The sequence below is a fragment of the Equus caballus genome, chromosome X (assembly GCF_041296265.1).
Source record: "Equus caballus isolate H_3958 breed thoroughbred chromosome X, TB-T2T, whole genome shotgun sequence".
In the NCBI taxonomy this organism is placed as follows: Eukaryota; Metazoa; Chordata; class Mammalia; order Perissodactyla; family Equidae; genus Equus; species Equus caballus.
Window position 1 is genome coordinate 42,959,144 of NC_091715.1, and position 72,089 is coordinate 43,031,232.

General features: G+C 42.6%; 1 protein-coding gene and 1 non-coding gene across 6 annotated transcripts; both read left to right on the top strand.

The window, feature by feature from the left end:
• The first annotated feature begins 24,044 nt into the window (after positions 1-24,044).
• LOC111771541 (melanoma-associated antigen D4) lies at positions 24,045-31,870 on the top strand. Of its 5 annotated transcripts, none has more exons than XM_023633721.2 (14): positions 24,380-24,565; positions 25,325-25,383; positions 25,514-25,724; positions 26,031-26,861; positions 27,208-27,411; positions 27,512-27,575; positions 27,801-27,880; positions 28,258-28,349; positions 28,964-29,043; positions 29,128-29,170; positions 29,591-29,653; positions 30,602-30,716; positions 31,052-31,482; positions 31,664-31,870. In XM_023633721.2, the coding sequence occupies exons 1-14, from the start codon at positions 24,425-24,427 to the stop codon at positions 31,671-31,673; spliced, it is 2,424 nt and encodes an 807-aa protein (XP_023489489.1). In that variant the 5' UTR covers positions 24,380-24,424; the 3' UTR covers positions 31,674-31,870. The 5 variants fall into 5 exon arrangements, with proteins under 5 accessions (XP_023489492.1, XP_023489491.1, XP_023489489.1 ...); XM_070257310.1 differs by having other exon boundaries at positions 24,423-24,565; positions 25,204-25,383; XM_023633724.2 differs by lacking the exon at positions 25,325-25,383 and having other exon boundaries at positions 24,045-24,565.
• LOC111771705 (small nucleolar RNA SNORA11) lies at positions 30,219-30,348 on the top strand. The gene has a single exon (XR_002805631.1). It is a non-coding gene; the product is annotated as a small nucleolar RNA SNORA11 (small nucleolar RNA).
• Positions 31,871-72,089: the final 40,219 nt, after the last annotated feature.

Consider the following 72,089-nt stretch of genomic DNA (forward strand, 5'->3'; position numbering starts at 1 on the left):
TGACAAGACAGGCAGGGATTGTAGTGATGCAGATCAAGCCAAGGAACACCAAAGATCGCTGGCCACCACCAGGGGCGAGGAAGAAGCATGGAAGGATTCCATCTAGAGTCTCAGAGTAAGTACGGCAGTGCTGACACCTTGATTTTGAATTTCTAGCTTCTGGAACTCTGAGAGAACAAATTTCTGTTGTTTAAAGCCACCTAGTTTGTGATATTTTGTTGCAGCAGCCTGAGGAAACGAATATACCATGCAGGTGAGGAGACTGGAGTTAATGATATCTACAAGTACTAAAAGAAAAAAATTACAACCAAGAATTCTATATCTCACAAAAATATCTTTCAAAATTGAAAAGGAAATAACATTCTCAGGCAAACAAAAATTGGTGAAATCCATTGCCCTCAGATTTAGCCTATAAGAAATGTTAAGGAAGTTCTTCGTGCAGAAGGAATGTAATGCAGATCCATAAATTGGATCTACACTGAGAAATGAAGAGCATCAGAAATGGAATAAATGAATGTATAATATTTTATTTGTTTAAGCTGCTGTATAATATAATTATCTGTATAAAGCAAAACTTGGGTGTTTATAGCATGTGTAAAAATGAAATGTATGACAGCAATGTTATGAGGGAAGAGAAGGAGGAACTTTTACAAGATCCTTTCACTATTTGCAAAGTGGTATGTTATTTAAGCACGGGTTCAGGTTACTTAACAATGTATATCATAAACACTAGAGTAACCACTAAAGCTGCTTTTAAAACAGGGATAAATAATAACTGAATTTAATACATAAAATGGAATAGTACAAAAGGCATGATTAAAACCAAAGAAGGCAGAATAAAAAGGGGGAAAAAACAAAGAACAAATATAATGAATAGGAAAAAGCTAGAAAGGTGGTTTATTTAAATCGAACTGTATTAATAATCACATTAATGTGAATGGACTAAACACACAGGAGTTTAAGATAAAAAAACAAGACCCAACACTCTATGTAAAAGAATTAGAATTTTATGCTAAAAGAAACACACATTAAATGTAAAAATGTGGATTGACTAATTGTTGATATAGCAGGTATAATTTACCATGTAAACACTAACCAAAAGAAATCTGGAGTAGCCATATTAAATTTGGATGAACTACACTTCAGAACATGGAAGACTACCAAGGATAAAGAGGAACATTACGTAATGAAAAAGGAGCCCATTCCTCAAGAAGACATAACAATCCTAAACATGTATGCGCCTAATCACAGGCTTTCAAAATACATGAGATAAAAACTGATAGGTCTTAGAGAAATGGACAAATTCACATTTGTAGTGAAATACTTCACCATGACTCTCTAAATAACTGATAAACAAGTAGACAGAAAATCCATACTGAACAGCACTCTCAACCAACTTGATAATTGACATATATAGAACACTCCATCCAAAAGCAGTTCGGTGCTGAAAGCAACCCCATTGGCCTGTGATTTTTCCCTGGAGTAAGGGAAGAATAGAGCACTCATCCAATGTCCTTGGCCTTTCAGTGCACTGCCCAAAGGGTCAATTACTGTCTCACCTCACAAGTAGCATTGATGGAACCATCATAGTTTGGACTCCTGGGACAGCTAAGAACAAAGGAAAAGAGGTGGGTAGCTTTCTGTGGCCAAGCTTGGACCTGTGATATTCAGAGAAGGCACAGAACCTGAGGCTTCTCCCCAAGGAGGGAGAGAAAGGAATGGAGTATGCGTCTAACATCCCTGCCTTTCAGTGTGCTCCCTAAGAGACTGAATTCTGTCTCACTTCACTCAGAGTACTCACAGAACTGCCACAGTTTGGACACCTGGGCCGGCTAAGAACAAAAGAAAATGGGTGGGTTGGATTATAGCAGCCTCACATAGCTCTGCAAAATTGGGAGAAGTTACAGAACCTAAGTCTCTTCTCCTACGTGGGAAGGAAATGAGTGAAGTATGTCTGCAAAGTCCTGGTCTTTCCGTGGTCTGCCTGAGGGGCCAGTTTCTGACACACCTCACCTGGGATGCTGACAAAATTGGAAGTCCCAGAAAGAGAAGAGAAAGACAAAGGGCAAGAAAGCTTATTTAAAGAAATAATAACAGAAGACATCCAAACGTGGGGAGAGAAATAGATATCCAGATACTCAAAGCTCAAATGATCTCAAATAGGATGAACCAAAAGAAGTCTACATCGAGACACATTATAATCAGACTATCAAAAGTTAAAGACAGAAAGAATTTTGAAAGCAGCAAGATAAAAGCTACTCATCACATAGAAGCAAGCCTCCAGAAAACTATTAGTGGGTTTCTCGGCAGAAACTTTTCAAGCCACAAGGGATCAGGATGCTACTCAAAGTGCTGAAAAAAAAAATGTCAACTAAAAATTATATACTTGGCAAAATTGTCCTTTAAATATGAAGGAGAGATAAAGACTTGCCCAGACAAACAAAATCTGAGGGCGTTCATCACCACTAGACCTGCCTTAGAGGAAATATTAAAGGGAGTTCTTCAGGTTGAAATGAAGGATGGTAAAGAGTGACACAAAAGCATACGTAAGTATAAAACTTAAGGGAAAAAGGTAAAAAATATATATAAATATGCAACTCTATAATACTGTAATGGTGGTGCATAAATCACCTTTAATTCTAGTATAAATGGTAAAAGACAAAAGTGCTAAGAATAACTACAACTAAAAAATGTGTTAATGGATACTCAAGACAAAAATACGCAAATTATGACATGAATAACATAAAGTGTGTGTGAGAACGGAGAAGTAAATGTGTAGAGTTTTTGTATGTAATTGAAGTTGAACTATTATCTTAACAACAAAAGTAGTTCTAAGACAGACGTTTATAACAAATGCCTACATTAAGAAAAAAGAAAGATCTCAAGTAAACAACCTAACTTTAAAGCTCAAGGAATTAGAAGAAAAAGAGAAAACTAAGCACAAAATTAACAGAAAAAAGGAAAAAATAAGGATTAGAATAGAAATAAATGAAACAAACACTAGAAAAAGAAAGATAAATGGAATTACTAGTTGGTTTTCTGAAGAGAAAAACAAAATTGACACTTAGCTAGACAAAGAAACAAAAAAGGGAGAATATTAAGATAAACAAAATTATAAGTAAAAAAGGAACATTGCAACTGATACCACAGAAATACAAGAAATCATAAGGTACTTCTATGAATAATTAAAAGCCAATGAATTGGATAATTTAGTAGAAATGGATAAATTCCTAGAAACATATAACTTACCAAGACTGGATAATGAAGAAATAGAAAATATGAACAGATCAATAACAAGTAAGGAGATTGAATCAGTAATAAAAACCTCCCAACAATGAAAAGTCCAGGACCAGATGGCTTCACTGGTGAATTCTATCAAATATTTAAAGAAGCATTAATCCCAATTCTTCTCAAACTCTTCCAAAAAAATGAAGAGCAGGGAATGTTTTAAACTCATTTTACAAGGCCAGCATTACCCTGATACCAAAACCAGATAAGGACACAGCTAGAAAAGAAAATTACAGGTCACATGCAATAGAATGAAATTGGACCATATTTTACACCATACACAACAATCAACTAATAATGGATAAAAGACTTAAACGTAAGACCTGAAATCACAAAACTTCTAAAAGAAAACATAAGGGAAAAGCTACTTGACGTTCATCTTGGCGTTGATTTCTTGGATATGACACCAAAAGCACAGACAACAAAAGCAAAAATATACAAGTGGGATTACATTATACTAAAAAGCTTCTCCACAGCAAAAGAAATAATCAACAAAATGAAAAGGCAACTTGTGGATTGGGAGAAAATGTTTGCAAATCATATATCTGAGAAGTGGTTAATATCTAAAATATATTAGGAATACCTACAACTGAAGAGCAAAAAACTAAATAACCTGATTAAAAAATGGGCCATGGATCTGAATAGATACTTCTCCAAAGAAGATATACAAATGGACAAAAAGTATATGAAAAGGTGCTCAACATCACTAATCATCAGGAAAATGCAAATCAAAACCACAATGAGATATAACCTCACACCTGTTAAGATGGCTATTATTAAAAAACAAAAGATAACAAATGTTGGCAAGAATGTGGAAAAAAGTGAACCCTTGTGCACTGTTGGTGGGAATGTAAATTGGTACATCCATTATGGAAAACATTATAAAGGTTCCTCAAATAGTTAATAATGGAGCTACTATATGATCCAGCAATCTCACCTCTGGCTATTTATCCAAAGGAATTGAAATCAGGATCTCAAAGAGATACCTACACGCTCATGTTGATTGCAGCATTATTCACAATACCCAAGACATGGAAACAACGTCAATATCCATCAATGGATGAACATCCAAAGAAAATGTGGCATATACGTACAATAGAATAATATTCAGCCTTAAAAAATGAAGGAAATCCTGCCATTTGGGACAGCATGGGTAGACCCGGAGGACATTATGCTAAGTTAAATAAGCCAAACACAGAAAGACAAATAATGTATGATCTCAGTTATATGCGGAAGCTAAGAGAGTCAAACTCATAGAAGCAGAAAGTAGAATGGTAGTGGCCATGGGCAGGAGGAGGGAGAAATAGGGAGGATAAGGTTAAAGTGTACACAACTACAGTAATGCAAGATAAATAATTTCTGGAGATCTATTCAGCATAGTGTCTATAGCTAACAATACTGTATTTTATACTTAAAATTTTCTGAGTGGGTAGATGTTACATTAAGTGTTCTTACTACCAAAGAAAAATAATAAAGGGGGCAGGAGAAAACTTTGGGAAGTTATGGATATATGTATGGCCTTGATGCTGGTGATGGTTTCACGGGTGTATACTTATCCCCAAACTTATCGAGTTGTATATATTAAATATGTACAAATTTTTACATGTTAACCACACCTTAATAAAGTGGTTTTATAGAAAAGAGAGAAAATTTGAAGAAATAATGACGAACAACTTCTCAAATTTCATGAAAAATATTAATTTACATTTCCAAGAAGCTAAATGAACTTTAAGTAATATAAGTCAAGTAGATCCACACTTAAATCTGTGGTAGTGAAATTGTCAAAAGCCAAAGACAGACACAATCATGAAATGAACAAGACAAAAGCCTTTGTGTAGATATCAAAAGCTGATTCTAATTTTTATACTAAAAGCCAAAAAGCCTCTTATAGGGAAGATACCTACAAATAAAACAAAGTTGGAGAGCTCACACTACCCACTAAAGCCACAGTAATTAATCAAGGTGAATGGATACACGCATAGGTTTGTGGAACAGAATAGAGAGCCCCGAAATCGTTCCACACAAATATTGTCAATTGATTTTTGACAACATGCAAAGACCATCAATGGAGAAAAGATAGTCTTTATGACAAGCGGTGCTGAAAAAATTGGACATACATCTGAAGAAAAAAACTTTGATCCATACCTAGCACTATACACAAAAATATGCTGAAAATTAATCACAGGCCAAAATGTATAACATAAAACTATTAACTCCTAGAGTAAATAAAACATAGAAGAAAGTCTTTGTGACCTTGAGTTAGGCAATGACTTCTTAAATACAACACCAACAGCAGAAAAATATTAATAAATTAGACTTCATCAAAATTAAGAACTTTTGCCCTTCTAAAGACACCTTTAAATAAGTGCAAAGACAAGTCACAGATTGGGATAAAATATTTGCAAATCCTATATCCAAAAATGTACTTGTGTTTAGAAAATACAAAGAATATTTAAAACTTACCAAGAAGAAATCAAACAACCCAATTAAAAAATGGGAAAAAGGTTTAAATAGATATCTCACCAAAGAAGATAAATGAATGGCAAATAAGCGTTTGTAAAGATGGTCAACACCATTTTCCATCAGGGAAATGAAAATTAAAAACTAACAGATACCACCACACATGTATTAGAATGGCTAAAACAAAAAAACAAAAGTCTAATGATTGTACATAACACTGTACTCTGTTAATTTATCACAGAGATATAGGTTAGCAATTCTGAAACTGCATTATTTGTACTCAGGTCTCTTAATGGCAGACAAAAAAGTTATAAATAAGCAAGAGTGAAAGGATAGAATAAACCCTTTGGTGTTAGAGTCAGAGACATCAATATGAACTCATGTTTACGTACATATATCTGTATATTTTAATCTATATTTATTTATAGATATTTAGGTATACATGGATTAGTACTCATGTGTGTATTACTTAGCTCTTTCCACTGGGAGATCATAGAAGCAGTGATGTCATAGTAGCAATGTGCACACCCTGTACCCAGATCTTGATTTCTAAATACATGCTCCAATGAAAGGAAGCAGAACTCCTGTTGCAATGGCTGATTCTAGAAAACAAAGAAGATATGACGACTAATTGCAATGTGGTATCTCAGATTGGACACTTGAACAGTAAAAGAATATTGGTAGAAAAAAACTGATGAAATCTGAATAAAGTCTTCATTTAGTTACTAGTAATGTGCCAAAGTAAATTTCTCAGTTTTGACAAATGTGATATAGTTACATAAGATGATGTTAGAGTTAACTGGTTGAAGGGTATGCAATAACTTTGTACTTCCTTTCAACTTTTCTTTAAATCTTTAATCATTGCAAAATGAAATATTCGTATTAAAAACTCACTTATTCAAGATATTAAAAAACATTTTCCCTGTGGTCACAATTATTTCTTAAGATATCACACTCAGATGGCACATGAACTCATTCGCCTTGTCTTTCTTGCTCACAGCTGTACCCCCAGCATTTGTACAATGCTTGACACACAATAGGTATGCAACAAATATTTTGAAAGAATTAAATAAATGTTTTTTACATATTCAGTTGCAACATACATTTCAATGTTGCACCTACTTATTCTTCTGTTATACTCATTTGGAACCTGTTCCCTAATTCAGATATCAAATATACTCAGATATTTTCCACATACTTTTCAGATATGGCACACAATCCTTCATATATCATATATAGTACCTTAGCTATCATAAGTATACACTTGATACTTACATTCTTTTAGGTATTATTCACATATTCAGATGATTCACACCCTAATTTAGATGTTTAAAACTCAAGTTCAGATGATAACCTTCTTACTCAGATGCCATATATATATGCATTCAATATTTATAGACTAACTGAGATATGCAAAAAATATTCATGTTATACACACAGATGTTACTCTCAACTATCATACATTCATTGTGATGTCACATACACTCAACAAAATGCAATACACACTCTCAAATATTCATTGAAAAGTTATAATGCTTTCAGGTATTATGTTCATTCAGTTGCGAACCTCTTATTGAGTAGTCTTATACATTCATTCAGATAACACATTTATTTATTTTTAATCTATACATTCAGATGTCACTCACACATTTAAAAGGTCACATTCAGATGATGCATATGCATACAGCTTGAAGTGTTGCTGATACTCAGTAAAATGGAATATATCTATTTTAAGTTTAAACCCATGATTAGAGGTCACAACCTCTTCTCAGATTAAAATACATTCAATAAGATGCAGCCCACACATTCATATATCCCACACCTTAAGATGTTATACATGCTCACTCTATAATTTACACAAATTTAATTGGATGTAAAATATTCATAATTAGATATTCAAAACACTCCTTTATATATCTCACACTTGTTCATATGATACACATATTAATTCAGACATTACCCTCACACAATCAGGTCAAGTACTTTATTGCGTGCCCTCAAATCGCTGCTGGATTCCCAATAGTCATGATTTTGGACTCTCAAGTTTCTTGTTCATGGACTTCTACATAACAGTAGGTTTTCATCTAGACAGCTAGATAAGGTGGAGAACTTGTGTAACAAAGAGCAAATGGAAGAAAAAGATGGTAGATCTATTACTAATTTCTCTCTCTCTCCTCTCTCTTGAAACTAATCAAATGCCCATAAATGGTGAAATGGATACAGAAAGTATGTTATATTCATATAATATAATACCATATAGCAACGAAATTAATGATCTACAACTACACACATCAATCAAGATGAATCACACAAATACATTATTAAGTGAAAGGAGTTAGACATCAAATACATTCTGTCTGATTCCATTTATATAAATTACTAAAACAGGAAAAACTAATCTATGCTGTTGGAAATCAATGTATTGGCTATCCTTGAAGAAGGAGTATGGACTAGAAGAGCCAAGAAAGAAGCACTACCCAAGAAAAACACAACTACTTTCTGTAAGTACTTCACAATACAGAAGAATTTATCCGAATATGCATTCAATTAAACAGAAGCTCAAAGAGAGTTAGAACAACAGAGCATGAGGAAAGGAGAGATTTCAGAGATTAGGAAATGAACTGGGAACTAAAAGACACCATTTTAGGGCTAACATATACATTAGAAAGAAGAAAAACAACAGACAAAGAAAAAAGCAAGAATATCAGCCACCTCATACCCATATCTTGATTTCTAATATCATTCTCTGATAAAAGGAATCAGGACTCCTTGGAGAAATGAATAATTCTAGGACTGAGGCAGGAAATATACAAGATGAGCGTGCAGCATCTTGTAGTGCCAGAAAGTGAGGAAGCATTACAAAAAAATCAATGGTGGGGGTAAGTCAAACAGACACAGGAGCCAACTAAAAGAGCTCCCAATGGCCAAGGCTGAAACAATTTGAGCAACAAAATAAAGTAGTATTGAGTTGTTATCTAAAATATAAAATATATATCCATGATTCCATACTAACATAAATAAGTGAAGAAAATGTATTGGGGTGAATAGACAAATTTCCCATACAGAAATAATTTATGTAAAAACTCCACAGTCAAGGAGGTAGAACATAGTCTCCACTCCTTAAGTGTGGGTTGCTCATAGTGACTTCATTTCAAAGAGTAAAGTATGGAAAGGTGGAAAAAAGAGTAACTTTATAATGAAGAAACCTGACAAGCACTACTTCAGCCAGGAGATCAAAGTTAACCTTAACAGTGATAAAGCATGTTGATAGTATGTACCCTTAATATGATGTGATGAGAATGACACTTCCTCTGTGGTCTTCCACCCCCCAAACCCGTAACTCCAGGGTAACTATGAGAAAAACATCAGACAAATCCCAAGTTAGGGACATTCTGAAAAACATCTGACCAATACTTCTCAACACTGTTCAAGGTCTTCAAAATCAAGGAAAGTCTAAGAAACTGTCACAGCCAGGGAAGCCTAAGGAGATATGATGACTAAATGTGGATATCCTGGATGGAATTCTATAACAGAGAAGAGAGACTAGGTAAAATCAAGGAAATCTAAATAAGTGTGGGCTCTAGTTAATAAATATTAATATTGGTTCATTAATTGTAACAAATTTACTATACTAATGTAAGATTTTAATAACAAAGGAAACTATCTTGTACTATCTCCACAATTTTTCTGTAAATGTAAAATTATTCTAAAATAAAAATTTATTTAAAAAAGAAAAATTTCAAAGAGATAATGGCTTCTGATTGTTACAATGAGTGCAAAGGAAAAAAATAGGAAAATTGTAGCAATTAGGGTGATCATAAGAATGGAGAACAATGTTAATACAAAATTAATTGGATCCCTAAAAGTTTAATTGGATCCCTAAAAGCACAGAATGCTATAAATGAAATCTGATACAATTTCAACAGTATAATATAGAAAATTTCCCCTGAAAATAAAAGACATGCCGAAGCTGTGGCTCAAAAAAACACACCACATATTGGGAAAATGTGTAGAGAAATAACAACAAAGATGAATCCAGGTTCAGTTATTTAAATGGAAGAATAAAAACATAATCAATCATTCATATATCCAGGCATAGAAAGCAAATCACCTACAAGGAGGAAAAATTAGTTTGAGCTCAGATTTTGCTACACCAGCATTTCATGCCAGAAAGCAATGGAGCAATGTGCCCAAAACTGTGAGCAGAGAAATTATGACTAAAAAGTATCATACACAACCAAGATATCAGTTGACTATAAAGATGATTTGTGTACATCTTCAAACATGAAAGAGTGTATGGAAAGGAACACCAGGCCTTTGATTACAAGAATAATTATAGTGCTTAAAGATGAAGTCTAATTAACTAATAAATGAATAATAAAAAATCAGAAATAGAAAGGTGTTACTATAATGAATGGTGCTGGAAAATGAACCCATTTATAACTGGAATGGAGACTAAACAATTAGGGGTTTATAGGCACAGAACAGAACGTAAAAGTCATGAAAACAGAAAAGGTGAAAAATAATACAATTATCAAAAATAAGAGTTGGGAAAGAGATTAGCTAGTTCAAGCCTAGACAGAAATTAAAATGACTTTCTCATATTCTAATTTCACGTCAGAGAGCAAAAGTAATTCCTCACTGGAGGCCGAAAACTTAAATGATCTCTACATGTTTTATACACAAAATGTAGGTAGACACTTTAAAAAAATAGCAGGCATGAACAAGATAGGAATAAATGCATGGAATTCCAGTTGAAAAAGTAAAGAAAAATAAAGAAAAGGAATAGACCCATAAATGATCCAGATTTTAGAATTCAAGAAAATAGACGACAAAGAGAATTTACCAGATAACAGAAATATATAAAAATAACACAATGGAGGGAGCAACTCAGCAACATGGTGGTGTGAGCTCACCCGGGACTCTCTCCCCTCCAAATTACAACCAAATAGAGCAACTGCTTTCCAACCAAAAAAAAAATCCTAATAACATAAATCATCGGAGACCCACAGCAGCCAAACGACAGAGGGCGGAAAGGCTGGAGCTGCCCTTGGAGGAGCTGGAACAGGGTAGGAGAAAACTTCGCTCCTGCCCCTAGAGATTGGGATCACTGCCAAGGGTGAGGGAAGGAGCAGGGGAGGGGCCATGCATCTGGGGATCCTCCAGGACTCCCACCGCCCTGCAGTGGAAACCCTCTAATGGGGGGGAAAGCTTTGTGTGGGGGAACCCCAGTAGGCCAGGGCCCCAGGAGACCAGAGAGTGAGAGCTGATCTGAATCCAGGTCTGCAGGCGAGAGAAAGTGCCCCTCCTCCCCCAACACGCACTGTGTGCCACCATCGCGGCGGAAGGCAGAGGGCTCAGACTGTGCAGCTCTCAACCCCCATCTAGTGGCGACAGGCTGTAAATGCAAGCGAATAATAGCATCATGTGCAAAAACCACTCCTCTACCATCCAGCAATTTATAAAAGCTCCAGTCCAAAAGGAAAACAATAAAAATACAGAAGTATGTCCTGAGAACTTGGAAATAGGGAAACTAAGTGAAGATCAGTTCAAAATAGCTATTATCAAAATACTCAATGAGGTAAAGGGAAATATGGAGAAATAACTCAATGAGTTCTGGAGTTACTTCACAAAAGAGATTGAAACTATAAAGAATAGACCAGAAATACCAGACATGAAAAATACAATGGATCAGATAAAACAGAATATGGATTCCCTGAATGCCCGTGTAGACAACATAGAGGAGAAAATTAGCATAATCGAAGATAGACAGACTGAAGGGCTCCAGACAGAGGAAGAAAGAGAACTGAGGATTAAGAAAACTGAAGAAAATCTCCAAGAAATAGCTGACTCAATGAGAAAATGCAACTTAAGAATAATCGGAATTCCTGAGGGCGTGGAAAAGGAAATTGGAGCAGAAAGTGTGCTCAATGAAGTAATAGAAGAGAACTTCCCAAATATAGGTATTGAGAGAGAAATGTGTGTGGAGGAAGCTTTCAGATCTCCTAGATTTGTCAATGTAAAAAAACCTACTACAAGGCATATAGTAATAAAAATGGCAAAAATCAATGACAAAGAAAGAATACTCAGGGCAGCAAAGCAGAAGAAAATAACCCACAAAAGAGCCCCTATCAGACTTACAAGCTAATAGCAAACAAAAGAAAGCAGGTGTTGCAATACATATTGGATAAAAATATCAAGAATTAGGAACAGAGAGCAGAAAGGATAGAAGACAAAGAAGTAAATGCAAGATATATGAGAAATGGAGAATAAGATACACCAAATTTGAGTCACAGGGAGGAAAGAGAGAAAGAGAGACAGAGAATGGGGCCAAATGAGCATCCTTCAGGTAGAAAGAAATGATCAGCAATGGAAACAGAGATATAAAAAAGAATAAATGGAAATTGCAGGGGAAAATATGTGGGGTGTTCTAAATAAATATTGGTTATGAAAAATAGTAATAGCATCCTATGGACCTTAACATATAAGTAAAATTAAAATATATGTTTAAAATAACACAAAAGATGAGGAATGTGAGGGGAGTTAACATGTTTTAGTATGCTTGCACTTTTCTGGAAAGTAGTAAAAATATCCATAAAAATGAGACTCTAATAAGCAAAATTTATGATGTAATCTTGAGAATAGTCACTAAAATAAAAAGAATTATACATCTAACAAGCTACTAAAGAGGAAACATAAAATGATGATAAATACTTTGTTGATACAGAAGATGGCAAAAAAAAAAGGGAAAAAATAACACAGAACATATGGGAGACAGAAACAAATAGTATGACGGTTGATTTAAATAAAAATGTATTAGTAACTACATTAAACAGTAATGGACTAAAAAATAATAAATATACAGAAATCAATGAAACAGGAAAACAGACATAGGATAAAGGCAATAAAGCTAAAATTAATTATTTGAAAAATTAATAAAACTGATAAACCAATAGCATGACTCCACAGGCACAGTGTAATAAAAATTTTAAAACACAACAGGCTTTTGGAAATTAAGTTCATTCTACAATGTATATGAAAATGTAAATGGAGAGAGGATCAAGGTAATCTTGAAGAAGAAAAGTATAGCTGAAGGACTCTAAGTATTAGAAGAGATAATAGAAAGTTATAATTAAGGCACTGTGTTACTGGTGCAAGGATAAACAACTGATAGTATAGGCTAAAAAGTCCAGAAACACATGTATACATATATGGTCACCAACGATGTAAATACCACTGCAGTGCGGTGGGGAAAAGATGGTCTTTTCAATAACTTGTAAAGCATCAATTGTATATTTCTATGGGGGAAAAAAGAATATTCCCCCATCCTCACAAAATGCAAGATGATCTACTTGAGATGTATTTTCTATCTAAATAAGAAATGGAAACTAATAAAGCTTTTAGAAGAAAATACAGGCAGGCAGCTGGTGTGGCTTGTTGGAACCAGGATGAGCAATAAGGACCTTGTTCTCTATCAGGCTTCTGTGTTCTGATTGCTCATCGCAGTGTTTCGTGGCTGAGGGACAGGCAGCTCCTCAAAAAGTTAAACATCCAACTACCATAGGATCCAGCAATTTCATTCCTAGGTATATATCCAGAAAAGTTGAAAGCAGGGACTCGAAGAGAAATTTGTACACTCATCTTCATAGGAGCATTACTCACAATAGCCAAAAGGTGTAAACACCATGCGTCCATCAACAAATGAATGGGTAAACAAAACGTGGTAAATACATACAACGGAATGCTATTCAGACACAAAAAGGAATGAAATTTTGATATATTTTACAAGGTGAATGGATCTTGAAAACATTATGCTAACTGAAATAAGCCAGACACAGAAGAACAAATACTGTATTTGTACTGTATAATGTATTCCACTTCTATGTTACCTAGAATAGGCAAATTCATTTAGGTAAAAAAGTAGAATAGAGGCTACTAGGGGCTGGTAGGAGAAGGAAATGGGGAGTTATTTTTTAATAGGTACAGAGTTCATGCTAGGAATGATGACACAGCTTTGGGTATAGTCAGTGGTGATGGCTATGCAACGTTGTGACTGTATTTAATGCCACTGAATTCTACACTTATAAATGGTAAAAATGATTACTATTATGTTGTATACATTTTATCACACTTAAAATATTTTTTTGAATGCTTTGACCATTTTGAAAATTTCTTTGGTTGTATTTAATAAAGATGAAGGTAGGCAATGTCCTATGACCTAGTAGTTCAACTCCTAGGTAAATACTTAAATAAATCCATATATATAAGTACAATTATCACGAAACATGTACAATATTGTTTATACAACAAAATATGTAATATCCCAGATAAAAAGCTACCCAAATATCCATAACAAGTAAAATTAATAAGTAAATTATGCTCTATTCATAAGATAGAATACAATGTAGCAACATTGTATATGACTGAATGACTACCAGACCCAAGAGCATGGATAAAACACAGGAAAATGATGTTGAGCAAAAAAGAAGCTAAACACAAAAGACTCCATCCCATATGATTCCATTTACATAAAGTTAAAATCAGACAAAAGTAGACCATGCTGCTGGAGGTGAGAGTGGCGGTTACTTTGCAGAGGGACGGGGGCAACTGGGAAGGGGCACAAGAGGGCCTTGTTGGGAGCTGTGTGGTAGGTTACCTTTTGATCCGAGTGGGGATTACATAGGTGCGGTGTGTTCATTTTATGAAATTTCATGGAGCGATACAGTTGTGATTTTATACTTTTTTGTGTGTAAATCATACTTTAATAAATAGGTGTATTTGAAAAAAACTTGGGAGATCAAGGGAGATTTTGGCAGGAAGTGTAAGGGAGCTACCCTCCTCATATTTCGTCTTCCAAGCCAGGGACTTTCTTGGGCCCACCAAAATTTAAATGAGCCATGAAAATATTAAAGGTCCCAAATCTATAATTTTACTGAGAATCTATTTTCTTAACTTCGGAGGAATCTTTCACGAACATATATCCAGTCCACTAAGGAAATCTTTAATCAATATTCTTCTCTTTCTTGCTCCTTTTCCTTTTATTTTTGCATACTGATAAAACTAAATCTAATATATTTTTATTTTGAAAAGCATGTATGGTACAAGCCAATTGCTGTGAAATCCATTTCTTTCAAGTTCTCTCTCTTGCTTTTCACCTACTACGCCATTCTTTTATTCTATAGATGAATAATAAGATGTCTGAAGTGATTTTGATCCAGTATTAGAACTAGATAATTCTGCACGTTGAAACTTCATGTAATTTATTGTTTTTCATTATGTTTTCTCATAGTGCTTTATTTTTTAACAATCAGCATATTATGATAAACTTATGAAGTCACACTCCTATAATTTTTAATTTATATATACCTCGCCCTCTTACATTCTGTAAATGTAGCTATATGTTGTCAATCAAACCAGGTGGTCAATTAACACCATAATCAAAAGCTTTAAAATCCTCAGCATTTATATGCTGGACTTTGCTGCTTTTTTATTCTCTAATGATAATTTATTTGGCAGTTTCACATGCATTTTTGTCAAAGGATTCACAGTTCAGCAGTTTTGAGAATTTTTTCTTTTCCTTAGCCTTGGAGGAATCTTGCAGGAACTAATACCTCTTCATTGCAAGAATTCGTTAACCCAAGATTCACCTCTTTCTTGTTTCCTTTCCTTTGTTTTAGCACAGTCTAATAAAATGAAATACAATAATTTTTTATTTGAATAGCATGTATGGTATAAGCTCATCATTGTAAAAAGCATTTATGCAACATTATCTCCCTTTCTTGCTATCCATCTTTTTTTTATTTTATTTTTTCTTTCTCTTGTTTTTATTGCAGTATAATTGACATAAAACATTCCATTTGTTTTGGGTGTACAACATAATGATCCGATATTTGTGTATATTGCGAAATGATCACCACCATAAGTCTAGGTAAAATCCATCACCACTCATAGTTACAATTTTTTTTCTTACAGTTGTGGTGAAAGATGTGTCCTCGGGACCTTTCCAGGGTGGGTGAGCAGGTTTTATATTGTAAATTCACGCTAACACTTCAGTCTCTCTAAGCAGTTGGATACCTTTCTCTACAGTACACCAAGGCAGTTTTGGCATCTCGACTGCATTTAAACTATAGGCTAACTTTTGATCCAGGTTTCAACCAACCAGCTAAACAATCTGTTAGAGTTCTTTCCAGCCCCTTGAGTTAAAACTTTGATCCAGAATCTCTGCTTAGTGGGCCCCGTCAGTAAATTTGCTGCAATCCAACTTTATGTTCCTTCCACTATTATCCCACATCCTTAATATCCATTCCCACACACATTCCCCTGATTTCTGTCTCTATAAATTGTAAAGTTTCATTCATTTCTTCTGGTGTGTAGCATCCTTCCTCACGGGTCATGCTTTGTACCTTACCCTGCGGACCTTCCTGGACTTGAGTCTTGTTAAAGGTCTAGAAGCCAAGAAGGGTGTTGTGGGTAGGCCCTGAAAAGAATCATCCGTGCCTTGCAAGGCAACTGCCTTAGGGGAGGCCATTATAGTATCTTCAGGAAAAGTAGAATAAACCTCTTGAGAGATGGGTGGAGACACTACTTCTACTGGCAAAGAACACTCAGTAGAATTTAGGGGTTTGATATCCTCGTCTTCACTGGAAACTTCCCATATGTCCCCTTTCCAGTTTTCAGGATCCCATTCTTCCCAGTGTCTTCACTTTAACAGAAGACACTCAGGGGGTTGGGAATTTAATCTGCATTGTAATTCAGCCACTGGCTGGATGAGACTCTGGGTTTGGTCTTCAGAAAACTCAGCCCTGCAGGTACAGAAGATAAGGGTTTCTTTCAGGGCAGACAGACACTTTTCGATCATGTATGCAGAACTTGAGCTGGAAATTTGAAGTCCTGAGCTCGTCCTTTACTTTTCTCACCTTCTGCAGCGCAGTTAGGAGCAACCAGCCAATATCATTATACTCCTCAGTTTGACTAAAATGTTCTCAAGTTATCAAATACGTAGTCACCCAGAACCTTGCCTTTCATAATTCTAGCTTTAGGAGTGCATAATGGAGACATGTTGCACACCTCTATTGCCACATAACTCCATAGACCATGGGTGCTCTCTTTACCGCTGAAAACAGAGTCATTAGTGCATTTGTTTTTTTTTAATTTAATTTATTTATTTATTTATCCATTTATTTGCAGTAACATTGGATGATAATATTATATGGCTTTCAGATGCACATCATAATATATTTCGAATTCTGTGGAGATTACATCATGTTCACCACCCAAAAACTAACTATAGTCCAACACCTCACATGTGAGCCTAATCACCCCTTTTGCCTTCCCCGCTTCCCCTATGGTAACCACCAATCCAGTCTCCAATGCTATGTGTTTGTTTGTCATTCTTTTTATCTTCCGCTTATGAGTGAGATCATAACGGTGTTTGATTTTCTCCCTCTGACTTATTTCACTCAGCATAATACCCTCAAGGTCCATCCATGTTGTCACAAATGGCCGCATTTCACCATTTCTCATGGCCGAGTAGTAGTCCATCGTGTATAAATACCACATCTTCTTTATCCCTTCGTCCCTTGATGGGCATCTAGGTTGCTTCCAAGTCTTGGCTGTTGTGTATAACGCTGCAATGAACACAGGGGTGCAGGTATCTTTATGCCTTTGCGTTTTCAAGTTCTTTGGATAAGTACCCAGCAGTGGGATAGCTGGATCATATGGTAGATCCATTCCCAATTTTCTGAGGATACTCCATACTGCTTCCCATAGTGGCTGCACCAGTTTGCACTCCCACCAGCGGTGTACAAGGGTTCCCTTCTCTCCACATCCTCTCCAACACTTGTTTCCTGTCTTGTTAATTATAGCCATTCTGACCAGAGTGAGGTGATCCCTCATTGTAGTTTTGATTTGCATTTCCCTCATAGCTAATGATGTTGAGCACCTTTTCATATGCCTGTTGGCCACCCGATATCTTCTTTGGAGAAATCTCTGTTCAGATCCTTTGCCCATTTTTTAATTGGATTGCTGGCTTTTTGTTGTTGAGCTGTATGAGTTCTTTGTATATTTTGGATATTAACCCCTTATCTGATCTATGGTTTGCAAATATCTCCTCCCAATTGTTAGGTTGTCTTTTCGTTTTGTTGATGGTTTCCTTTGCTGTGCAGAAGCTTTTTAGTTTGATGCAGTCCCATTTGTTCACTTTTTCTTTTGTTTTCCTGGCCCGGTCAGACATGGTACTTGAAAATATGCTGCTAAGACTGATGTCAGAGAGCTTACTGCCTATGTTTTCTTCTAGTGTCTTTAAATATAATCAGACAAAAAGAGGAGGATTGGCAGATGTTAGCTCAGGGCTAATCTTCCTCGGGGGAAAAATATGTGTATAATCAGATAAGAAAAGACATTCTGGGGAAATAACCAATTCAGAAAGCTCATCTTTAAGATTCTTTTCCTCTAGAGCAACTCTGGGTACCACAGAAAGAGAGAAATAGAGAAGAGAGAGAGAGAGAGAGAGAGAGAGAGAGAGATTGCTAGGAATTGGCTTACATGATTGTGGGTACAAGCTAAGCAAGTCCAAACTCCCTAGGACAAGCTGTGTCAGGAAGATATAGCCTCAAACTCTAACGCAGAGACTAATGCTGTAGTCCACAAGTAGAATTTCTTCTTCAGCATGGAAACCTCAATTTTGCACTTAAGTTCCCGCGACTCATTGGATGAAGCCTACTCCAATTATTGAGGATAATCTGCTTTACTTAAAGTCAAGTGACTTTAGGTGTCAAGAACAACTACAACACACCTTCATAGCAAAACATAGAAAGTATTTGACTGAATAACTGGGTACCATAGCCTACCGAAATTGACGTGTAAAACGAACCATCGCATATCACAGATATGTTCATTATCTTGAATGTGCTGATGGCTTCCAAGATGTATTTATATGCCAAAACTCATCAGATTATACACTATAAATATGTGCAGTTTACTGGATGTCAGTTATACCACAATAAAATTGTAAAAAAAGAAACAGGATGGAATTATATCTGTGATATATGATATGTAAAATTACAGAATATAAATATATAACGCTATATCTACTAATAATCTTACATAAACCAAGAACACACATCTCACAATACACGTTTTTCAGTTGCATAAAGAAAATGATACATATTAAACACACAAAAACGACGTTTCTTCATGAGAGGCATAGAGTGGGAGTGGAAAATGCAAACAAAAAGGATTGAATGAATGAATGGCAAGTAACTGGGCCTGGCCTGAAAGAGTGATGAGAACAGTGATGGGAACCGCAAATAAGATTTTCTCAACCCTCTGACCCTGAAGTATCTCCACCTTCTCTGTGCTGGAACTACTCTGCCCTTCCCTTAGGCCCTGGGGGAGCCACACTCGTTGCTGCCTCAGGGGCCTCATGGTGCTGCTCTTGGAAAGCCTGAAGTGGTAAGCCTTTTTCCTCTCCTGCTCCTCTGTGCTTATTTCTGGGGTCTCGGCTTAAGCATCACTTCTTCATGAAGGCCTCTTCTGGCCACAAGCCACTTCACCCCCAATTTCTTTCTTTCTTTCATTTTGTAACTACTATTTTATTGTTCGCCCCCAATTTACATTACTCATCCTCTTTTCCTTTCTCTTAGCACCACGGAAACTTCCTCCATTTCAGCGTTTGTCATAACAGTATATATTCGTTAGAGGGATCCTTTCTGAAACACCTGCCTCCCCACCCCAGCGCGAGCCCCATGGTGAAAGTTACCATCGTCGGCTTTCTTCCCCACGGTACATCCTGAGGGCCTCGTCCCGCACCTGTTACATGATAGACTCTCCAGTCTGTTTGTGACGGGAATAGAGGGACGCATGAATGAATGGATGAATTGAAAACTGAAAGGAAAGCATGGAAGAATCAATAGAGGGATTGGTGCATGAAGGTATATGTTTATGGTCTCCCCACAGATGTGGCTCCACATGGCCTTGGCAGTGGGGAAACAGATAGGGATATGTGAGGGAGAGTAAAGGGATGAAGATACCCCGACGCAGAATACGGGATAAAGGATGGAAGGGGCAAGGAGGGACTGAGTAGAAAAACCAGTGGGAGGCCTACAAAGATGTAGGAAGGAGAGAGAGAGGGGTGTCGGCAAAGAGAGAGGGAGGACGCAGGGCAGATGAGGGAGAGATGGAGAAGAGAGACAGGTGACATGCAGAAAGCCAGGGGCAGGAAGAAAGAAAAGGAGCACCTCTGCCCAGTGACACACTTTACTGGGCGGTGACCGAAATAATGAATTCCAGAGGTTCCCCCTTTTCTTTCTACCACGACCAGTTCTCAACCTTGGCCATGAAAAAATTGGGGCTGTTTGTAAAAATGAAGGCAACAAAAGTCCCACTCCACCCATTGCTTTTGGCAAAAAGCTGGTAGCTGAGATTTCACCAGCGATAAGGCTGCAGGGAAAGGGACAGAGACAAGAACACACTCCATTCTGAAGCAAGCTGCATTCAGGTGGCTTTGTGCCAAGTATATACCGTGAAGGTAACAGACTGACGCACGCACTGTTTTTGTAGACAGACAAAAAGGAAATACCTTATCGAGTCTTTCATATAGTATACCATGGAGAATTCCCCATCGTGGGGCCCTGAAAACAACTGAATCCTCGCAGGGACAAAACAGGGAATTTCCGTGTGGAAGCTGCCCTGCTGCTGGTATTGGGAATTCATTACATCAAACCTCTAAAATGGAGTAGAGAATGTAATGCCACAGGCCATGAAAAGGTTGTAACCATGATCACTTGATCCCAAGGAGGTTTTGGGAGGTGGTGTTAGACTAATGAGACTCAGTGGAAACACACAGCCATATATTGGCGTTTAAATGCTAATATCTCCCAAGCTCTGTGTTCTGTTCTAATTCACCGTGGGCCTGAATTGTTACCTTCAGCTGACAGAGGATTATAGACAACATCTTGAGGACTTGAAGGAACTGAAATGGACAAGCGCTAACCATACTGAAACCACGGCGACTTACTGATCTTAGTTTTGCCGTAAGAGCTTCTTCTCCCTTCTCTTGAGACACGAGGTAGGTAAAAGTTTACAGTGATCCCAGTTTGGGTACCTTTGTGTAAGGGTGTATGCAGCACGGGTGTGGCCTCACAGTGGGATTTATTTGGGAAGGACGGAGGAAAGCAAGCATGATGAGAGTTTGTGAGAGCGCAACACTGGTTTTCCAATGGTCAACAGCAGCCCTAGGACAGTTAACACAGCCTAACCAGAGGCTGATCGACCAGCGTACTCGTGAGGCTTAATTCAGAGAGTGGCGATCAAGGAAAAGGTATTGTCGGACAAATCCTTTTTATCCTCAGTTCCTTCTCTTTTGAGTGGTGGGGGAGTGAGGACAACCTGCTTAATGTCAGACCAGTTTAAGAACCGGAAACTGGCTTCATGGTACCCAAGGTTGGCGCACGAACCCCTGAGGAAACGGCAGGTGTGAGGAGCCACCGGCATTCAGCAGGCCTTAACCAGTCCTCCTATTGACGGTCATTTTGGTGGCGGGTAGAACCGCTTTTGCATCACCGTGGGTCCTAACGATGCAGAAGAGCACTGCCATCCTGATCCACACCCACAGAGGGAGAGCAGACGCTGTAAGACCAAGTTAGACATAGCTCACCAAGGGCCGAATGAGGAAGAAGCGTCTCCATCTCCCTGGGAGCCCTTGGACAAGTCAGCATTATCTCCCGATGGAATGAGGGAAAGAGGCTCCTAACTAATTTCTTGATGTTTCTATTCTTGCTCCTCCACCGTGCTCTCCACGTTTTTCCAGAAAATCCTTTTTAAAAAATGACCATAAAAACCATTAGGACAGACCCTTGCTTGGAAAGCTTGAATGGCTTCTTACTGCCTTAGATGGGACAAACAGTTGTCCCTGGGGAAACACATCGGTAAAACATCGTGAAGGAACGCCATGCATTACCTGTGCATAGTCACGTAGATAGATCTCAGATGCATGGATAGCAAGGTAGATACATTTAAAAGAACAGTTCTCAGTGAAAAAATTTTGAATTTAAGAAAAATTGAAGTGCCATCATGCTTCCAGCCATAGCGGATTAACAGGAACCCGATTTACGCACCCACCTAAACATCTATAAATCAAAACAGTTATAAAGCTTTACGTCATGGCACCACAGGCCACACCGGGACAGCGATCCCCGAGAGAAGGAAAACTAAGAAGATGAGCCCTCTGATTGCCCAATTCCTCCAACTTCTTGCCTGGACAGAGTTTACAGGCTGCAGCACGGGGAGACCGAACGCAAACAGAGCCCAATGGACAACTTGACTGTAGGAGACAGAGTTGAGAATTCCAGAGGCCAACGTGACTAGGATTCGCTGGGCGTAATGGAGGGCGAGAGCTGCACAGCTTTCCCATCTGGGTGCAGTGTCAGAAAGGGAGAGTGGTGGTAGTTGACTCCCATTTTCTAGACTGAGTAGTTGTGTGGGGAATGGTGCCAATTACTAAGATTGGGAAGACGGGGTGTTTTAGAAATGAGAGAGATGGCGGGATGGGGTGTGAGTGTGCGGGAGGGGTGGCTGTACCAAGTGACCGGTCCTAGACAAGCTCACCTTGAGGAGCCCTTGAGACATCCAAGTGGAGAAGTCATGTAGGCGAGTGAATGTATGGGTTTGGACCTCAAAGGTGAAGTTCAAAGTGTAGATTTTGGAGTTCTTAGCATATTAGCACATACAGTTATACAGAATATAGAGAGGCTGATAAAAAACAAAGATGATAAAAGTTCTCACCATAAGAAAAAAAATTGTAATTATGAGCGGTGATGGATGTTAACTAGACTTATGGCGGTGATCATTTCGCAACATATACAGATATTGAATCATTATGTTGTACACCCCCCAGAAAAATACAATGTTTTATGTCAACTAGACCTCAATTAAAAAAAAAAGAAAGAGAAAGAAAAAACAAAATAAAATAAAATAAAAACGAATATCAAAGTCCACTACGGTTTTCGTAAAAAGCACAGGTTCAATTTGAGATGGGACTATAGCATTATCTATGACCCTACAGTGGTTTCTCAAGGCTTTCGTTTCTCGGGTCTGGTCACCTCCCACAGAAACGTGTTATACGGAAAAGGCTGAAGAGACCCAGGCAGCTGACAGGGGAGGTTGCTATGCAACAGCTGAGGAAAGCCATCCAGCCAGGCAGAGTTGATATTGGTCACTGGAGAGTAAAAGCCGTGGTCCTAGCAGGAAGCTTCCATTCATACACAGGAGTCCTGGAGAGGCTGGACATAAAAACGAGTTTAAAAGTCCACAGTGGTTTTTGGACAAAGCACAGGTTTAATTCGAGATGGGGACATAGCATTTTCTGCCTCCAAAGCAGTTTCTCCAGTCATTCTAGAAGCACAGCAGCACGTGTTGGGGAGGACCCCAGTAAGTGTTCCTTGTGCCTCCCATTTTGCATGCTTGAGAAACCAGGCTCAGAGATGGCCGGTGATCTGAGTGGCCTCACAAAGCTAGCGGCAGACTGGCCCAGCACTCCATCCCTGGAATTCTGAAGTCCGGCCCAGCTTCTCTCCGCAAGACGACAGCTGCCCCAGGCCCCAGCCCTGGGAGGAAACCCGGGAAAACATTTACTCTCTGAATCAGGGCTTGCCATGGCTCAGGCACACAAGTGCCTGATTGTCCTGGCTGCTCCAGCGGGCACCAGGAAGGCCCCAGGGGCAGCGTGTTTGTGCCACTCACGGCAAAGAGGCCCGACAGTTGGAGCAGGGGGCGGGCCCCCGAGGAGCGATCCCCACACCTGGATGGACCCAGGGAGGGTAGGCGGGGGGCCGGCGGCCTCCACCTGTGTCCTCCTGGATGCAGAGCATGAGGTTAGGTCTCAGAGAGCGTAAACCTTGCTCCTTTGCGGCAGATGTTGAGGTGGGGGAGGTCTGTCGCTCAAACTGCAGAGGGGAAGGTGCCTCAGTGCCCAGGCCAGCATTAGTGGAACCTGGGTTTTGGAGTCGGGAAGACCCAGGCCCAAATTCTGCATTTTCTGTTTACTGGCTCTGTGGCTCTGTCTAGTTCACGCGGTGTGCCCGTGCCTCAGCCTGCTAATCTGTAAAATGGGGATGCTGACATCCACCTCCCGGGGCTGCTGCGAGAGGAAGATAAGCCCCAGCACAGATCACGCCACGCTGTACAAGCTGCACGAAGAGTACCTGGGGAAGCAGATGTTCCCAGCCTGTCCAGGGGCCATAGAGATGGCTAGTGGAGGGGAACACAAAGGGAACTGGCATCCTCTAACCATTTCCGTTTCCCTTGTTGCAGCTAGAGACCCAGCTAGAAACCACTGTATTTGTGACCTGGGGGTCACGCTGGGGAAGCAGGGCATAGTGGATTCCAGACCACGCTGGAGGAGCTTAGGGGGAAGGGGGAGGCCGGGGCTGAGAAGCATTGTGCAAAAGTGGGGGATCGAGGGTAGATGGCGGGGTGGGTCGAAGTGCACCACAGAGTGTGAGCGCGGGCGCCTGCGGTCAGAGTGCCAGGGGGGCGGGGCGGTGAGGTGAGGGGAATCTGGCGGGAAGAAGAAAACGCCCCCCCACCGCGCCCACCCACTCGCGGAATCGCATGCGCACTGGGGACCTGGTGGAAAGGGCTTTTGTTGGGAAAGCGGGCGGGCTGGAGGGGTCCGCGCATGCGCAGGCTGCCCAGCCGCGGGGGGTGCGCGGAGAGAAGGGGCGGGGTGGTCGGAGCTGCTGTGCTGGCAGCAGTAGGCGAGGGCGAGGCTGCGGGGTTCCTGGTGCTGAGGACGGACGCCATTGGAGCCCCGGGGAAGGTAAGGGTCCAGCCCCAGACCGGACCTGGAGAGGGCGAGTGGAACCCTGCACGCTGTGCCTTCCCCACCCCCCGCCCCCGGAGCTGAACAAAGCCCAAGCGCTCAGAACCTGAACCCCGTTAGACCCACGGGCTAGATAGGAGCCCCCTGGCCCCCGCCACCAGACCCAGGCTCCCCGATCCGAGCCCTGCTTACACCAGGGCCCACGTTCCGAACCCTTAACAGACCCGTGCGCTCCGTGCTGAGCTTCCTTAGAGCGGAGGCCCCACCCCCACCCCAACCACTCCTAGATCACGCCAACCGAGCTGACCACTTTGCCCCCTTCCTGGAGTTGCAATCCTGGGATTTGAGACCTCCAGCGCTCCAACGCAAGCCTCACCTAGTCCGAGGCCCCCACCCCATCCACCCCTGGCGCTCCTGTGTGAGCCCAGCCTGGACCCGAATCCCCCGAATCCCCCGCACCTGGACCTAGCCAGAGGGTCCCTGGGATTCGGCCTCCCACAGCTTCCTGCGGTCCCCTGTTGTCTGAGCCCTCTCATCTCATCTGCTCCCCCTTCATCCTGGCCCCCTGCTCCTGCCTTTAAATTCAGGCCCTTTGTTTCTCTCTCTCTCAATGCATCCCCTTTGGGACTCTTCAGACCCAAGCCCGCCAGTCGACCCCCTTTTCGAATGTAGCCGCTGGGATGGAGAGCCTGCCCATTCTAAACTCCCCTTTCAGTGCGAGGTCTCCGACGACGACCTCCTCTCTCCCTCTCTTAGGGCTCTGTCCCTGACAGAATCTACCCCAACAGACCAGCCTGCCCGCCTTGTACTGCCTGGTAACCTAATGATTGCTGCCCCCCCACCCCCGGGAGATCCCGCCTCCCACTGGATCCCGGCCCCTCCCCCTGAAGAGGCCTCACCGCCCCCCCCCCCCAGGCTGAGCTCTCTTCTCCTTGGGACCCCCAGCATGGCTGAGGGAAGCTACCGCATGGAATCGGAAAGCTACAACGTTGAAGACATGGATGAGGGTAGTGATGAAGTCGGGGAGGAAGAGATGGTTGAAGGCAACGACTATGAAGAATTTGGTGCTTTTGGAGGCTACGGCACCCTCACCAGCTTTGATATCCGAATCCTCAGAGCCTTTGGGAGCTTGGGTCCAGGCCTTCGCATCTTGTCGGTGAGGCCCCTTGTTGGCCACCTGCTGCTGGCCCTGGGCCTTCTCCCCTGGGCAGGGGAACTGGGCGGCGGGGGCGGAGGGGCGCATGCCTCAAGGGAGAGGATGAAAGGGAGGGTTGAGTGGGGAAGAACGGCCCAGCTTCCCCAAACCTTTTCTCTCCTGCTTGGAGAAAGGGGGTTTGGGAGGGTCTGGGGCGTGGTCGGGGCCGGCTGCCCAGAGGAGGAGGCTGGCCGGCAGGCGCAGGGAAGCACGGCGGGAGTGTGTCGAGTTGTCTGCCTTCCCCTCCCCTTTTCTCTGGCCTTGCAGAATGAGCCCTGGGAACTGGAAAACCCTATGCTGGCCCGGACTCTGATAGAGGCATTTCAGCTGGATCCGGAAACACTTGCCAATGAGGCAGCCGCCCGTGCAGCCAACGTAGCCCGCGCCGCCGCCTCCAACCGTGCCGCTCGGGCTGCTGCCGCCGCTGCCCGTGCCACCTACAATCAGGTGGTCGCTAGCCACCTGGTGGCCACAGACCAGGCTTCAGGAGAAGATACCCGGCCCATGACGTGCCCGGCCGAGGCTCAGAGAGCCACCACTGAGACAACCCTTGCTTCTCCGCACAGCTCCCAGATGCTGCTCAACAGTGAGATGGCCGCCCCCAAGGCTCCAGCAACCTCCACACAGCCCCAGACAGCTTCTCAGGCCCAGGAGGCTGCTACCGAGGGCCCTAGTACCGCCTGTGCTTTCTCTCAGGCTCCAGGTGCCAGTGAGATGGAGGCCACCCGGCCCAAGACAGCCTTCCTGGGTCAGAACGATGTCTTTGATTTCACCCAGCCGGCAGGTGTCAGTGGCATGGCCTTCCCACGTCCCAAGAGACCCGCCCCGGCCCAGGAGGCTGCCACAGAGGGCCCCAGTGCTGCCTCCGGGGTGCCCCAGGCTGCATCTGCAAGGGAGGGGGCAGCCACCCGGCCCAAGACGACCAAGTCTGGGAAGGCTCTCGCCAAGACTCGGTGGGTGGAGCCTCAGAATGTTGTGGCAGCACCTGCTGCCAAGGCCAAGATGGCCACGAGCATCCCTGAGCCTGAGGGTGCAGCTGCCCCTGCTCAGCACAGTGCTGAGCCCTGGGCCAGGATGGGAGGCAAGAGGACAAAGAAGGTGAGAACTCCCCGCTGGCTCCGACCCGCCTTGCTCTTCTTTTTCCTCTTCCCTCTCCTCTCCTCTGTCTTTCCTTCCCCTCCCCTCCCCTCCCCTCCCCTCCGCTTGTCCACCTCTCTCTGGCACAAGTGTGCTAGCATGTTTCCACTCCACGTAGTCCCTGCCCTCAGGCCTGGAGGGAGAAGAGGTTGGCTTAGTGCCTGGCATTTAGTAAGCACTCAGCACATGTCATCCGCCGTTCACACTACTCTCACTTGCAAGGCCCTGCTCTAGTTAAGATGTGTGCCGGGTGCTTTTGCACGGTGAGCCTGGTAGCCGTGGGTCTGTCCTCTCTCTAATGCTACAGTCCAAGCACCTGGATGACGAATATGAGAGCAGCGAGGAGGAAAGAGAGCCTCCTGCGGTCCCACCGACCTGGAGAGCATCGCAGCCCCCATTGGCGGTGCGGGCTCAGATGGCCCCTCGGCCCCCGATGGCCCTGAGGTCCCAGGTACCCTCAAGGCACGTACTGTGCCTGCCACCCCGCAACGTGACCCTTCTGCAAGAGAGGGTAAGAAGTCTGCCCTTCCCCCGTCTCCTCCCCTCCCTTGCGGGCCAGTTCTCTGAGGTCACCTATGCCTTGATCTCCCCGTGTGCTGCTCCTTCTTCAGGCAAATAAGTTGGTGAAATATCTGATGATTAAAGACTACAAGAAGATCCCCATCAAGCGCTCAGGTGGGCAACCTGTGCCCCCTCCCTGAGCTCTGCCCTCCCCCGACCCCACCCTCTGGGCCTCCCATCAGGTGCCCCCACCCATCAGACCGTGGCCGATCACTGCCTTTGCACAGTACCACAGTACGGGGTCCTGCCTGTGCTCCCCTCAGCAGGGCTGACCGAGGGGCTGCAGCTCTGTGGCCCCCGCTCAGCCCGGGTGCTTTCCCCACCTCTCCCCTCCTGCAGACATGCTGAAGGACGTCATCCGAGAATACGACGAACATTTCCCTGAGATCATTGAGCGAGCAACATACACCCTGGAAAAGGTGGGCGCAGAGACGGGGGGCGGCTCTGTGGAACACGAGTGGCAGGGAAGCCTTGCACCCTGCAGCCCGTCGAGGCCCGGTTTCAGGACTGCCTGCTCTGGAAGCCTTTCGTAACCTCTCCACCTGGGAGCTTCCACTGTGTACCTCCTTCCCTCGTGCTCTCTCAGTATGTCCGTTGCCTCGTGAAGTGAGTCCTGGCGCCTCGGCCGGTGCCAGAGGTCCCACAGGGCAGTTCCTCTGCGTCCTCTCTTCTTCCACCCTCCCCCACGACTTGGGGTTCCCTGCTGAGGAAAAGTTCTAACGGGGAATTGAGTGACTGCGTGCAGGACACCCAGCGTGGATTTTTCATCTCACGTTCTGTTTTCTCCCCCGTGTAGAAGTTTGGGATCCACCTGAAGGAAATTGACAAGGAGGAACACCTGTACATCCTTGTCTGCACACGGGATTCTTCAGCTCGCCTCCTGGGAAAGTGAGAAAGGGCAGGAGGGCGTGGCCTTCCCCGGTGGTGTCTCGCCCCTCCTCTCTGAGAAACGGGAAAACGGCTTGAGGGCCTAGCACCGACCCCACTCACAGTTAGGGGTGCCGAGCGATTAAGGGACGAAAGGGGTAGAAACGTGGCACGAGGCCTTGCTGCGATCAGGGTTTCACCCCCGTTCTCCCCTCCGCCCCGCAGTCTTCCTAGGAAAGCAGGCTTCTTGTTGCTTGCCTCTTCTTGCTAAGTGCTTGGCCATGGCTTGGCAGAGAGGTCCTGGGGGGAGCTTCCTGTTGAGTTGTGCTCCCGATGCACAAAGGGCAGGGTAGGTCTGGATGTGCCTCTGGACACATGGTTGCCAAGGGTTTGCTCCCTGCCTAGCCCCATCCTTGGCAGAACCCTGGGAGGTGGTGTTAGTATCCACATGAGATGGTTGGAGTGACTCCACCTCCGGCGGAGGGGTGCACTGTCTGGATCAGGTAGCAAACCGTGCACAGAGTGGGAAGAAGTGCCCTGTGGCCGTGCGCTCTGGGAGAGGCTAGTTGGGTGAGCTATCTGTAGTCCCTCGGGTAAACGGCTGCCTGACAGGATCCCTCTTTCTACACCTTTAGGACCAAGGACACTCCCCGCCTGAGTCTCCTCTTGGTGATTCTGGGAGTCATCTTCATGAATGGCAACCGTGCCAGCGAGGGTGAGTGGCTGGCTCTCCAGCTGGGGGCTTGCCCACAGTCTCACCTTTCTGTCCTAAATTCTTGTACCTCATCTCCCCTCACAGCTGTCCTCTGGGAAGCACTACGCAAGATGGGACTGCGCCCTGGGTACGAGTGGGCTCTCTCGGCTCCCACCCCTCAGTATTGTCCTTGGGCACAAGAGGAGGCCCCAGGATTGCAACTGCCTGGTGGTCTGGCGCGGGGCAGCCACGTCCTGGATTTGGTAGAGGGCAAAGGGTCTCACCAGGGTGCTTGTGGAAACGGTCCTGAACTCTCAGCCACCTCTCTGTTCCATGTCCCCTCTCTGTCCCCAGATGAGAGCTAAGAGAAACCATCCGAATTAGGGGCTCCATCAAACCCCTACCTAGGCCATCACTGATGAGCAGGCATCTGGCCCCTGCTGCATGCCCAGGCCTCCATGGGGATGCCCCATAGGCTGTGAAGCTCTCAACCCTGCTAGGGAGTACTCCTGCCCAAATCCGGGCACCGCCACCGTCGCTAGTCATGCATTCTTTTCCTTGCCCTCAGGGTGAGGCACCCATTCCTTGGCGATCTGCGGAAGCTCATCACAGATGACTTCGTGAAGCAGAAGTGAGTATTGACTGAGTGAACTTTCTCTCACACTCGTGCATTGCTCATGTGCTGGGCTGGCTGAGGAAGCCCTTGCCCATCCCATATCTAACACTAGAGGGATGAGGGTCTGTGGTGTGAGTGTGGGTTGGCGGTATTGTGAGTGTTGGGGGGAGTAGAATTTCGGGGAGTCTTGGGGAAAGGGAGCACACGTTGACTGAGCACGCGGTGTGGGCTATGTTGTAGCCACCGTCTCGTCCGGCACCTGCCCTGTAGGCTGTGTGAGAATTTCCCCTGCTTTTTTACATCTCAGGAACCCGGGGCTCAGATAGTGGAAGCCTGAGCATGGCCCTGGCTGGTAAGGGGCCCACTCTCTGGTCCCTGGAGGACGCGTGTGCACTCACACGGGTGCACCAGCGCATGTGTATGCACACATGCACGCGTGCGTGCGCGCGCGCACGCACACACACGGTCGGGAGTAGGCACGGAGAACGCTGCTCTTGGATGACTGTGTCTTCCCTTCACAGTCGTTGTCTATGGTGGACTGTCCCAGGACTCAGCCAGGCCATGGCCAAGACCCTGTGGTGGGGTGTGCTCAGAGCAGGGGACCTGAAGAAACAGCTCCTCTGTTTACAACACACCCAACAGGCATCTGGGTTCATTGTGACAAGGGGCACAAAACTTGTGGCCTTCCTATGAGCAAATACCCTACACGGGGGCCCCCCTGCACCTCCACGTGGCCGCTGGGCAGGACCAATGGCCTAAGGCTGTGAAGGCCTCAATATTGGAGGCAGAAACCCTGAGGGGGGAGGCGAGCATGGGAGTGGGGCATGGGCTGGAGGGCCGGAGCAGTCCCCCTGCAGGAGCTGAGCTGCAGCGCCGGGCTGGGAAGGGGCCACCTGGGAGCCAGTAGTGCAAGAACAGGTCTGCCTGGCCGGAAGCCAAAGTTTATTTTCCTCTTGCACTAAGGTACCTGGAATACAAGAAGATCCCCAATAGCAGCCCACCTGAGTATGAATTCCTGTGGGGCCTGCGAGCCCGGCACGAGACCAGCAAGATGAGGGTGCTGAGATTCATCGCCCAGGTGACGGAGAGGCTCTGTTCAGGGCCGGGCACTGGGGTTGGCACTTCCCAGACCTTGTTTGTTTCTTGGTCACGACCTTCTTAGGCCGTTTGTCCAGTGAGGATACTGAAGCTCAGAAAGGTTGTCTAAGTCACTTACACAAGTTCACAGACGTAGTATGTGTGAGGGATGGGGCGAAATCCCAGGTCTGGCCCAGAATGATAGGAGCCCGATTCCAGGCCTCTTGATTTTTGTCATGATTACGCAAAGCCTTGCACGGGAGGGTCTGTGGCAGGAAGCAGGTGCTCAGTGAACGTAGGGTGGCTGTTAGGATGGTTGCTGTTATTCCATCGCAGAATCAGAACCGAGACCCCCGGGAGTGGAAGGCTCATTTCTTGGAGGCTGTGGATGATGCTTTCAAGACGATGGATGTGGATATGGCCGAGGAGCACGCCAGGGCCCAGATGAGGGCCCAGATGAACATCGGAGATGAAGCTCTGATTGGACGATGGAGCTGGGACGACATACAGGTGGAGCTCCTGACCTGGGATGAGGACGGAGATTTTGGAGACGCCTGGGCCAGGATCCCCTTTGCTTTCTGGGCCAGATACCATCAGTACATTCTGAATAGCAACCGTGCCAACAGGAGAGCCACTTGGAGAGCTGGCGTCAGCAGTGGCACCAACGGTGGGGCCAGCACCAGCATCCTAGATGGCCCTAGCACCAGCTCCACCATCCGGACCAGAAATGCCGCCAGAACGAGTGCCAACTTCTTCTCCTGGATCCAGTAAGCTTGCCGGTCGATACATGAGACTCTGAAGGAGGGGCTGTGAGAAGACAGGGCAAGGCCTGGGGTCGGGTGGCGGAACGAGGAGAGTGTGGAGAGACACTTGTTTTGATCCTTACAGCCCTCTCTGTTTCACGTGTGTGTATATTTCTGTTTTCCCCTCTGTGTCTTCTGTCGACAGGCAACGCTGATGAGCTGCCGCCGTCACTCACCGAGCCAGAGTGCCTCCTCAGATCCCTCCTTAACGTAGCACTCTAGGCGCCTTCTACCTGCCCATCGAAGATGGCATGCCAGATGAAGCTCTCTTTGCCCTTCCCGCCTTCATTGTGTGCTTTTGTCGTGCTTTCATGTTTTTGGTATCAGTGTTACATTAAAGTTGCAAAATGAATTGGGGCGTTTTCTCCTTTACCTGTGCAGGAATTGATCTGAGTGGCACGTGGTCGGGCTCCCAGGATTGGTTTGCCCAGAAGGCAGACAGGTGCGGGCAGGGTGCTGGCAGATGTGGCAGTGCCAGCTGAGTGTGCGGACCATTCCGGTCCACACAGTTCCGTGATTTCCTGTACCGTGCTGCCCCAGTTAGACGCCAACGGGGGCTGCAGGAGAAGGGATGGCATGGAGGACTGTGGGTTGGTGCCGCTGTCCCTCCCACCAAGGGACAGGGTCCACAGACACCCACCAGGGCCCAACTCTTCTGCCTCATCTTTGGAACCGCCACCCCAGAACCCTTCCCTCATCATCAACAATTGCAGGGCCTCATCCCCGAGATGCAGTCTTAAGGACGATGAGGTAGGCCTCACAGTGACATTCTCACCCTTCCAGCGGGTAGAAGGAGGAGCTGTTCCTGCTGCGAGAGTAGATTTTATGAAACCAAAGCTGCGGGCCGACCCCGACAGCCCATTGCCTGTGACTGACCCGAAGCCCGTTGGGACCTCTAGAGCTCTTCTTCATTGGAAGCAGGGCTCCCCAGTGAGGCCGAGGCCAGGCCTTGGTCCTGGGTCTTCAAGGGCTGGGTGATTCCTGTGGCGGGGGGGGGGGGGGGGGGCGGGCGGCGGGGGCTGGGACTGCACTTCCTCCAGTGAGCGACACCGAGGGCAGGGACACTTTGGACCCCTGGGATGGGCTCAGCAGGCAGGGACAGTGTCCAGAGCTTTCTCGGATCCCCTGGTGATGTCCACAGCTTGGGAGGACAAGGCCTCAGGTTCAGATGAGAGAGAGTAGCCGGAGGGCCCCTGTCCGCCCTTGCCTCTTTTGTCCAAGAAGAGGCTCTCCTCCCTCAGTCAGACCTGGATCGCGACCCAGACCCAGCTGTGTAATTTGCCAGCCCCAGTGGAAAATGAAACCACGGGTCCCCTTGCTCCAAAATTACTGAGAATTCCAGAAGAGCAACAGCAGAGCATTGCAGCGTGTGTGCAGTCCTGAGCGGAGTCCTGTGGGACCCTGCATGGGGCGCACCCCCTGGAAGCTGGCTCTGTACGGACGCCTCTCCTACAGATAGGCTTCAGGTGGGTTTCTGCCCTGTTGGCCGGTGCCGTGGTTTCTGCCTCCCTGGCTGCTGGGTCCATGCTTGGCGACATGGACATCCGTGATTCTGACAGAAATTGTGTCTCCTTCCCTGGGATGTGGGAAGAATGAAGCATGCCTGGGTCCCCAGTCCTGGGGTGATGAATGATACGTGCCGTTTCTGGCACCCTCGTCCTGGGAACCTCCCTGGCCCCTGTTGTGCACCCAGTAGGCACATGCCTTTTCATCGATGAAGGTGGCAGCACTCACCATAAGCCACAGGTGTGAGTTTGAGCACTGTGTGCAGAGGGCACTTGAGAGATGGCAGCTCATCTGGAAAGGAGGAGAAAGCAGCCTTGAGAGACAGGGTGCTGGGGAGGGCACCACCTCCCCAGGCCTCCAGGCTTGCAGCACTCTCCCCGCCCATCTCTCCTTCCCCATGGTCTTCCTCACCAGGGGCCCACTCCCCCGCACTCTGCAGTGGGCAGTGCTGAGAGCAAGGTGGGCAGGGAGGAAGAGAGCAGAGGGGCGGCCTTGGGAGCAGGGAGGGAGGAGGGCCCTGGGGAATGCAGGCAGACTGTGGGTGCCCCAGGGGGTTAGTCTGGTCACCTAGGAGGCGGCCTTCCTCCTCACTCACAGGGCAGACGTGACACCGAGGCAGGCCTCCCTCCCGCCCCCAGCCTCGGGCCTTCCACAGGCTCCCCGACCACAAAGGCCCACACTGCGTCTCAGCAAGTGTTTTTCGAGAACCTACTATGCGCCAGGGCCCTTGGATGAGGTGTGCATGCACCTTGCAGCTCCCACAGCTTTCTCCCCAGCCCAGGCCTGCGCTCTCTGACTCCTCTCACGCTTGTTGATGGACAAGCATTCCTCGATTCACTTGTTTCCAGTTATTGACTATTATGCATAAGGTGGTTCTAAATATTCACGTACAATTTCTTGTACCGGCCTAGTTGTTGTTAGCCAGACAGCTCTGGGGTGAGTGGCACCCTCTCAGAGGCCTGTACCATGGGTAAGGACACTGAGGCTCCAAGACCCTTGTTGTAAGCCACACAACCAGAAAGTGGCTGCGCTGGTCCTTGAGCCCAGGACCCTTTGAGGTCAAACGTGTGCTCTGCCCACTGCAGACAGCTGCCACTGCCTTCGAGGGCCTCACGGTGTCGTGGGGGCGACACACCCACCTCTCACCCCTCTCTGCAGAAGCCCACCCTCCTGCCCACGCAGTCTGCCCCTACAGCTCCTCATCTCCCTTCATTGAGCCAGAACCCCACCCCTCACGGCTTCGCTGCCCCTGAGGCTTATCCTAGGCTTTTAGGACCTGCCACCACTCTCCCAGGCTCCTGAGACATCAGGTTTGGCGATATCCTGGGCATCCCTCCTGCTCCTCCTCCTCGTCTTTGTCATCATCGTGGTCAGGTCCTGGGCCTGGCGCTCTTCGTGCACCGTCTCCTTCCGTCCTCACTGATACTCTGCAGGGGTTACTGCTGCTCACTGCACACGTGTTGGAACACTCAGAGAAGGGAAGCGACTCGCCTGAGGTCTCTGGCCCAGCTCTGCCACCACCTGGACAAGTGACCTAGGCCCCGCCTTTTACTCTCTGGCCCTCAGTGCTCCCATCTCTCGCAGCACAGGATTGGACTAGATGTACTCGGAGGGGGCCCCAGCTCTGAGGCCCTGTGGGTCTGTATTCTTAGTCACATCATCTCTCTGGGCCTCAGTTTCCTCACCCGAGTAACAGGAGTAGGAGCAAATGCCCAGCCCTGCCTGGCCCTGTTCCCCGGGCAGCTGTGAGCAGCTGGAGTGGCCTGTGCATGAAAGCGGGTAAGACGTGGGTAAAGCAGTATGCAAACGGGAGGTGCATGTGCCCCCCACGCAGCCCAGGTGTGTCTGAGAGGGGAGGGCCTCTGAAATGCACCTGAGATCAGCGCCTCTCACTGCCCCTCTGAGTCCCATGACCTTGGGGAGGTCGCTTCACCTCTGAGAGCCTCCATTCCCTCATCTGCTCAGTTGGGGTTACAGGGCCCACCTCGCAGTTTCAAGAAAGACAGCATCGCGCAGTGGAGACGCGGACGGTATCAGAAATGCAGCGAGGACCCCAGTCCAACCCCCAGCACCTTTTCGCAGCGAGGAGACTCAGGACCAGGCAGAGGGAATGACTTGTCCAATGTGAAGGTCTCGAGTTCCCTGGGTCCCAAATCTGGATGAGTCCATGTTACAAGTGCTCTTTTTTCTTTTTTGAAACCAGCATTGTACAACAGATCCAAGTCTGCAGGACATTGTCCCCTTCACATATGACTTCGCACTGTCCTCACACACCCTCACAGTCTCCCGGAGACGCCAATGCTTCAGCGTCCACATCAGAAAGGGACTCTCGCACCTCAAGGTGACACAGCAGTCCCTTGCCAGGCCGCCTGTCCTAGTATGTGGTTCAGCAAATGCAGGCCATTTTATTTTGAAATAGTTGACATATCCACGGGTACAAAGTTCAAGAAATGAAACAGGGTGTACACACTCAACGACCACACGAAGGATGAAAATTAAAAAGACCGTGAGTGCTAAGAGGTGCTGAGGATGTGGAGCAGAGGATCTCCCCCACGCTGTCCGTGGAAGGCTCAGTTTGTATGAGGCCTTTAAAACACATTAGGGATTAGAGCATGTTGATACTTTGTGCAGCCCCGAGGGAGGAAATATCAGAGACAAGGTCTAGGCCAACGTGAGCCTTCTGAAAGCAGAGAGGAAAGAAGCGGGAAGATGTAGCTCTACGACAAGGAGGCCATTGCTTTTAGCCAGGAAGCCGACACAACTGAGAGCCAGATAATCACGTGCCTGTGAGACGGCAGCAGCTACAAATCATGCTCTAGCCTGCTTCTGAAGCTGCCTAGGAAGCTATGGGGTCCCGGCAACCGGAGTAGGGACGCAGGGAAGGAGTCCTAGGATCGGGCCACCCTCGTGAATCTCCTCCTCTTGCTTCCTTCCCTCAACATGAAAAAGGAGCATGAGGCACAAGTTTGGGATGCAGTGGGGGCAAGGGCAAGGGCAAAGGCAGGGGCAAGAACCAATGCAGAAGGATATTCCCAGGAGATGGAGTCCACCCTTAGCTGTCATTGCCAATTCCCATCCTGAAGCTCGCTTTGTTCATCTGTGTGAGGCGGGGGTGTGGAGGAGACGAGAGGCTGGCTAGAGCCTCCTGCTTGGTGCCCACAAGTAGAATCCTTGCATGACTGATGAAGCTCTGAACGTTTTCACGATCAGAAGTCTACGTTTTGGGTATTGCTTATTAGCAAACTGAGTTCCTCCAAGTTAAACTAATAGCCAAGGTTTCTCCTTATCAGCTTCACTGAGGTTTAATTTTCAAACCAAAACAATGTGCTCACTTTAAGTGTACAGTTCTGTGGGCTTGGACAAATGCTACCATGCACGTAGCTACCACCCCAATCAAGAAAGGGAATATTTTCATCAGCTAAGAAAGTTCCCTTGCGCCCCTTCCCACTGAATCCCTACCGTCCACATCCAGCCTTAGGCAACCACTGGTCTTTCTATATCGCTATAGTTTAGAATTCTCTTTCCTCGAGTCTATTACACACATAAATATGCGGTATGTAATCTTTCCTGTCTGTCTCCTCTTTTCCCTATTTGAATGTTTCGGAAATTCATCCATGCCACGGCAGGAATCAGTAGACTGAACTAAAATTTTTTCTATTCACAGACAACCTGATGGCCCCTATTGAAATCACACAGATATACAAAAGTCTCCTATCCTAGAACTAATAACTGAATTTATCTAGAGTGCCGGATACAAGATTAAGACACAAAATCAATCATATTTCCATATACTAGCAAAGAAGAGTCGGAAAATGAAATTTAAGAGAGGAATGCCACTCGCCACTCAAAAAGAAGTGCAATTCTTAGCTGTGAATCCAACAAATGATGCACTCTATTTGCATGCTGAAAACAGCAAAACACTGAAGAAGGAAATAAAAGAAGACCCAAACAAATGGAGCAATGTACTATGGTCATGGATTGGAACAGGAACGCAATCAGGAACGTAAAACTTTTAGAAGGAAACAATGGAAAATCTTCGACCTGGGGTTTGGCAAAGATCTTTTAGGCGTGGCACCAAAAACCCCTTTTTCCCCTGTGAAAGATACTGTTAAGGGTTTGAACAGACAAATTCCAAGCTGGGAGAATGTATCTGCACATTACATATCCAACAAAGGTCTTGTCTTGTATCCAGAAGATGTAAAGAACTGTCAAAACTCAACAGTAAGAAAACACCGGAAAAAAAGTTTGAACAGATACTTCAACACAAAGGATATATAGGTGGCAACTGAGCACTTGAACAAGAGGTTAACCTTGCCGGCTCTCAGGCAAATGCACATTAAAGCTAAGGCAAGATAATAGCATTCCTGTATTGAAATTGCTAAAACTAAAGAAAAAGAAAAAGAAACAAGCAGGCAAGCCAACAAAAAACCACCTGACAATACCAAATGGGGTTGAGGAGGATGGGCAGCAACTGGATTTACCACATGTTGCTGGAGGGAAGGAAAAGTGGTACAGCCACTATGGAAAAACAGTTTTATTGCTTCTTAGGAAGTTAAACATACACTTAGCCACATGACCCAGCAATCTCACCCTGAAACATTTCCCTTAGAGAAGTGTAATCTTGAGTTCACACCAAAACCTATACATGAATGTTTATAGCAGCTCCGTTCTTAATCACCAAAAACTTGAAACAACCCCAAAGTCCTTCAACAAAGTGCACTATTTCCATACAATTGAATACTATTCAATGGTAGAAAGGAATGGCCTAGCGATGGAGCCAACAACTTGGATGAAACTCAAAAGCATAAATTATGCTTAGTGATAGAAGGCAGTCTCAGAAGGTTACATCTTAAATGCTTCTGCTTATATGACCTTCTTGAAAAGGCAAAACTAACATGACTGAGAGCAGATTGCTGGTGCCATGGTTAGGTGTGGAGAGAGAGTGTGACTGCAAAGGGACAGCACTGGGGACTTCTTGGGGGTGATGGAAACCTTCCGAATACTGATTGCAGTGGTGGTTACAAGAATCTAGACAGGTGTTAAAATTCCTAGAACTGGATGTCCAAAAGAAGTCTATGTCACCGAATATTAATTTAAAAATAAAATTAAGGAAATAATGGTGAAATAGTTTTCTCCATCAAACAAAAAATGTATTAGAATTGTACACCAGTGGCCTGCACTATGGAAAATATGGAATGCATTTCTTTAAGGTGAAGGAAAACCATTCCAAATCTAAACCCAGATCAATGCAAAGGAATGAATAGCTATAGAAATGGTATATATGGGTCGGAGAGGTCGGGGGGGAAGTGGTTGTTTTTTTTTTTAAACTACTTTCTTTAAAAGCTAATTGAATGTTTTCAACACCAATACCAGTGCATTGTAGGGGATATAATATATGTATAAACAAAATGTATGGAAACGCATGATGGATGGGAGTGTAGAAATAAAGGCATACTATGTAAGTTTTTTACCTTGTAGATGAAGTAGAATCTTATTATTTTGAAGGTGAAATGCCTAAATTTAAATATGTATAATATAATCTCTACAAGAACCACTTAAATAGAAAACAAAAGGAATAGGTAACAAACCAATAGGTAGATCAAAAATGGAATACTGAAAAATATATCAGTAATGCATAAGATGGCAAGGGAATTGGGTGAAAGAAAGAATGAGAAAACAAATGAAGGAAACAAGGAAATAGAAAAGGAAGGAAAGAACTGGTCTACACGAAAGAAGATGATGGATTTGACGCCAATCACATTTATACTTAAACTAAATGTAAATATTCTGAACTCCCCAAATAAAAGGCAGAGATTTCTAGGCAGGATAGCTGTGAGACACTACAATATGCTGTTGAATAGAAACTCACTTTAATATACAGACAGACAGGGGCCGGCCCCGTGGCCGAGTGGTTAAGTTCGCGCGCTCTGCTTCGGTGGCCCAGGGTTTCTCCGGTTCGGATCCTGGGCGTGGACATGGCACCACTTGTCAAGCCATGCTGAGGCGGCATCCCACATGTCACAACTACAAGGACCCACATCCAAAAATACGCAACTCTATACGAGGGGAGGGGCTTTGGGAGAAAAAGGAAAAATAAAATCTTGAAAGAAAACAGAGAGACAGAGATAGGTTAAATGTAAAAGGATTGAAAAAGGTATACCGTGTGAACATGAATTGTGAGTAAAAAGAGAAGGTATAACAACGGATAAGGCAGATTTTAGGACCAGGAGCATTACTGGTGACAGACAGGGATGTTTAATAATGATAAAAGTGTCAGTTAATCAGTAAAGCGTAACAGTCTTCAGTGCACCGGACAACAGAAGCTTAAATTACAAAAATTGAAAACCGACAGAACTTAAAAGAGATATAGGCAAATCTATTTAATAGTTGGAAATTTCAAAAATTCTGCCTGAGGTTTTGATACGGCAAATAGATAGGAGGTCAATAATTATACGAGGGACTTTAACAAGACTATCAACTAATTTGACCTGATTATACTACATTCCTCCGCCCAGTAGCAGTAGAATACACATTCTCTGCAAAGGCCCATGGGACAAGCGCCAAGGACGATGCTATCATGGGTTATAAAACAATACTCCACCAACGAAGAAGGATCAAAGTCATGTAGAGGATGTTCTCTGGGCACAATGGAAGTAAACAAGAACTCATAACAAGAAACTTCTGGAGAATCCACAAAACTTTGAAATTAAACGTCAGACTTCAAAATAACACACAGTCAAATAGGAGGCGCTAGGGAAATTTGAAAGCATTTTGAACTAAAGGAAAATGTAAACACAACATGTCAATTTTTGTGTGATTCAGTCAAAAGAGAGGAGTTTTCAGCTTTACGTGTTCATATTAGGAAAGAAGAAAAGTCTCACGTCAATGAACCACAAAACTAAGATGCTATCAAAAGAAATAAAAAGCCGAGAAGAAGTAGAAAAAAGGAAAGAATAAGGATATCAATGAAATAGAAAACAAACAATAGAGAAAATGCGATGAAGCCAGCTGGCTGGTTCATTTGAAAAATTAATACAATCGATAAAACTCTATGCAGACTAACCAAGAAAAAGCAGGTAAGACACAAATGACCAGTATCCGGAATAGCAGTGGGGACATGACTTTCGGGTGCACAAACGCTAAAACGGTGATCAGGGAATACTATCAACAACTGTATTACCAAAAAACTGCACAACATAGAAAAAAATGGGCAAATTCTTTGAAAGACACAACCATCAAAGCTCGCTCAAGAAAATAGAGAATACTTGAATAGCCTTATACCTATTAAAGAAACAGAATTTACAGCCCAAAACCTTCACACAAAGGAAACTCCAGGCACACTTGGCCGCACTGGTGTGTTCTACAAAATATTTCAGGAAGAATTAGTGCCAAATTTGTACAACTCTGTCAGAAAAATGAAGAGGAAGGAATGCTTCCCAATTCGTTCTGTGAAGCTATTATCCTTAAACCAAAACCAGACAAAGGCATTACAAGAAAATATAACTGCAAACCAATATCCTTCCAGAGCACAGACAAAAATTCTAAACAAAATGTTGGCAAGTCGAAAGCAACAATATATAAAAGACATTCTTTATGACCAAATGGAGTTTCTCTCGAAACGGAAGTTCTCTTGGACGTTTGAAAATCAACACATGAAATCAGACATATTGATAGACCTCAAAAGAGAACCATACCTCCGTCTAAATAGATGCGTGTCATAGGCAGCACAACGGCACCCAAGTGTATCCACACATTAATAATCCACGTAAACTGTGAGTATTTTACCTTACAGGCAGAAAGTACTTTTGGCAGATGTGATTAAGTTGAGGATCTTGAGGTGTGGAGATTATCCTGGATTATCTGGGTGGACCAAGGTAATCACAAAGGTCCTTCTAAGGCGGAGGCAGGAAAATGAGCGTGAGGAGGAGATGTATGACAGAAGCAGAGGTCAGAGAGGAGAGAGGTTGGAAGATGCTGTGCTGCTGGCTTTGAACATGGAGAAACGGGCACTAGCCGAGGAATGGAGGCCGCGTCTAGAACAATGGAAAGGCAAGGAACAGATTCTCCCCTGGCGGCCTCAGAGGAGCATTGCTCTGTAGACACACTGATTTTGGCCTTGTAAGACCCGTTTCGGACTTCTAACCCCCAGAACTTTACGATAACAAACCTGTGTTGTTTAAAGCCACTAAAGTATGTGGCAATGTGTTATGGCTGCAGTAGGATACTAATATAATTTAGGAAAAGCATGTACCAAAATTTAACACCCATTCAGATTAAAAATTCTCTGGAAACCAGGAATAGGAGACACTTCCTCAACCTGCCAAAGGTCATCGAAAACACACTTCATAGTTAAAAACTGAGAGCTGTCCCCCTAAGATCGCTCACCACTCCTAATCTGCACCAGACTGGCAGTCCTACCTAGTGCATTGAGGCAGGGTTTAAAAATGTTCAAAAAGGGCGTGCACGGTGGAAAGGAAGAAGTAAATTGTCTTTATCCACAGATGATATGGTCATCTACACAGAAAACCCTAAAGAATCTTTGAAAAGAATTGCTAAAACTACTGCTGGTGAGGTCAGCAAGGTTGCAGGATACGAGGTCAATAAACAAAAGTCAGTTATCGTTATCTACTGTAAAAGCAAACCATCAGAATGTAAAACAAAAATATCATTTACAAACCTGCAAAACGTGAACTACTTAGGGGTGAATTTAACAAAATATGTGCGAAGCTGTAAGATGAAACACGAAGGCATTGCCGAGAGAATTTCACAACGATGGGAACGAGTGGAGAGACAGATTAGACGGCGTGTATGGATTTTAAGACTCAGTGTTGCTAAGATGTAAATTCCCCCAAAATCAATCTATTGATTCACAGAAATTCAAAGGACTAGAAAGCAGCAAGGTGATTCTACAACTTTTACTGACATACAAAAGATTGGAAGAGCCAGAACAATTCAGACAGAGAATCACCTATGTGAAATTCTCAGGCTGGCTAACTTCATAAGTTGCTGTAAATCTACAGTCAAGGTACTGTGGGACTGGCATAAGGAGAGACGTATAAATAAACGGAAAATGAATAAAAGTCCGGAAATAGACGTACACATGTATGGGCGATTGATTTTCAAAAATGGCGCTAAGGTAATCCAATGGGGGAAAACATGCTTTCAACAAATATTGAAGAAGAATTGAATATGCACATGGAAAAAGAATGAAGCCTTCTCATCACTTCAAATCACATACAACCATAACCCAAAATAGACAATAAGCATACACATGAAGGGGAAATTATAAAACTTGTTTGTGATAACAGGAGAAAAAAACCTTTGTTAGCTTGACTTAGGCAAAGACTTCCTGGAACACAAAAAGCATGAACGAAGCAAGAGGAAACTGGTGAACTAACTTTATTAAAAAAACCAACAAAAGGTAAAAGGCAAATCAATCAAAACTTTTGCTCTTTGGAAGATCCTGTTAAGAAAAGAAAATCCAGTCACGGAGAGGGAGAACACATATACCCTAAAGAACTTACTTGCACATGTGAATGTATAAAAATCTCAAACAAGTCAATAATGGGAACCCATAACTTGTTTTAAAAATGGACAAAATATTTAAACAGGCATTTCCCTAAAGAAGATACATGAAAGGCAAGTAAACACATGAAAAGTTGCTCAAAATCCTTACTCATCACGGAAATGCAAACTAAAACCAAAATGAGACCGCAAACCATAACGACTAGAATGGCTATAATTCAAATGGCTGACAATGGCAGGGGCTGGCGAGGTGGAGCCACTACAGTTTTCATACATGCTGGTGCAAAGACTAGTTAGTTTCAATAAAGGCTTGGCAGTTTCTTATTACGTTAAGCATACAGCTACCATGTAATCCAGCCATTCTGCGCCTAGGTATTTAACCCAGAGAAATAAAAGCGTACGTCCACACCAAACGTGTACGTGAATGCTGGCAGTGGCTTTATTCATAATGTTCCCGAGCTGGAAACCTCCAAAACGTCCATCATTGGTGAATGGATTATCAAATTGGAGCATATCCATATGAAGGACCAAAAGGAACAAACTACCGACATACACAATGCGTGGGGATATCAAAAGCGTTAAGCGGAAAGCCAGAAAGAGAATACCGCATACTGTCTGATTCATGTTACATACACTTCTTGGGAAGTAAAAACCAAAACGAAAGAAGGAAGGGCTGGAGGTGGGGTGAGGAGAATGACGCGAAGGCACATGAGGAAACACCGTGGAGCACTGGAAAAGTTCTCTGTCTTGATATTGCTGGTGGTTGGTACTGACGTTTCAATTTGTCCAAACTCATCAAACCGTACGCTCAAATGAGTATAGTTTCTTGAAGGTAAACTATGTCTCCACAAAACCAAGAAATAAATGAAAGAGATAGTTTACATACAAAAAATAAAACACCTGAAAGTAAGAACTGAATGGGTACCTTTTCAACAGGTAAGATATGGTGAAAAGAGAATTAGTGTACCAGATGATGGGTCAGATAAAAAGATCCAGAATAAAATAGAGAGAGAACAAAGGATGAAAAGTACAGACAGGGTCGGAAGGGATATAGTGGATGCAGAGGCTAACATAGGCCTATTGTATTTCAATTGGAGCTCCATGAAGAGGTGACAGAGAGAGAGTGCCTCGGCAACATTTGAACAGGTAGGGGCCATAGGGTGTCCAAAACCGACAAATAACGTCTGCTTACGGCTCAAGAAACACTAAGAAGCCTAAGCAGGATAATTCTGAAGTAAATATCTCAAACTTACATAGCCAAACTGCTGGAAAGCAAACAAAAAGAACATCACGAAAGCAACCGGGAAAATGAAGCCACGGTCTTCAAACAGGAACGTGAGACTGGCAGTTGACTTTCAACATGTTCAAGGAAGCCAGAAGCCTGTAGGATGATGTATTCAAAGTGCTGAAAGAATACAACTGCCAACTTAGACTTCCATAACCAGGAAAAATATCCCTCAAGATGAAGGTGAAACAAAGATCTTTTCAGACAAAAGAGTGAATGTTTCATGTTCTTACCATATGATCCAGCAATCACGCTCCTTGGTTATTTACCCAAATGTGTTGAAAACTTTTGTCCATGTAGAAACCTGCACACAAATGTTTATAGCAGCTTTATTCCTAATTGCCAAAATTTGGAAGCAATCATATAACATGCTGACTATAGTTAATATTAATGTATTGTACACTTGAAATTTGCCAAAAGAGTAGATCTCAATGTTCTCATCATGTGCGTGCACACACGCACACACACACACAGGCACAAAGGGTAACTATGTGAGATGATGGATATGTTACTTAGCTTAATCTTGATCATCATTTCACAATGTACACGTATGTCAAAACATCACATTGTACCACCTAAATATATATATTTTTAAAGTATGCGCTTTTTTGTTGGTGAGGAAGATTGGCCCTGAGCTAAGCTCTGTCACCAACCTTCCTCTTTTTTTTTTTCTTTCCTCCCCACAGCCCCAGTACATAGTTGTATATCCTAGTTGTAGGTCATTCTAGTTCTTCTATGTGGGATGCTGCCACAGCACGTCTTGATGAGCGGTATGCAGGTCCGTGCCCAGGATCTAAACCGGCAAACCCCGGGCCACCGAAGCAGAGCACGCGAACTTAACCACTCGGCCACAGGGCCGGCCCGTAAATATATATATTTTTATTTGTCAATCATGCAATAATAAAGCTGAAGAAAGAAAAAAGATGTCCTGCAGTAGGTGAATGGATAAACCGTAATACATCCATCCAATGTAATATTGTTCATCAATAAAGACAAATGAGCTATCAAGCCACCAAGAGACACTTAGGAACCTTAAAAGTGCATTGCTACGTGAAAAAACCCAATCTGAAAAGGCCACGTACTGTATAATTCCAGCTACATGATATTCTAGAAAAGGGAAAACTATGGAAGCAGTAAAAAGATCAATGGTTGCCAGCATTTTGGAGAAGTGAAGGAAGGAAGAACAGCTGGGGCAAAAGGGAGTTTTAGGACAGTGACAGGATTCCCTAAGTTACAGTGATGATGGACACACGTCATCATACGTCTGTCGAAAGTACAACACAAAGAGTGAACCCAGATGCAAGCTATGGACTTTAGTTAGTAATCATGTATCGATATTGGTTCATCAATTGTAACAGAGGGGCGACAGTAATACAACATGTAAATGATATGGGACACAAAGAGCAGGGTGCTGGTGGCGGAGGGGAGGTGTATGTGGGAGCTCTCTGTACTTTCCGATCAATTTTGCTGTAAGCATAAAACTTCTCTAAAAAAAAAGGCATTAATTTAAGTTAGAAAGAGAAAAGGTTTCGCCAACAGACCCACACTAAAGGAAATACTTAAGTGTGTTCTTTAAGCAGAAAGAGAATAATCCCTGATGAAACTCAGAGATAGGGAAGTAACGAAGACTGACACATAAGCTAAACGGGTGGGTATATTCAAATGACATTGACTTTATAAAATGGTACTAAAAGTAATAATGTCTTTTGAGAGTAAAACCATGTATGTTTGCATGTGTATATCTGTGAGTGATTAAAGTACATGGCAGCAATAGTATTAAAGTAAGGAGAGGGTCAACGCAGACTAAGTGTTCTAAGGTAGTGGTGTTGTCTGTGATGAGATAAGAGCACCAATTCATGTTAGACTCTGCAAAGTTAAGAACGCAAGCTGTAGTCGCCAAACAACCACTAAAAGGATAATGAAAGAGTGAATACCTATAGAGATGATAGACGTGGAAAATAGAAAAAAATTTAAAATAAGCCAAAAGAAGGCAAAACTAAGAGGTAAGTGAGCACAGACAAGTGGGAGAAATAGGAAATGGGAAGATGGTAGCTATAAACCCAAATACATCAATAATCACTTTAGAGCCAAACACCTCAGTGAAAAGACAAAGAATAACAGCCTGAATGAAGGAGGACAAAGAAGAGGAGGAAGCCGCTGGGCAGGAGGAAGGAGAAGTAGAAGGGGAGAGAAGGAGGAGGGCGAGGAGGAAGAAGAAGAGGAGGGGGAAAAAGAAGACAGAAACCCCCGATACGCTGCTTGCAAAGACGCACTTCAAATGCAAGTATTCCGAAAAACGGAATGTCACAAGTTCGAGAAACATAGACCTTAAAAACATCAATCAAAGCAAGCTGGTGTACCTCTATTCGTATCAGAAACTGTCCAATTTTAGACAAAAACCTGTCACTATAGGTGAAGAGGGATACTTAATAATCATAACGGGTCCAACTCACCAGGAAAATAAAATAATTATGAGTCTGTTTGCACTAAATAACATGGTCTCAAAATATAATGTAAACCTTGACAGAACTGCAAGGACATATGCATGAATCCATAACCATAGCGGGAGATTTAAAAGCACTTCTCTCAGTAACCGATAGAACATGCAGAGAAAATGTTGCAAAGATACGAAAGATCTGAAAAACACAATGAACAAACTTGGCAGTGGATATTGATGCGTCTATATGCGTGGGCTCAACAACTGCGGGATACGCAGTCTTTCCAAGCGTTACTGATATTTACCAAAATTGATCGCATGCTGATCATAAAGTAAGTCTCAGCAAATGTTGAGACAATGAAATAATAAAGAGTATATTCCCTGACCACAAGGCCATTAAGCTAGAAATTGGTAACCAACGATAACTAGAAACTCCCCCATATTTTTTCTTTTTAAAGATTGGCACCTGAGCTAACAATTTTTGCCAATCTTTTCTTCTTCTTCTTCTCCTTCTCCTCCTCCCCCTCCCCCCTCCTCCCCCTCCTCCTCCTTCTCCTTCTCCCCCTCCCCCCTCCTCCTCCTTCTCCTTCTCCTCCTCCCCCTCCCCCCTCCTCCTCCTTCTCCTTCTCCTCCTCCCCCTCCCCCCTCCTCCTCCTTCTCCTTCTCCTCCTCCCCCTCCCCCCTCCTCCTCCTTCTCCTTCTCCTCCTCCCCCTCCCCCCTCCTCCTCCTTCTCCTTCTCCCCCTCCCCCCTCCTCCTCCTTCTCCTTCTCCTCCTCCCCCTCCCCCCTCCTCCTCCTTCTCCTTCTCCTCCTCCCCCTCCCCCCTCCTCCTCCTTCTCCTTCTCCTCCTCCCCCTCCCTCCCCCTCTTCCTCCTCCTCCCCCTCCTCCCCCTCCCCTTCCTGCTCTTCCTCCTCTTCCTCTTCTTCCTCTTCTTCTTCTCCCCAAAGCCCCCGAGCACATAGCTGTATGTTCTAGCTGTGAGTGCCTCTGGTTGTGCCATGTGGGACACTGCCTCAGCATGGCCTGATGAGTGATGCCACGTCCGCGGCCAGGATGCTAACTGGCGAAACCCTGGGCCGCCGAGGTGGAGTGTGCAAACTTAACTCTCAGCCACGGGGCCGGTGGCCATCCCCCCGATATGTTTTTAAATGAAAGAAATATCCTTCTAAATAGCCCAGAGCTTGAAGAAGAAATCCTCAATGAAGTTACAAAATATTCTGAACTGAATAATAATGAAGATTTGTGGGATACAGCTTTAATATGTATATTACAAAAGAGAGAGAGAGAGAAAGGCGAAAAACTCAATGACCTGTGCATCTATCTCAAAAGTGTAACAGAATAGCAGGTTAAACACAAGGAAAACAGAAGAAATGAAATAAGGATAAGAGCATTAACCAGTGAAAGACAAAACAAAATAGTCAGGGCTGGTTGCTCCTAAAGACCGTACGATTGACAGGCACCTGGTGTGGGCCTGAAGCAACAAGTGAGCAGCTAGCTAAAAACCAACGTCCAGAATGAATGAGGAGACACCACTAGCGACAATGAAGATATTCAAAGGTCATTAGCCAAGATCATGAACAACTTTAGGCGAATAAATTTGAAGATTTAGATACACCTAATGCACAGATTTCAAGGAAACACAACAAAATGACACCAAAACAAAATAAAAATCTGAATTGTCCTATATGTACCCAATGAATGGAATCTGAAGAAAAGAACAAAATCGACGTCCGTATTCTGATGACCCCACCAATTAATTCTACAAAACTTTAAGGAAGAAACCTTACATACCTTCCAGAAAAGACAGAAAAGAGGAATCTCTCCCCTTCTCTTTCTAGGAGGCCTAAACATTATAAGAACATTATAAGAAATGAACTGTACAGGTCAATCTTTCACAGAAGCACGGAAGGAGAAATCCTGAAGAAAACACTCACAAAGCAAATCCAGTTACATGTCTTAAAAGGGTAAAACGTCACAAGCAAGTCAAAATTATTCTAGAAATGAGGGGGTTCGGCACTTGAAAAATTAATGTGTTTCAGAGAATCAACCTATTAAGGAGAAAAAATATTCCCTATGGATGCAGAAAAACTATTTCATGAATTTGGTTTTTAAAAAGTAAACATCCACGGATGTGGAGAAAAGGAAACCCTGTTCACAGTTGGTGGGAACGACATAGGTACAGCCACTGTGGAAAACAATATGGAGGTTCCTCCAAAGTTACAAATAGAACAGCCGTCCGATCCAACAACCCCACTTCTGAGTATACATCCACAAGAAATGAAACCATGATCTCAAAGAGATATCTGCACCACCACGTTCCTTTCAGCATGATGCAGAGGAGCCAAGGCACGGAAACAACCTAAGTGTCCATTGACGGCGGAATGGATACAGAAAATGTGATGCACGTATATGCATATGAATATTACTCAGACATAAAAAGAAGGGAGTCCTGCCATTTGTGACAACATGATGGACCTTGAAGGTATTGTGCTAAGTGAAGTCAGTCAGTCAGAGAAAGACAACTGCTGCATGATCTTACTGATATGTGGAACCTAAAACAAAGCCAAAGGCACAGAAACAGAGTAGAATGGTGCTTGCCAAGGGCTGGGGGGGGGGGGGGTGTGTGGGGAATGGGGAGGTGTTGGTCAAAGGGGGCAGACTTCCAATTATAGGGTAAAAAAGTTCTGGGGGTCCAATATTCAGCAGGGTGCCTATAGTTAACAATAATGTAGTATACACTTGAAAGTTGCTAAAAAATAGTTTAAATATTCTCACGACAAAACATTTGTAATTATGTGATGTGATGAAGTTGTTAAGTAAACTTATTGTGATAAACATTTTGCAATATATACGTGTATCAAATCATCACGTTGTACCCGTTCAAGTGACACACTGTTGTATGTCAATTACGTATCAGTGGAGCTGGAAATATCTTTAAAAACAAAAAGAAACATCCATTTATGATAAAACCTCTTAGTAAACCAGGAATAAAAGGGAATTCTCTTAAACCAATCGGAATGTCTTTTCAAAGCCTACAAAAAAACATTTCAGTTAATGGTGAAATATTGAAAACTTTCCCTCTGAGCTCAGGAAAAAGACCAGGGTACCCACTGTCATCACAGACAATGCCATACAGGAAGAGAAGTAATAAAAGCGATCCAGCCTTACGTGCATCCACGTGTGAACCAAAGGACACGTATGTGAATGTTCACCACAGTAACATTTTTAATACTCCTGGACCAGAAACTACTGAAAAGGCCATCAGAAAGAGAAAATATAAATAAATTGTGGTACATTCACACACATGGAAATATCATTTAGTAAAAACATTAATGACCTACAGCTAACAAACTACAGCAAAAATGAATAGTAATAAATAAAAACATAAAGTTGCCAAAAGAAAGCTGGAGTACAAGAGTATGTGCTGTAAGAATTTTCTTCAGTGTGTGTAAGGAGGTTCACAAACAGGCAAAATTAAATTCAAGTGGTAAAAGTCGAAGCACCGACTGGATTCGCTGAGGAGGCAGACGGTGGTGGCCGAGTAAAGGCATGAAGGCCCTTTGGGGTTGCTGGCAAGGCCAGATCTCCTGACCTGGATTATAGCTACTCAGACGTGTGTGATGCAGTCATTTACTGAGCATTGATGTTTCATGCAATTCCGTTTTTGTGATAGATTTCCCTGAGAAGTTACATAAAGATATTTAAATAAATAGACTCCCAGGAGCGTATATAAAGAATCGATTCTTCAGTGATTTGTATATTCTCCGACCACAATGCCATTAAGCTATGAATTAATAACGAAGATCATTAGAAAATCCCTCATATGTTTGTAAATGACGATATATTCTCCTAAGTTACCCATGGCTCTAAGAAGAAATCACACTGAAATTAGAAAGTAGTTTGAACCGACTAATACGGAAAACTTGGGAGTCCTTTCCCTGCTGCGATTATTGAACGTCTCCCCTTGTGATGGTGAGATTACCCAGGGAAGACTCTCCTGCATCTATGGGAAGAGGCAAGATGCCAGCGGTTTGGACACCAAGTTGGGAATGAGGCTAGGGACTGAACTTTTCTGTAGATTTTTCGCTTAAAGTCCTCTATTGGGTTTGGATGCCTGAGTTTCCCAAGTCCATAAAGCTGCCACTTCATCCTTGCCGGAGAGTCAGTCTCTCCTCAAGGCCCCAAGAATTTGGAGAAAGCAATTTGCCCAGCTGCTGCTTGTTGAGAGGGACTCTGGGTGTCTAAATGTTCCTTAACTAACTTTAGAGCAATCGTGCCATTTACAACCCCATCATTACCCGTGACTTGCAGGGGTCCATGCCACTGCCCGTCTTGCAGACACTTTGACCGTCTGGCGAGGGGGCGTTGAAGACGGCTGCTTTGGCGCTTTCCTCACTGCTGGGTTAGGAGTAAGCACTCTTAAATCAGCAAAGTCAATATCACTCATCTGTCTGCCATCCACCTTCTATTACTTTACTATTAGTGTCTCCTTTTTGTCCTTGTAGGGTTGGGCCTCTAACAAAAAGGATCTAGCCAGGAGGAGGGAAGAGCAAGAGAGGGAAGCAGAGAGAAGGAGACAGAGAATGGACGAAGGACATGAACAAAGGCGCCTCTTGGGGAACTTGGAAGCAGGAACAGCGGTGCACTGACAAGATGGGAGAGCTCCTCACCCCGTTTTGGTCTGTTACTCAGACCCCAAGGAGCAGGCATCCGGCTGCACTTCGTGTTCACACCTTGGCGACCGGAGGGCAGGGCACCTTAGGTGAGCGTCCCATCGTGCTGCAGACGATGCAAGAGGGTACTTGCCCCCAACGTAAAAGAGAAGGCAGTTACCTAAAGAAGCAATGAGAGGAAGCCGGAGGGCAGAACGCCGAACGACAATGACGTTTCCTTCACTGAGCCCACCGTGGAAACTAGCTCCGCTATTGTTCACACTCACACCTCCTCGTCATTTAATTCCATATCGCTTATCATAATCAGCAATGACACAATGACGTCTGTGATTAATTTTAGGACTCATCGACCTGTGAAGCTGAAAGCTCAGTGGACATGGGCCATGTTAGGCCGATCATAACTGAAAGAAGTAATTCTTAGTCACTCTATAAGTAGCTGGATAGGGGCAGAGGAGAGAGGGTGAGAGGAAGAACAAAGTATAGAGACAAAGAAGAAAGAGAAAGAGAGCAGAACAATGGAGGACCAGAACAAGAAATTAAGAAGGTTAGTGAACAGGCAAGGGAGAGGGGGAGACAGAGGGAGGAGAAATTGAAAGCCAACGCAGGTAGGAGAGAGAGAGGAGTGGGAGAGGAAAGATGAGAGGGTGATGATACATATTGAAGTGGTCGTAGCACAGCCTCACCCACAAGAATCCTGTGGGCTAGCCAGTGTGATGCAGACGATGAAGTGTGTGCGTATGTGTGTGTGTGTATGCTTGCGCCTGTGTGTTTTCTGTGTAATAACAATAATCGCAGGCATCAACACGCCTGTGGAAATTGTGAATTCTTTCAATGTGAGCGCTTTGCTCTAATCTCTTCTCCCAAGGGCCTTTATGGCAGGACCACCTCTGCTTTTCTCCCACAGTCCAATGCGTCACTCAGCTTCAGTTCCCATGGTAACCAAGGTACTTGTTTCCTGTCATGACTAGGGACTAAGGATGAGTCAAAGAGAAAGGCAGAGAAATGTGTGTGCTCTGTCTTCCTCCAAGGTACACAAGCTCCTATTCAGGGACTTAAAAAGCCTGTTCTATTTAGTTCCACTTGCCCTGCACCCACTGTCTGCTGGAGGAGAACAGAAATTGTAGAGCAGCCAAATACGAACCTGGAATTTACACCTATCCCTCCATGGCTGGGAGACCTAGGCTTCCCTGGCCCTTAGCCATCTTCTCACCAACGATTTGTCTCATCTCCAAACCATGCCCACGGAATCCAGGATTCCTGCCACCCGACCCACTCCCCTGTTCCCGCCCCGTAGTCTCGATCACGTTGTGGGGGTTTCCCGTGGTCCCAACTTTCTGACACAAACCTAGGTTCTAGCCAGATTTCAGAAGTGCTGCTCCCAGAAAAGTTCCATGATCCCCAGTAGGGGAGTCACTCAGGACACACAACATCCTCCTCTCCTCTTTGGCCTGAGAGATCTCTACCCAGACCAGAAGACCAGTTGATAGGGCTCCCCCTTCCTGCCCCACCCCTGTTCTACCAGGGCCTTGGGGAGACTCAGAGGAGGGAGGTCTCCGCCAGTCTCCTGATTTTGGAAAACCACAGAACTAAGGAGGGATCTCTTCCCTACCCCGTCATCCCGAGTAGCCAACTACAGTACCTCCTCCGCATTGGCTGCCCGTTTCCGAGGCCAGACGTGCACGGTGCCAGGCAGGACGTGAGACCTCCCAGGACACCAGTGTGTGAGGAAAGACAGCACAGAAGTTGGGAGTATGTCCCCACCTACCCCTCCCTTCTCTCCCAGAATTGTAGGATGTCTCTGGAAGCCCATTTGTCCACCCTCACTGTCATTTCCTGGGTCCCAGCTGCCCACCATTTCCCATGTACTGGAACCCCTCAGTCCAAAACATCTAAGGACTCTCACCTCCGCTCCCATTGAATAACCCACACTGGCCAGAGCCCGAAGGCTGGCCCATCCTCCTCACCTCAGGGTCTTCTTCAGACGTCCAGTCTGGTTTTGGAAAGGCAGTTTGCCTCATACCCACTGCCAGTATCCACCTGCCAGCCACTTCTCTGTCTCACATCCGTGTCAGGGGATCTCAGACCTGCCTCGATGCAGGTCTCTGTCTGCATGTCCAGGAGGAGATTCCCTTCAAGTTGGGCCAAAGGGGAACAGTAATGCAAAGAAAGCAATGCTTTGCATGAATACCCTGCTCCTTAAATCTCCCCACACACCACTCTAGACTCTATGGGAGCAGCAGATTTTAATGATAGGTGAAAGGTAACCAGGAAGAACTGTAATGTCGAACAAAACTCCTAGGAAATGATGGCTAAATACCAGTGTTCCCAGGGTCCAAGGAAAATCACCCATCTCCTGCTTCCCCCAACCCCAAAGTTAACGCCTTCTGGAGAGATTCCATTCTGGGTTGATCACTGTTCCCAGCTTTTCTTCCCCGTCCTAAGGACTGCCCTTTTCTGCCCCCAAAAGGAGAAAGTCCCCTCCATTAATCTCCTTCATTACAGAGATTTCAGTTTTCTTAACAATGGGATCTCGCTACATCTCCACACTCCCCGCAGAACGTACAAACACACACAGTCATGCACGTGGCACAGAAATACCAGTGGCATGCAATAATGCCTAACCAATACAGTTCTCAAAATTTAAATTTGTTAGTCTAGATTAACCTCTAATACTGAGTCTGGATCTCATGGACTTCAAAATTCATTCCCTCATCCTCTGGCCATTACAGGTTTGCTAATCTCTCATTCTCTATCTGGCCATCCACAGGATGTAAGTATCAGGGTGCCTTTAAGTAAGAGTAGGAAGCATGGCGCAGGTGATAATTGAAACAAAGCTAGCATCTCCAGGTGACCTAATCTTTATTCTCACCCTTTAAAAGATTTAAGCCCTGCAGATAGCCAGTGTTTGTCTCGCATCTCCCTGTTCTCCTGTCCTAGTGGTTATTCCCATCAGCATACAATCATGTTCCAGTACCCTCCCTATCTGCCATTTTTAACAAATACCTTCCCTTGATGACACTTCCCTACCCGTTATTGTTCCATATATCTGCTGCCCTTCTCGGCAAAACTTCCATGGTAAGTTGTCTAGACGGGTTGTCCCCACTTCCTCACCTCCCCCTCCAGCAAGTCTTGCATCCCCATCTGTCCTCTGTCCTTCTTGTTCTCCAATAACTCGCATGATGTCGAATCACAATAGCATTCCTCTGCCCCTGTTTAACTACTCAGTAGCGTTTAAAATGCTGCCTACTTCTTCTTCCCTGAAATCTTCTGGATTTCATGAAACAACGCCCCTCTGGTTTTCTTCCTTCCTGTGTGGATCCTATGCCTGGACTCGTTTTTTGGCTCCTCTTCCTCTAAACTCCTCTAATGGGTGACATGCTCTTGGTTGTGGCTTTGGGCTATCTTTTCCTCCTTGTTCATCTTCTCTCTCAGAAATTTCTTTTAATCAATTTGTATACATTAAATATGTGCAGCTATTTGTATGTCAGTCACACCTCAATGAAGTGGTTTAGAAAATAAAACAAAATATGTTTCTTTTCTTTCTATGACTGTAAATAACACCTACTTCTGCCACCCTCTGTATGAATCAGGGTGTGTGGTTATGCATAACAGAAAAAGGCTCAGGATTGCTCAGCCAAAAAGAAACTTCCAAGGATATCGGGTTGCACATGTCATCAGTAAGAGAGCTGGAGAACCCGGGATTGGAAAGCAAGCAGGATCTGTATGAATCTGAGTGGGAGAACCGATCATGAAGGTCATGCCTGAGGAATAGCCTAGCTTTGACATTTTTGTTTGCAACATTGCTACTCTGGCAGAGAGGTTTTTTTTTTTTTTCCTTGAGGAAGATTAACCCTGAGCTAACTACTGCCAATCCTCCTCTTTTTGCTGTGGAAGACTGGCCCTGAGCTAACAACCATGCCCATCTTCCTCCACTTTACATGTGGGACGCCTACCATCTGGTGCCATGTCCACACCCAGGATCCAAACTGGTGAACCCCGGGCCGCCGAGAAGCAGAACGTGCGAACTTAACCGCTACGCCACCCAGCCGGCCCCGAGAGGTTGCTTTTGGGCCTATCTGCCCCATACCATTTCCTACTGGAAGCCTTTATAGTTATATGTTCTATGAATAATTTAAAGATAACTCTATAATTTTTATACTGATATATATATGCATGCATATATATGTAAACTTAGTCATATATCATGAACATTTTCTTGCCTTTAGATATTTTTTCCTTCTTTTTAAAAAACTTTATTGAGATACAATTCATATACCACAAAATTCATCATTTGCTGTGCACGACACAGTAGTTTTTAGTATAGTATATACAGCGTTGTGCACCTATCAAAAGGATCTAATTTAAGAGTATTTCTGTGTTTCAACAACAAACCCTATATCAGTTCATCGGAAATACACAACAATGCAAAGCCAAAATCAGCTAAAAGGAGAGCTTCAAAATACGGGGAGGAATTAGTGACAATAACAAGGGAATAAATAGACAAATCCAGAATCATAATTGTGGATTTTTAACACCTTCTTGCCAGAAGTTTACATAACTAGAAAAAATAATCACAAAGGATATTATTAAGTTGAACACTACCAACCAACTTGACCTAGTGATATTTATGAAACCTAACCCCTACCAGCTTCAGAATACACGTTCCTTGTGAGTGCACATGGACCGTCTACGTAGCAAGACAAACTGATTTCTGGGACATAAGACATGTCTCAGTAATTATCAGAGGACTGAAATTATTCAGCATATATTCTCCAACTAAATCATTATTAAATGAGTTATCTATAATAGCAAGATATCAAGAAATATCTATCTATTTGGAAATTAAACAACATACTTCTAAATAACCAGTGAGTTTGAGAAGAAATCATAAGGAAATTTATAAAATATTTTGAACTGAATCAAAGCTATATGCGTGGGGCATGTCTCAAATCAATGGTCTTCTGCCTGAAGAAACTAGAAAAAGAATAGAAAATGAAACTCAAAGTAAACAGAAGAAATGATTAAAATGACAGCGGAAATCACGAAAAGAAAAATGCGAAAATATAGAAGTCAACAAATTCAAAAGGTGATTCTTTAAAAATATTAATAAAGTTTATATAACCCTAGCCAGACAGATCGAGAAAAAAAGAGAAGAGGCTCAAAATCATAGGAAACGTAAAAGTGGAACTCACTATCGGCCCAAGAGAAATTTAAGAGAAAGTAAAATATATCACTAAAACTGAATAACAACAATTTGGAACAATTAGGTGAAATGGGGAAAATTCCTTGAAATCACAGCTTACCAAACTTACACATGGAAAAATAGTATATGTAAATCCTTCCATATAGAACTTAGAATCAAAATCTTCCAAAAAGCGAACACCAGCCCGGTCAGCTTCACAGGTGTATTCCCTTAAACATTTAAGGCAGAAATAACGCCAGTTCTACACAAATTCATCCAGAAAATTCATTAGAAGGGAAAATATCCCGAGTCATTCTACGAGACCAGTAATCAACTGGATAAAATGCTAAGTTGCTTAAACATTTGTAAATCAAGTAATGTAGTGTATCTCACTAACAGAATAAAGGCAGAAACAATATGGCCTTCTCAGTAGATAATGAAGAAGCTTTTGATACGATTCAATACACTTGCGTGATAAAAACTCAGCAAATTAAGAAGAGAAGAAAACTTCGTGAACCTGATAAAGAATATCAATGAAAACCCTGTGTGTAACATACTCACTGGTGAAAGTTTAAGTGTGTACCCGTATGATTGGGAACATCTCTCTTATTTAATACTGTACTGGAGGTCCTCACTAGTCCAATGAGGCAGGGAAATAAAATAAAAATCATAAAGATTGGCAAGGAGGAAGTGAAGGTGTGGTTCACGGAATACATGATGTTGTTCATAGAAAAGCACAAGCAATCTACAAAATATTTCTCAAAATAGCAAGGGCGTTTAACGAGGTTGCAGGATATAAGCTCAATACAAAGAACCAACTGTGTCTGTACACTAATAATGAATGATTGGGAAATGTAATTTAAACAATAGTGCCATTTAAAATAGCGTCAAATAACTCCAAATATCTAAGAATAAATGTGGTAAAAGTGCACAAATTTCCAAGATCCAAAACTACAAAAGTCACTAAGAGAAATGTTAGGAGACCTAAATAAATGCAGAAAAACTTAAAAAGTCAGTATTTTTATGTCATTTCTCCCCAGTGGATCTCTAGATTCATTCTGATCCCTATAAAACTGCCTCAGACTTTTTGAAGAAATTGACAAATTGATTACAAAATATGGAGAAGCACAAAATATGGAGAACAGACAAAATATTCTTGAAAAACATCAGTTACGTTACCCTACTTCAGGTATAAAGCTACAAACTTTATAAAGTTTATTTACAAAGTTATAAACTTTGCTATAAAGTTACAGTAATCAAAACAATGCGGGATTCACCTAAGAGTAGACAGGTAAATGGAAAACAATAGATTCCAGAACTAGACCCACAAATTCACAGTCAACCGAGCTTCATCCAAGGCATCAAGCAAATTCAGTAGGTTAAGGTGTCAATGTCCTCCAGCCAAAGACCTCCGGAAACATACCCGTATTTAAACAAGTTGCGACAATTGAAAACATACACCATGGAGAATCACGGGGTGAGTCGGTAAGAGGGTGTTCAAAAGAACCCACTAAAACATTTGAGTTTTGGTTGAATGATTTGGGGAGGGTCAAATGAAGGGAAGGGTCAATCTAGGTTGGATGCTTTCAGAACGCATGGGCAATTTTGTGATTGTGTATCTCAACACAGTTTATCCGTAGGAAGGAGGGACGAGAAGAGGGACAAATTTATAATTGATAAAGCAGTAGCAGTCATTTATTTGGCCAAGAGAGTGGTTGTGTGATATTTTATGTGTGGCACAGGGACCTTGTTTATGCCTGTGCTTAGGCACAATTATGGAGCAGCCAGGCTTTGTCTCATTCTTGTTTTGTTTGTTTGTTTTTTTTTTTTTTTTTGAGCAAGATTAGCCCTGAGCTAACATCTGCCACCAATCCTCCTCGTTGTGCTGAGGAAGACTGGTCCTGAGCTAACATCTGTGCCCATCTCCCTCTGTTTTATGTGTGGGATGCCTGCCACAGCATGGCTTGATGAGCGGTGCGTAGGTCTGCGCCCTGGATACCAACAGTGAACCCCGGGCTGCCGAAACTGAGCGCACGAACTTAACCACTACGCCACCGGGCCAGCCGGCTTTGTCTCATTTTATCATGGGCTCAGAGTAACCTTGTTTGAGACTGGTATTCTGTGAAAATGTTTATGTTTGTTAGGAGAATAACATGACCTAGTTGTGAGTGCCAGGCCAGCTTCTGGATGTCAGGGACTACTCTTTTTATCTTTCCTAAGGAAAGCCCTTTTTTAATATAAATAATCGGGGTGAATCATTTTAGATTTACAGAAAAGTTGCAAAGACATGCAGGGAACATTGGTGGCCTTTCCCCTGTAGATGAAGGCTTTGGTGCCATAAAGGAGACGGGGAAGATGTGTCTGCTGGGTTCTTGGAAGGAGCTACCGTTTCTCTCCCTCAGCAAGCACCGAGAGTGATCTCTCTAAGGATCTTCCCAGACATTTTGTGGGCGTCTAGCTGGGTTCCTGGAGGAAAAGCTCGCAAGATGGTGTGAAACTCCTTCAGGGGCTTCATACTCTCCTGTTAGCCCACACTCGGCCTATTGAAATTTCTTGAAAATTTCTAATTTAATCTTCTCAATGGCTTACATGGCATTCAGGCAGTGTCTGTCCTGTCCCAGGTAAGCAAAAGTCCTCCTACCTGCAAGCACGTGCCTTTCACTAAATTTTGCGTTTGATGTTTCCCATGAGACCTCAGTTCTCTGAAGGGTTCCAAAATGACATTAATTTGCAGTTTTCCCACCTCTTCTTGCTTTATGAGTAGGAATGATGTTCCTTCTAGCTCTGCGTGTCTCTGAGCTCAAACCAGAAGTACTCAGGAAAGTCTTTTTAACGGATGGTGCTGGATCAGTTGAATATTCATATGAAAGGAAATTTGATCTTTGACCTCTATCAAACTTCATATACATCCTTACTCATCACTGTCCATTGTTTGTGCCTCCTGAAGACACCAATCTGTCAAGCCACCCTATGTGCTCTTAAACGTTCTACCAGCTTTTTCTTATTTCAGTAGAGTCCCTCTGCCTATTGGTCTGATTCTTTGTCCACACAGACTCAGCACATAACTCTAGTGGCTACGGATCTCAGCTCACCAAGCAAAGACGTGCCCTGCTATGAAATTTAATTTCTTTAAACTTCTTTACATATGCAGCGCTATTGTGTCTATAAAAACGCATGCCTTTGGTTTCTTTTATCTTATCAAATGTTTATCTTAGTTGCTATAATTGTCACAATGGTCTGTCACGACCTTCTACTTCCTAAACAGAAGTGGCACATCTATTAGTAGTTAGTTAAGTGGGATGTTCAGAGAAAGTGGGTTGAAGGCTACCTGCCACACATCGTCTCTAACTAGAAGCTGTCATGTTTATTTTTCTAAAATAAACTGAAATGATATTTCACAAAGCCTTTTGTGAATTTCATATGGTGAACATATTTGGATATTTTAAAATAATCTTTAACTGTACATTTATTAATGCCTGAATAATGCAATATGGTATAGACGTACAATAATTCATTTAAACAATCTCCTACTGAGGGTCATTCAGATTTTCTCCTGGAGATAAGTTGGAAAACCTACAGGTTTAAGTAAGCACATGAGATATAGCTGGGCAGATAGTTTTGAAAGGTACAGAAGTGTTTTTAACTATGCTTTAGGATATCCTATGTTAGAAGAATTTGAAAGGGCTAAATTAGTGTATTTAGTGGGAAAAGTCTTGGTCAGTAAAATATAAGGAGATACAGATGAGATAGGAAGAAAAGACTGCAAATATTCTCAAGTGCCAGGACCACCGAATTTAACTGAGCTGAGGATATACTTAGAATCTGAGCCAGAGGGGGAGAAGCTTCACGTAAAACTGGAATGGATCAACCAAGCAGGATCGAGGTAAACTAATTAAGACTTTATAAGCCTAAATTGCATACTTCTGTTATTATTAGTAGGGAATATAGCCTGAGAGAGGGTGGCAGGACTCTCTTGATGGCATGTTTGATTTGATGGAAGTTGTTAGTCATTATGGCAATCTGCTTTCATGACTGCTCTTCTCGCCTCTCGCTGCTGCCAAGGATGGTCTATGTACCCAGAGTTAGCTGAATGAGAATACTTAGGAAATCTTGGACACACAATTTGTAATATTTTATTATTCCCAACGCTATTGTAGTGGGCGTGCTGTACATGACATTCTAATTGATCTCTGACTCTTTTCCTTAGGATTCATTTCCAGAAGGTATGCTGCCATGCCACCCTCCCTTCACACACTGCCAAATTTTACTGTGGGTTCTTCTTTTTATGACCAGCTTCAAAAAGCTTCGACATAATTTATTTTCCCCCAACAGGTCATAAGTCATGAGAAGGTTACAAGAAAGGAAAATTACAGATCAGTCCCCTATCGTTAAAATGGATGTAAAAGTACATTTTAGAAAATAGAATCCAGCAATATATAAAAAGGACACTCCATCATGACTAAAAGGGTCATTTCCCAGAAGGCAAGTGTGGCTTAGCATTGGAAAATCTATCGGTGTGATTCCAACATTCACAAAAGGAGAAAAATCACATGATTCTCTCAATAAGTGCAGAAAAACAATTTGACAAATTCAACATTTATTCATGAGTTATTTTTAAAAACTCTTAAACTAAGGAATAGAAGAAAATTATTTATTCTGATAAAGATTACATCCAAAAATCTACAGCAAACCTCATAATTAATGGTGAATTATTGAAAGCGTTCTTCCAGAGACTTGGACTGGTGGGGATGGTACAATGATGGCCATTATCCCCACTTTTGTTCAACAATATACTGATAATCCTAGCTATGAAAGTAGAGCAAGAAAAATAAACTGAATTGAAAAAGAAGGAATTAGGGTCTGACCCAGTGGCATAGTGGTTAAGTTTGCGTGCTCCGCTTTGGCGGCCCAGGGTTCCCCAGTTCGGCTCCTGGGCACGGACCTATGCAGCGCTCATCAAGCCATGCTGTGGTGGCATCCCACATAGATGAACTAGAAGGACCTACAACTAGGATATACAACTATGTACTGGGGCTTTGGGGAGAAAAAAAAGAGGAAGATGGCAACAGAAGTTAGCTCAGGGTCAATCTTCCTCACCAAAAAGCATACCTTCAAAAAGAAGAAGAAATGAAAATGTCCTTAGTCATTGATGACATAATTATGTGCATATACAATTCAAAAGAACCTACAAGCTCTTAGACTATATAAGAGAGTTTAGCAAAGTCACAGGGTACAGGGTCAGTATACAAAGACCAATCATATTTCTATATATCAGCAACCAACAAGTGTTTTGGAAAAAATTAAAACCACACCATGCACGATAACATAAGAAGACCCAACACAAAGGAATCAGTGTAATGAAAGAAGTGCAAGGTCTCTGCACTGTAAACCACAAAATATTATTCAGAGAAATTTACGGATTTCCAAATAAATGCCATGTCCTTAGATTGGAAGAATCAATATTGTAAAGATGTAAATATTCCCCAATTTCTCTCTATAAATTCTACACAATTTCAATAAAAATTATAGCACTTTTTTTGGTGGAAATTGTCAAGACAATTTTAAAATGGCTTTAGAGATACAAAGGGAGAAGAAGAGCTAAGACAATCTCGAAGAATGATAAGAAAGCCGGAAGACTCACGTTACCAGATAACAAAACTTACTGGAAAACTGTAGCAATTATGAGACCCTGTACTGGTACAAGAATAAAAACTAGACTAAGTGAACAGAGTAGAGCGTTCAGAAACACAAGCACACATATGTGATCACTTCATTTGTAACAAGGTGCCGTTACACTGCAGTGGGGAGCAGGTGGTCTTTCGAATTGTGTTTTGTCCGTTCAACATTGCTATGGAAAGAAGCAAATCTTGACTCTTTCTACACAATGCACAAAATAATCAACTCAAGAAATATTTTACATCTAAATGGGGAAAATAAAATAATAAAGATTTTTAGAGGAAAACATAGAAGAAAATCTCTGTAACTTGGAGTATCAAATTTTTCAAACAATTCTATTCCATTTTTTAAATTTTTAAGTGTTTGATATAATTTAACTTACAGGAAAGTTACAAACACAACACAACAAATTCCTACCTACACGTTTCCCAGGTTCCCCAAGTATTAACATTATATCATTTTCTATGTCTTCTAGCTGTCTCATTCTCTATATATCTATCAATATAATTCTTTTCTGAAGGCTTTGGGAGTGAGTTGCCGACATGATGCGCCTTTACCACAAATGCATGAGTATTTCTTTAAAAACTAGGAAATTCTCTTTTGTAACCACAGTTCAATTATAAAAATCTAACAACTGATATTGCTATAATATCATCTAATCTATATAACTTGTATTTTAAGAATTCAAATGAACGAATGTTTTATGGCCTCTGGATTTTCAGTCTTTGTTGGAAAGTCTTTCACGAACAGGTTAAAGAGCACTGTATTCACGTTCTTCTGGTATTTGTATGATTTCATTTTTCACACGTACATCCCTGTTCCATTTGGAATTTATTCTTGTATATACCTTCAGGTATGAGTCTAATTTTCTCTTTTTCCAAATGGCAAAACCAGCCATTGCAGTACAATTTGTTAAACAGTCGATCATTTATCAAGTCATTTGAAATGCCAACTTTATCACATACTGATGAAGTTGGAAGTTCTACATGTATTTTTATTGATTTCTGGACATTGTTTTCTATTCCATTGGTCTGTCTGTTCATGCACCAGCACTACAGTTTTAATAACAGAGGTTTTCTTATGTTTTAATGTCGTAAAATTCTTCAAGTGTTGGTTTCCCTTTGTAGCTTTTTCCTTTCCAGTGTTTTCTTGGCTATTCTTGCATGTTTATTTTCCTATGTAAAAGTTAGTATCAAAACGTCTGGCCATCAAAATGCTGCTTGATATTTTTTATTGAGACAGTGAAATTTATGAATAAGCTTAAGGAAAAATTATGATTTTGTGATGTTAAATAATTTTATCCAAGAACAAATGCAATCTTTCCATTTGTTCCAGTTTACTTTCTGTCTTTCACAAGCATTCAAATTTTTTCTCAATAGATTTAAAATGTATTCCTACATAGCTTATAATACTTTCTATTTTAAATAGATTCGTTGTACATCATCATAATCTCAAGCTAATTAGTGTCTGTTTAAAGGCTGGTGAGATCTGTATGGTAATTTACTATCCCGTTTATCATATTGAATTGGCTTCTTGTTTGAGTAAACTTTATCATTGGTTCTGTCGGGTTTCTCAGGTACACAAACATGTTATCTGCGAATAGAGGTAGTTTTAAATCTTTCTGAGTTCTTACGCCTCCAATTAACCTGTCTAATTGGGTTGGCCAATACTATCAGGACGAAGATGAATAGTGGTGGACACTTGCCTTTGTCCTGATCTATTAATGTCTTTTTTTTTTAATGAGTTGGGTTTTTTTAAGTTATTTTTTTAGAATCCATGTATAAGAGAGATCATACAGTATTTGTCTTTCTCTGTCTGACTTATTTCACTTGGCATAATGCCTTTGAGGTCCATCTATGTTGTCACAAATGACAAGATTTCATTCTTTTTTATGGCTGAATAATATTCCATATATATATATACATATATTTCACATTTTCTTTATCTACTCATCTATCAAAGGACGCTTAGGTTGTTTCTATATCTTGGTTTAATGTGAAACGCATTTGGTGTTTCACCATTAAGAAAGATGACAGATTTAGTATAAAGAATGTGTGTGTGTGCGTGTGTAATACACAATATTCATAAGTGTTACCAGTCTGTACTATTCTTTTTGGTACTGTCTTATCAAGTTTAAGTATCAATGTTTTGGTTGCTTCGTCAAAACAATTACAAAGTTTTCCTTCATTTTCAGTGCTCTGGATCAGTTTACAGGGCACTGGCACTTTCTGGTCTTTGAACATTGGGAGGTTCCCCCTTTGAAACCATCTAGGCCTGGTGCTTTTAGAGGGACTAACTATAATGATAAACAGCTTTATTGCTTTTTCTTTCTATGAAAATCGGTCTGTTTGAGCTTTCTATCCTTAATGGGCTCAACTTTGATAAACATTATTTTCCTAAGGAATTATACACTTCATCTAGATTTCAGTTTCATATGCATAGAGCAACAGAAAGAATTATTTTATTACTTTTTAAAAGTACTCCTGTTTCAATGATTATTATCCTTTATCATATCTTAGATTGTATATTTGTAGTTTCTATGTTTTTATTAATTAAGTAAACTGATGTATTGTCTATTTTGTTATTTTCCCCAAATTCTATAATTTTAATTTGTTAACTAGATCTAACATTGTTTCTCCTCTAACTCATTATTATCTCCTTTTGTCTTTGCTATTTCCTTTTTGTGCTTTCTTTCTGTCAATTTCACTGCTCCTTTTCTGGTTTTTTGAGGCAGATGTTCAAAGAACTTATTTTCATTGGTGAAAATGTCTAAGACTATGAAAATTTTTCTCTGATCACTGTTGTAAATGAGTGCCACATGGCAGCACCTCCAACCCTGGCCTTCCCAGCAATGGAGGCTGCATCCAAAACCCTGTGCCACCGGCAGCAGCAGTGATGCCCATGACCTCAGGTCCTAGGAGTTGCACCAGCATCCAAGATTAAAGGCTCCAGGAAGCACGGTGTCACTCATGACCTAGCCTCCTCCCATTCCCCCAGCACTGGCACTCCCACCCCAACCCATCCAGCAGCAGGGACTGCATTCAAGACCCCAGTGCCCCCTGGCTGTGCTGGCAGTGCCCATGACCTGAGGTTCCAGGAATCATGCCAACACTCGAGCCCAGAGGCTCCAGGAACTGTGGTGGTGACTGTGACCCAGGTACCTCTCCCCCTGTGGTAGTGGCAGTGAGGCCCATGACCCTGGCACACACAGAATGGGTGGTGACACCTGTGAACCGAGAGCCCCCAGCAGTAGTGATGCAAGCAACTCCAGAAGATGTGGGAGCTGCAGTGAAGGTGGTGCATGCAGCAGCAGCACCTGAGGCCATGGGGAGTCCAACAAAAGTGACAGCAGAGCCCACAGCATGTATCCTCCCCTAGCTGCAGTGGTGCCCGCAACTCCAGCCCCCTCACCTATGGCAGCAGCACCTGCTGGCCCAACAAACCTGGACATGGCAGAGGTGCCCATGAACCCAGCTCCCATCCTACTCGCCTTCCCTGTCATAATTGGGGAACCCATGACTGAGGCAACCCCAGAAGCAGGCTAGGGGCTTGCCAGCCTGGTGACCCTGGTGGTGACACCCACAACTACAGTGACACCGTAAATGGCAAGTCACCAGTAACCTTGGAGCCACAAGCAGCACAACAAGGGCACTGATGACAACTCTGGCAGAGGCAGTGGAAGGAGAAAGGCACAGGCTCTTAAATACAACCTGAAGCAGCTGAGAATCAAAGTAAAAGAAACCTTGTCTAAATAAGAAAGCTGTTTGCTACTACAAATACACCAGCAGAGAAACAATTTATTAAAGCACCATGAAAAACTATGGCAGCACAGTATCACAAAAGAAAATGATGGTTCTCCAGAAACCAAATTTGAAGTCTCAGAAAATTATGATCTAACTGATGGAGAGTTCAAAGTAGCTGCCATGAAGAAATGCAGTGAGCTACAAGAAAACTCAGAAAGACAGTTCCTTGAACTCAGGAATAATATTAATGAAAAGAAAGAGTGCTTCAGCAAAGAGATTGAAACTAAAAAAGAACAAAACAGAAATTCTGGAGCTGAGGAATACAATAAGTGAGATGAAGAATAAAGTAGAAAGCATTGGAAATAGAGCTTACCATATGGAAGAGAGGATTAGTTGGCTTGAAGACACAAATCTAGAAATGATTCAGGGGGAGGAGGAGAGCGCACTAAGGTTTTTAAAAAATTGAAAAGTTCTATGAGAAATATCCGACTCAATTAGGAAAAGCAACATAAGGATAATGGGTATCTCAGAAGGAGAAGAGAGGGAAAAGGGAGAAGAGAGCTTATTTAAGGAAATAAAGGCTGAGAACTTCCCACATCTGGGGAAGGAAATAGATGTACAAATACAGAACACCTAATTATCTCATTGTAAGAAGACCTTCTCCAAGTCATGTTATATTAAAACTGTCAAAAGACAATGACAAAGGAAGAATATTAAGGGCAATCAGAGAGAAGAACATAATACCCCCACAAAGGAACCCTCATTAGGCTATGAGGATATTTCTCAGCAGAAATTCTACAGGCTGGGAATGAGTGGAATGACATATTCAGAATATTGAAAGAAAAACTGTCAACCAAGAATACTCTACCTAGAAAAATTATCTTTCAACTAGGAAGAAGAAATAAAGGCTTTTCCAGAGAAGCAAAAACGGAAGAAGTTCATTGCCACTACACCTGCCTTACAAGAAATTTGAAAGGTGCTCTCCTACCTGAAACGAAAAGACAAAGGTATACAAAGCTTTGAGCAAAGTGATAAATAGACAAATAAACTCAGAAAATTGCAACTCTATATCAGAAGAGGTTAGTAAACAGTTATAACATAAAGGCTAAAAGGAAAGAAAGCATGAAAATTTACTATAACCACTTCAATTTGTTAGAAAACGCACCATATAAAGAGGGATAATTTGTAACAACAAAAATATAGAAGGTGAAGAGGAAAAGGATAGAACCTACATAGGTAAATGTAGATAAGATGCTATCAGCAGAAAAAGTCGATCTCATCTATGACATCATTTATACAAACCTCATAGTGACCACAAAACAGACCTCAAGGGAGAAACTGACAGCAAAACAGTAATAGTAAAGGACTTTAATACCCCACTTACATCAATGGATAGATCATCCAGACAGAAAGTCAATCAGGGAACATTGGCCTGAAAAGAAACACTAGACCAGATGGACTTAATAGATATATATAGAACATTCCATACAAAAGCAGCAGGATACACATTCTTCTCAAGTGCACATGAGTTCATTCTCAAAGATAGACCCTACGTTGTGACACAAAATGTCTCAATAAATTTAAGAAGATTGAAGTCATAGAAAGCATCTTTTCTGACCACAATGGTATGAAACTAGAAATCAACTAGAAGAAGAAAGCTGGAAAAGTCACAAATAAGTGGAGATTAAACAATATGCTCCTGAGCAAGTACTGAGTCAACAAAGGAGTCGAAGTAGAAATCAAAAAATATGTGGAGACAAATAAAAATGAAAATACAAGATACACAAATCGATGAGATGCAGCAAAAGTGGTAATAAGGGGGAAATTTATACCAATACAGGCCTATGTTGAGGATGAAGACAAATCTTAAATAAACAATCTAACACTACACCTAGAAGAACTAGAAAAAGAAGAAGAAATGAAGCCCAAGGTCAGTAGAAAGAACGAAATAATAAAAATCAGAGAGAAAATAAATAAAATAGAGTCTAAAAAGACAACAGAGAAGATCGATGAAACTAAGAGCTGGTTCTCTGAAAAGATAAACAAAATTGACAAATCTTTAGCTAGACTCACTAAGAAACAAAGATCGAGGGCTCAAATAAAATCAGAAATGAAAGAGGAGAAATTAGAACAGATATTACCGAAATGCAAAGAAAAATAAGGGAATACCATAAAAAGCTATATGCCAACAAATTGGGTAACATAGAGGAAACGGATGAATTCTTAGAATCAGACAACTTTCCAAAATTGAATCAAGGAGAAATACAGAGCCAGTTCTGGTGGCCTAGTGCCTAAAGTTCAGAGCTCTTGCTGCTTTGGCAACATGGGTTCATTTTCTGGTTGTGGAACCATACCACCCTATGTGGCAGAGGCTCACATAGAAGTCCTAGAACATCTTACAACTAGGGTGTACACCCATGCACTGGGGCTTTGGGGAGAAACAAAGAGGAAGATTGACAACAAACATTAGCTCAGGGTGAATCTTTCCCTTCCAAAAAAAAAAAAAAGAAGAAGAAGAAGAAGAAAAAATAGAAAATCTGACTAAAGCAACCACTAGTAAAGAGATTGAAATGATAATAAAAAACATCCCCAAAAACAAAAGTCTAGGACCAGACAGCTTCTCTGGTGAATCCTGGCAAACATTCAAAGAAGATTTAATACCTATCCTTCTCAAACACTTCAAAGAAATTGAAGAGGAAGGGATGCTTCCTAACTCATCCTATGAGGCCAAAATTACCGTGATACCAAAACCAGACAAGGACGGAACAATAAGGAAAAATTACAGACCAATATCACTGATGAACATAGATGCAAAAATACACAACAAAATATTGGCAAATAAAACACAATGCATTAAAAGGATCATACACCACAATCAAGTGGGGTTTATTCCAGGGATGCAAGGATGGTTCAAAATCTGCAAATCCATCAATATGATACACCACATTAGAAAAATGAAGAATAAAATTCACATGATCATCACAATGGATGCAGAGAATGGATTTGACAAGATTCAGCATCCATTTATGACAAAAACTCTCAATAAAATGCATATAGAAGGAAACTTCCTCAACATAATAAAGGCCATATATGACAAACTCAAAGCCAGCGTCATATTCATTGGCAAAAAACTGAAAGCTATTCCTCTAAGAATAAGAACAAGACGAGAATGCCCACTCTCACCACTCTTATTCAATATAATATTGGAAGTCCCAGCCAGAGCACTTAGGCAAGAAAAAGAAATAAAAGGCATCCAAATTGGAAAGGAAGAAGTAAAACTCACTATTTGCAGATGACATGATTTTATATATAGAAAATCTTAAGGAATCCACCAAGAAAACTATTAGAAATAATTAGTGAATGCAGTAAAGTTGCAGGGTACAAAATCAACATATAAAAATCGGTTGCATTTCTATACACTAACGACAAATTAGCAGAAAGAGAAATCAAGAATACAATCTCATTTACAATTGCAACAAAACGAATAAAATACTTAGGAATAAATCTAACAGAGGCGGTGAAAGACCTGTACACTGAAAACTATAAGACATTGTTGAAAAAAGTTGAAGAAGACACAAAGAAAAGGAAAGATATTCTGTGCTCGTGGGTTGGAAGAATAAACATAGCTAAAATGTCAATATTACCTAAAGCAATCTCCAGATTCAACGCAATCCCAATCAGAATCCCAGTGACATTTTTTCACAGAAATAGAAGAAAGAATCCTAAAATTTATAAGGACCAACAAAAGACCCCAAATAGCCATGCAATCCTGAGAGAAAAGAACAAAGCTGGAGGTATCACACTCCCTGAATTCAAAATATACTACAAAGCAGGGGCCAGCCCAGCGTCATAGTGGTCAAGTTCACGTGCTCTGCTTTGGTGGCCCAGGGTTTGACGGTTCGGATCCTGGGCATGGACACAGCACAGCTTGTCGAGTCACGCTGTGGAGGCATCCCACATAAAATAGAGGAAGATTGGCACAGATGTGAGCTCAGCGACAGTCTTGCTCAAGCAAAAACAGGAAGATTGGCACTAGATGTTAGCTCAGGGCTAATCTTCCTCACAAATACATATATATTACAAAGCTATTGGAATCAAAATATCATGGTCAGTAGGCCTGCCCCTGCTATGGAGATTCCTCAAGAAATTAAAAATAGAACTACTGTATGATCCAGCTATTTCACTTCTGGGCATTTATCCAAAGAATATCAAAACACTCATTTGAAAAGATATATGCATCCCCCTTCTCATTGCAGCATCATTCACAATAGCCAAGACTTGGAAACAGCCTAAGTGCCCATCAACACATAAATGGATAAAGAAAATGTGCTGGATATATATACAATGGACTACTACTCGGCTGTAAATGAAGATGAAATCTTGCCATTTGCCAGAACGTGGATGGACCTTGAGGGTATTATGCTAAGTGAAATAAGTCAGATGCAGAAAGACAAATGCCATGTGATTTCACTCACATGTAGACGATAAACAAACACATCGATACAGAGAACTGGTTGGTGATTACCAGAGTGGCAGGGAGTTGGGGGGTGGTGGCGAAAGGGATAAAGAGGGACATGTGTATGGACACAGATGGCAACTAGAGTTTCAGTGGTGAACAGGATGTGGTCTACACAGAAGTCGATATATATTGATGTACACCTGAAATTTGTATAATGTTATACACCAATGTTACCTAAAAAACCAATCTTACCTAAAGAACAGAAAAAGAAAAAAAAATGTATGCCACAGATTCCCATATGCAGTGTTTTCATTACCTTTTGTTTAAAAATTCTATAATTTTTGTTTGTATTTCTCAGTTTCTTAAAAAAATATTGGCACCTGAGCTAACATCTGTTGCCAATCTTGTTTTTCTTTTCTTTTCTTCTTCTCCCCAGCGCCCCCCAGCACAGAGTTGTATATTCTAGTTGTGAGTGCCTGATATGTGGGACACTGCCTCAGTGTGGCCTGATGAGCGGTGCCATGTCTACACCCGGGATCCGAACCGGTGAAACCCCAGGCCGCTGAAGCAGACCGCAGAAACTTAACCACTCAGCCACGGGGCCAGCCCCTGTATTTCTCAGTTCACCAACGAGTTTTTTAAATAGAGTTTTAAAAAATTCCACATGGAATGCCCTACGTGTTTTCTTATTTTGTGTATAATTTGTAGTCTTATTACATTGTGATCAGGTATTTTTTTTAATACTTCTTCTTTAAGGAATGAGACACGGTTTTATTAGTTACCTAATCACAAAGATTTTTAAGCAAAGTCCAGACAGTCAAAAGGATATTTTTAAGTTTATATATGTGTGTATGCAGGCTATAAAGGATACAAATTGATAATAATTTTATTTTTTACCATTAACATGAACTTCTGTTCATCACAAGATACTATTCAGAAAACAAAAAGGCAAGCCACTGAACGGTACACATGTTTGCAATACATGTCAGCAAAAAAGTTATTTTACTTAGGATGTGTAAAGAACACTAAAAATCGACAAAAACAGACAGAAAAATCAACAGAAAAAAATGGCAAATGAATAGAATAGGTACTTCACAAAACATGATTCCAAATGGGTGAAAATCATATGACAAAGTGCTGGATATAATAAAGTATTAGGAAATCAAACCGGTACGACATGCCTATGGCACAGCCTATGTGCCAACTTGAATGGCTCAAAAATAAATAAATAATCAATGCCAGATTTTGATGAGAATGTAATGAACTGAGAATGGCAATACACAGCTGACAAGAGCATGAACTGATAGGACCATTACAGAAATCTCTTTGCTAGCATTTAGCAAATCTGAATGCATGCGATGTCCTATGAGCTAGCAGTTCCACATCTAGGTAAATACTTAGGGAAGTCCACATGCATGAGGGTAGTTATCAGCAAAAAACATGCACAAGCTTTTTCATACAGCACAATATGTAGCATCTACCCAAATGTCCATAATGAGTACATTTAATGAGTAAATTATGCTCTATTCATATGATAGCATGCAAAGTAGCAACTAAATGATTGAATGACTACTAGACCCAAGAGCGTAGATAAAACACAGGAAAATGATGTTGAGTGAAAGAAGCTAAACACAAAAGACTCCATGCCATATGATTCCATTTATATAGATTTAAAATCAGACAAAAGTAGACCATGCTGCTGGAGGTGAGAGTGGCGGTTACTTTGCAGAGGGACGGGGGCAACTGGGAAGGGGCACAAGAGGGCCTTGTCGGGAGCTGTGTGGTAGGTTGCCTTTTGATCCGAGTGGGGATTACATAGGTGCGGTGTGTTCATTTTATGAAATTTCATGGAGCGATACAGTTGTGATTTTATACTTTTTTGTGTGTAAATCATACTTTAATGAATAGGTGTATTTGAAAAAACTTGGGAGATGGAGGGAGATTTTGGCAGGAATTGTAAGGGAGCTACCCTCCTCATATTTCGTCTTCCAAGCCAGGGACTTTCTTGGGTCCACCAAAATTTAAATGAACCATGAAAATATTAAAGGTCCCAAATCTATAATTTTACTGAGAATCTGTTTTCT

What these genes read in the sequence shown, in the direction of transcription:
- LOC111771541 (XM_023633721.2), top strand. Translation starts at nt 24,425, where the DNA reads ATGCGCAGGCTGCCCAGCCGCGGGGGGTGCGCGGAGAGAAGGGGCGGG. An exon ending in CAACATACACCCTGGAAAAG is followed by an intron (nt 27,881 to 28,257) that starts GTGGGCGCAGAG and finishes TCCCCCGTGTAG; the next exon opens with AAGTTTGGGATCCACCTGAA. An exon ending in AAGATGGGACTGCGCCCTGG is followed by an intron (nt 29,171 to 29,590) that starts GTACGAGTGGGC and finishes CCTTGCCCTCAG; the next exon opens with GGTGAGGCACCCATTCCTTG.